At 40.2% G+C, this 72,089-nt stretch overlaps 1 protein-coding gene and 1 non-coding gene across 2 annotated transcripts; both read right to left on the bottom strand.

The window, feature by feature from the left end:
- Window positions 1-17,117: 17,117 nt before the first annotated feature.
- On the bottom strand, window positions 17,118-19,242 carry LOC127087759 (uncharacterized). Its single transcript, XM_051028694.1, has 3 exons — window positions 17,463-19,242; window positions 17,394-17,423; window positions 17,118-17,298 (listed from the first exon to the last, which is right to left on the bottom strand). Exons 1-3 carry the CDS (start codon window positions 19,240-19,242, stop codon window positions 17,186-17,188), a joined length of 1,923 nt encoding a protein of 640 aa, XP_050884651.1. The 3' UTR covers window positions 17,118-17,185.
- A 35,964-nt stretch (window positions 19,243-55,206) lies between these two features.
- On the bottom strand, window positions 55,207-55,313 carry LOC127088811 (small nucleolar RNA R71). The gene has a single exon (XR_007790627.1). It is a non-coding gene; the product is annotated as a small nucleolar RNA R71 (small nucleolar RNA).
- Between the last annotated feature and the right edge of the window lie 16,776 nt (window positions 55,314-72,089).

Genomic DNA, 72,089 nt, shown 5'->3' with positions numbered 1-72,089 from the left:
TTGTGTATCAATACCGTTTTATGTCTTCATTCCATAAGTTCTAAATGCATAACACCTCATGATATATTGAATTTTTGGATATGGGATCATACTTTGCATGCAAACTCAAATGTGTCTGAACATCATGAATATTGGACCATGTCATTTCTGTAATTGAATGTGATAAGATATGTAACATGCTGGAGTCATACTGTTCTGAAATTCCAAACCCGTGGTCGCTCGCTAGCTCATCGCTAGGCGAGCCTGCAGCGAACCTTCGCTGAGCCTTCGCTAGGCGAGGCAGAGGCGAACGGGACAGGGGCTGCTTTGTCCCTTTGCTGTTCCATTTTATGTGTATTCCATTATTGTTGCATCATTTGGCCTGAACTCTAACTGTTATGTGCATTTTATGGTATTAATCAAATCATATTTTATCCTTATGCTCTAACCCGTGCGTTGAATGATGTAAAAGCTTCCATATCCCCAATGAAGTGGCCGGCTAGGTATCCTTACGTGCGAAAGACTTTCGTGGAGATGGATTCCAAATTACTTCACTTTAATGTGAAGATTCATATTGATTACCAATTAATTTTAATGTGTCGATTTTTAATGTATTGATTGATCTTAATGTGTTGATTTTGATGTATCGATTTAATGCGGTATCACCATAATTACCTAATGAACTTAAAACATGGACTTTAAATAAATGATATCGGACCTCTCTTTATTACCCCACGATTACAATATTACGGTCATGTCCCGCGAATATGGAGATATCCTTAGCAAAGACCCTTCGGTAAAACCATCATAGTCCCTCGGATGTTGCCTTCGGAAATACCATTTTGTCCCTCGATGACCCTTCGGTGTAGCCTACGGTTAAATGATGGTAGTCCCTTCGAATGCTAAGGTATCCTCACAACTGTTGCCTTCAATGACCTATCGATGACCCTACGATGACCCTTACACATCCCAAGGATAAACTACTTGCTTCTCAATAGTAAGGACAGTTTTACCCTCATAAGGATGGGAAATGCCCAGAAAGACCTCGGACAGGTATAACCTTAATTGCTCATTCATAACAAAAAATGCTTTTCACACCCCACACCTTTCAAACGTCTTCTTTTGGAAAATCACCACTTAGCATACATCCGTACTAGGATCATTGCCAAGTTATATTTTTCTAAACTACTTTCAAAAAATTAAATGAGATAACCACTTTGTATACATTCATGCAAGAATCATTACAAAGTTAAATTCTCCCTTTCAAAACATTTTTCATACATTTCTCAACCACCTTTTCCAAACAAAGAAAACATAAATGATTGAGCAATTAAGAGCCCATGGATAACCATGGATACAAAGGGTGCTAATACCTTCCCTTTGTATAAAGTACCTCCCGAACCTAAGAATTTAAAATTAAGGTCTTTCCTGTTCTTTTCCACCTTTCCTTAAGGGATAAAAGAAAAGTCGGTGGCGACTCTTGCCAACCGCGACATTGCGATTACAAATCCAATAAGGTCCAGTTCACCGTATGACAGAACTGGCGACTCTGCTGGGGACGTATTAAAGAGAGGTCCACCTTAAAAATCATTTATGTTTGAATTTGTTCTTCCGTTTTAAGGGATTGTCTGAGTGAAAGATCCTACACCCGGATCTAGTGTACCTTAGGTAAGTAGCAACAGATCATCGCGACTATCCGGCGTCTACTGGAATGGTTAAAATGATAGCTACGGTTAATGTGACACTTGGGTTGTCCTGATGTTCCTCATGTTATTTGAGAAAAAATTTGGCTTCCGCGTGGTGTCATCAAAGCATTAACCTGACCTTTAGAACCCTAATTGACTCGTCCTAGCCATTAGAAAGTAGTGAGATAACTGACTTCGGTTCCGACTGAGGTTGGTTGATACTCGATGCTACACTCTTTGAGATTGGACTTTAGGAAAGCTTCGGTCAACCACTTGGTGTTGCACTGAAGTGGACCTAAAGAAAGGTCGATGATCTGAGATCCTTCTAGAACCCGGTTACTATTCTAGGACAGGTTGAACCAACCAAACTTCAGTGGGGAGGGTACTTACCTATGGAACTCATGCAAGCCCTAAAACCTAGGAATAATTGTTGTGTGACATGTTTGTGCTTGCATAACATCATAACATCATAACATCATAGCATCATCATACTAACCATTTCAAGGACTTAGGAACTTAGCTTTGCTCTTTGAACAGGTTATGGCTTCCAGGAAGACTATCCGGATCAATCTTGTAGCAATCTCTCCTCAACTCAAGGATTTGGTGTCAGAACTCCCAGATCATGCTCAGTTCAACAAGAAACATGGTCATCTCCTCAATCTGGTTACCACTGGTTTCAAAGAAGATATGATGAGAGTCCTATTCCAGTTCTTCGATCCTAAGCATCATTGCTTCACTTTCCCAGATTATCAGTTGGTACCCACATTAGAAGAATTCTCCCAGCTACTTGGGATACCTATCCTGGATCAAATACCCTTCAGCGGTTTAGAAAAGATGCCAAAGTCTGAAGAAGTTGCCGCAGCTTTACACATGACGAAATCTGACATTGAGACCAATTGGGTAACAAGAAGTGGAATTAAAGGTTTACTTGCCAAATTTCTGATAAGTAAGGCCCGAGAATTCCTAAAAGTTATGAATGTCCATGCTTTTGAAGATGTTCTAGTATTGCTAATCTATGGTTTGGTGTTATTCCCTAATCCCGACCAATTCATAGACATGAATGCTATTAAGATATTCCTCACTCATAACCCTGTGCCTACCTTGCTTGGAGATGTCTTGCATTCCCTTCACACTCGTACTATGAAGAAGCAAGGGACTCTCATGTGCTGCGTACCGTTGTTGTCTAGGTGGTTTATTTCGCACCTCCCCCAATCAGTCTTGAAGAATGATCAAAATCTGAAATGGTCTCAAAGGATAATGACACTCTCCCATTCAGACATCCGGTGGTGTTCTAACCTCAGAGAAAATGTTATCATCATCGACCGTTGTGGAGAATTCCCTAATGTACCCCTCATGGGGATAAGAGGAGGTATTACTTATAATCCTGCCTTAGCCCTACGTCAGTTTGGGTATGCCCGAAGAGATGGTCCACATGAAATGATTATTCAAGGTACAGTGTTCGACTATGACAATGACCCTCAAAATCTCCGTCAAAAGTTTGCACGAGCTTGGGGCATGGTGAAAAGAAGCAATTTAGGCAAGAAAAATTCTATTCCTATGGAGCCTTATCTCAGATGGGTACGCGCCAGAGCTCGCGAACTTGTCATGCCATATCTTGCAGTCGGACCATTGATTGTTGAACCAGAGGTCGAAGGAGGTGCTTCCCAGATCATTTCTTACCCAGATATGCCTACTGATGCTGAGGAATTGAAAAGATCCTGGACCCAGTTGAGAGAGGAGAGAGATACTTTCGAAGCCCAGTTCAAGGCAGAAAGGAAGAAAGTATTAGAGCTCACCAGTCAGCTTAATGAGGAACGAAGACTCAATGCATATCTTCGCCCAAAAAGAAGTCGCCCCTGGGAGACTTGAGATTTCATTGTATTTTACTATTATTCCTTTTGTAATGAACAGTGATTAAAAAAGTAGCAATAAACATTTCTCTTTTGTTGGCGATTTATGCAAAGTTAAATTCCAAAAGTCCTTGAAAACATTTCATGCATTGCATCACATAACATAACATTGCATAACAGGTATTCCAAAGGACCATATTCTCACGGTCTGCCTCTTAAACAGAAAAATGGATCTCGAACAGACTGTCAAAGATCTCCAGACTCAGAATGCTCAATTCAGGGAGATGATGCTAAGCTTGTCCAAGGGGCAGGAGGAGCTGAAGGCTCTTTTGGCTGAAAAGAAGAAGGACAAGAAAGCTGTGAGCTTCATTAACCCAGGCAGAAGGCGTAAAGGACAGGCCACGGGAATCAAATTTGGAATCCCGAATGGCCCAGAAGAGGGGGCGGAAATTGATTCAGAGGAGGAGGATCCTGATTTCTCTAACCCTGAGGATGAAGATGAAGAGTATGAAAATGAACAGTACTCTCCAAGAGATGATAAGTATAAATTGCTGGAGGAACGCATGCTAGCCATGGAGGGTCAGAAGACACCTGGTCTGGATTTCGAAAGTCTGGGTCTGGTCTCCGATGTGACCATTCCCCGCAAATTCAAAATCCCCACTTTCACTAAGTACGATGGTGCGTCTTGTCCTCAGATGCATCTAAGGGCTTATGTGAGAAAGATTCAGCCGCATACCACTGATAGGAAGCTGTGGATTCATTTCTTCCAAGAAAGTCTGTCTGGCACCCAGTTGGAATGGTATTATCAGCTCGAGAGCTCTGACATCCGCACCTGGACTGATTTAGCAACAGCTTTCTATAAGCAGTACCAGTACAATTTTGAATTAGCGCCTACTCGGCTACAGTTGCAGAATATGGCTATGGGATCTAAAGAAAGCTTCAAAGAGTATGCTCAGAAATGGAGAGATTTGGCTGGCAGAGTCAAACCCCCTATGACTGACCGAGAATTAGTAGACCTGTTCATGGGTACCCTGACTGGCCCATTCTACAGCCATCTACTGGGGAGTTCTTCATCAGGTTTCACTGAACTTATACTGACAGGTGAACGGGTGGAGAGCGGCATTCGAAGTGGAAAGTTACAGGCAGCTACTTCTACAAGCAGTAAGAAATCCTATCATGGGAAGAATGAATCGAATGCTGTGTATGGTCAGAAGAATCATAACAAGAAAAATGGTGACCATGCCGTTGGAGCAGTGACAATTGCCGCCCCGCCAGCTCAAAACTTCCAGCAAAGACAAGACAGACCAAGAAGGCAGTTTACCAAGCTCAATATGACTTTAGCACAAGCACTGCAAAGCATGCTGAAGGTAAATTTAATCACTCTCAGAGGTCCTCCTGCAAATGTCAACACTGCTTCGCCTCGTTATAATCCCAATGCCAGGTGTGCATATCACTCCGATAGCCCCGGGCACGATACAAACGATTGTTGGCTGTTAAAGAACAAAATTCAGGACATGATCGACGCTGGGGAAATTGAGTTCGAGCCTCCGGAGACTCCTAATGTCATCACCGCTCCTATGCCTAATCATGACAAGGCTGTTAATGCTCTCGATAACAATCCTCTCATCACTACTGTAGCGGACTTAACATCTCCTCTCCCGATCATAAAGGGGAATTTATTGCGAGCTGGTTTATTTCCAGGTTGTACGGAAGATTGCAATCTCTGCATACTCCGGCCCGAGGACTGTTTGAAATTGAAGAATGGTATTCAACAGCTGATAGACGATCGTACAATTCTCTTTGAAAGGGTTTCTAAGACGGAAAACCCTGTTGAAGAAGTATCTGTGATTGCAAGGTCCAAGGTTCCAGTGAAGATTACTGCTCCCAGGATACCTGTAAAGATTATTGCTGAGCCCAGAGTAGCTCCCCTGATCATTACTGCACCTGGCCCGATCCCGTATTCCTCAAGCAAAGCTATTCCGTGGAATTATGGAGGTGATGTTTACATCCATGGTATAAAGCGAGTTGGCAATTCTGCTAATCCTAATGACATTATTGGGACTAGTAAAGTTACTCGAAGCGGAAGGATCTTCTCTCCAGAGATCTCACTTCCAGTTCCCGAAAACCGAGGAAAGGAACCAGTCAACCCTTCTCAGTCAGAGACACCGATCGAAGCTACTACTGAAGACGTTGCCAAACGAGAAATGGAAGAAGTGCTGAAAATCATCCGCAAGAGTGATTTTGATGTGGTAGAACAGTTGGGGCATACCCCGTCTAAGATCTCGATGTTGTCCTTGTTGTTATCTTCTGAATCTCATGCCAATGCCTTGATAAAATTCTTGAAGACTGCTCATGTACCTCAAGAGACCTCCGTCGATCAGTTCGAAAACTATGTTGCTAACCTGACTGTTGACGATGGCCTAGGTTTTTCCAATGCTGACCTGACACCAGCAGGGAAGAATCACAATAAAGCCCTGCATATTTCTATTGAGTGTAAAGGGATCACCTTGTCTCATGTGTTGATCGATAATGGCTCTTCCTTGAATGTGCTACCGAAAGCCGTGCTCGATAAACTTGACTGCAAGAGCGTTGAACTGAAGCCTAGTGACATTGTGGTGCGGGCTTACGATGGTGCAAAGAGTGTTGTCCATGGCGAAGTTGTTCTCCCTATCAAGATAGGACCTCAAGTCTTCAACACTACCTTTTATGTAATGAACATTCGTCCTGCCTACTCCTGCTTACTGGGACGCCCTTGGATTCATGGGGCAGGTGCTGTAGCTTCGTCTCTCCATCAAAAGCTGAGATATCCAATAGAGGGAAAGATCGTCACTGTGTGTGGGGAAGAAGAGTACATTGTCAGTAGTGTGCATACCTTCAGATATGTCGAGATGGATGGTGAATTCTTCGAGACTCCAACTCAGTCATTTGAAGTGGTTTCTCCGCCCGATCCTGTCCTTAAGCCAACTCCCTGTGTGCCCAAGGTTACTCGTGCTCCTCCTGCTATGATTTCTCTGAAAGATGCTCAAGCTGTGGTCGAAGATGGTGGCTGTGCTGGCTGGGGTCAACTGATCAGTATACCCTACAAGTCTGATAAATCTGGTCTGGGATTTAGCTCTGAAAAGATGGTCAAAGATCAAATCAATGTTGTAGAAGATGCTGACGATGATTGCGACCTGGATAGCTGGATCTACCCAACAATTGGCGACGGACTCAATAATTGGAAGGCTGAAGACACTATCCCGATCTCCTTTAGTCAGGAGTAATTGTTATTGTCCATTTAGTTTTGCAAATCTTAATTTTTCAATTGAACTTCTTAAAGCATTGTGTCTACGCCCGGGGCACAATAGCTAATTTGTTAAGGGTTTTGTCATTTCATAAGCATATTCATATTCAATAAATCAATGGACTTTTTCGCATTCAAATATTGCGCTCTTTATTTTTCCTGTCGTCTTGCAAACAAGCTATGCATTCTTACACACACTCACGTAACAAATTGCAGATCCGTATCCACTCTGGATCCTATTGATAATAATTCCGCTACTGTTCATTATGACTTCGAAAATCCGATCTACCAAGCCGAAGATGGAAGTGAGGAAGATTGTGAAGTCCCTGGAGAGCTTGCCAGACTGTTACTGCAAGAGGAAAGGACTATACAGCCGCATGAAGAGTCACTCGAAGTCGTAAATCTAGGTACTGAAGTGGAAAGAAAAGAAGTCAGAATAGGAGCAGGATTGGAAAACAGTGTCAAAGAAAGATTGATTCGGATGTTACATAACTATGTAGAGGTTTTCGCTTGGTCTTATGAAGACATGCCCGGGTTGGATACTGATATAGTGGTGCATCGACTGCCAACGAGGGAAGAATGTCGTCCTGTTAAGCAAAAGGTTCGTCGCATGCGTCCTGAAATGTCCGAGAAAATCAAAGCCGAGGTTATGAAACAGTTCAATGCCGGTTTCTTAGCCGTTACTTCTTACCCTCAATGGGTTGCTAATGTGGTACCAGTACCGAAGAAAGATGGTAAGGTGCGAATGTGCGTAGATTACCGAGACCTGAATAAAGCAAGTCCCAAAGATGACTTTCCACTCCCGCACATTGATGTTCTGGTAGATAACACCGCTCAACACAAAGTATTCTCATTCATGGATGGATTCTCGGGTTATAATCAGATTAAGATGGCACCTGAGGACATGGAGAAAACTACGTTTGTGACGCAATGGGGCACTTTCTGTTACAAAGTAATGCCATTCGGTCTAAAGAACGCCGGGGCAACGTACCAGCGGGCTATGGTGGTTTTGTTCCATGACATGATTCATCATGAGATAGAAGTATATGTGGATGACATGATAGCCAGATCTCATACTGAAGAGGAACATCTCGATCATTTATACAAACTGTTCGAGAGGTTGAAGAAGTACAAGTTGAGATTGAATCCGAACAAATGCACCTTTGGGGTAAGATCCGGTAAACTCTTGGGCTTTATTGTCAGTGGTAAAGGAATTGAGGTTGACCCAGCTAAAGTAAGAGCTATTCAAGAAATGCCAGTTCCCCGTACGGAGAAGGAGGTCAGAGGTTTCTTGGGACGCTTGAACTACATTGCCCGATTTATCTCCCACTTGACCGCCACTTGCAAACCCATCTTCAAATTACTGAGGAAGAATCAAGAGATGATATGGAATGACGAATGCCAAGAAGCCTTTGACCAAATCAAGAAATATCTCCAGGAACCTCCAATTCTGATACCACCAGTCGAAGGAAGACCTCTAATCATGTATTTGACCGTGTTAGAAAATTCAATGGGGTGCGTATTGGGGCAACATGACGAGTCTGGTCGAAAAGAGCATGCCATATACTACCTGAGCAAAAAGTTTACCGACTGTGAAACAAGATACTCACTGCTCGAGAGAACTTGCTGTGCTTTGGCCTGGGCTGCTCGCCGACTAAGACAGTATATGTTGAATCATACCACTTTGTTGATTTCTAGGATGGATCCCATCAAATACATGTTCGAGAAGCCTGCCCTCTCCGGAAGAATAGCGAGATGGCAGATGATCTTAACAGAATATGATATCCAATATACTACCCAAAGGAAGCGTGCTGGCTGATCATTTGGCTCATCAAGCGGTGGATGATTACCAGTCTATGAATTTTGAGTTCCCAGATGAGGATGTCATGTTTGTTACTGATAATGAAAAACCTAAACCAGATGAAGGACCCGGATGGGGATCCCGATGGACTATGGTCTTTGATGGATCTTCTAATGCATTGGGCCATGGCGTTGGGGTTGTACTCATTTCTCCCGAGGGTTACCATACGCCTTTCACGGCTAGACTATGTTTCCATTGTACCAATAATATGGCTGAGTATGAAGCATGTATTTTTGGACTCAAAGCTGCTATAGATTGGCGAATCAAGTTTTTGAGTGTGTACGGAGATTCGGCCTTGGTAATCAGTCAGATCAACGGGGAATGGGATACTAAACATCCAAATCTCATCCCTTATCGAGAGCAGGTGATGACACTAATCCCATACTTTGAAGAGGTAACATTTGAACATATTCCACGAGAGGAGAACCAGTTGGCAGACGCATTAGCTACCATGTCATCTATGTTCAGAGTCAGATGGGGCAGCGAAGCTCCCCGGATTACCATCGGACGGTTAGATGAACCAGCTTACTGTTATGGACTTAACACTGAGAAGGTACAGGAGAAACCTTGGTTCCACGACGTAAGAAGATATTTAGAAGCTCAGGAATACCCTGAAGGGGCATCCATCAAGGACAGAAAATTCCTGAGGAAGTTCTCCGCTAAATTCTTTCTGAGTAACGGAGTGTTATACAAACGTAATCATGATTCGACTCTGCTTCGCTGTGTGGATAAAAAGGAAGCAGAAAGGATTATGGAAGACATGCATGACGGTATTTTTGGGACTCATTCTAATGGACATACGATGGCCAAGAAGATTCTGAGATCAGGGTATTATTGGTCTACCATGGAAGCGGATTGCCACCATCACTCCAGAACCTGTCACAAGTGTCAGGTCTATGCGGACAAAGTACATGTGCCTCCTGCTCCATTGAACGTGTTGACAGCTCCTTGGCCCTTTGCAATGTGGGGCATCGATATGATCGGAGAGATTAAACCTACGGCTTCTAATGGACATCGCTTCATCCTCGTCGCTATTGATTACTTCACAAAGTGGGTAGAGGCAGTCTCATTCGCTTCTGTCACCAAGAATGTGGTGGCACGGTTCATCAAGAATAGTCTTATTTGTCGATATGGCATCCCGGAAAGGATTATCACTGATAATGGTACTAATTTGAACAACAAGATGATTACTGAACTCTGCACGCAGTTCAAAATTAAGCATCACAACTCTTCTCCGTACCGACCAAAGATGAACGGCGCCGTAGAGGCTGCTAATAAGAACATCAAGAAGATCATACAAAGGATGACGGTAACGTACAAAGACTGGCATGAGATGTTACCGTTTGCCCTTCACGGTTATCGCACTTCAGTACGCACTTCAACAGGGGCAACTCCTTTCTCTTTAGTCTATGGAACGGAAGCTGTTTTACCAGTGGAAGTCCAGATTCCCTCTCTAAGAATCATGAAAGAGGCGGGCTTAGATGAAGATGAATGGATTCAGACACGACTCGATCAGATAAATTTGATTGATGAAAAGAGACTTGCGGCTGTTTGTCATGGGCAGATATATCAGAAGCGCATGACCCAGGCATTTAACAAAAGAGTCAAGAGACAGGTATATCAAATTGGTGACTTGGTGATCAAGCGTATCATTCTACCACAAGGTGATCCCAGAGGCAAATGGACTCCCACATACGAAGGGCCATTTGTGGTTAAGAAGGTATTCTCTGGTGGAGCCATGATACTCGCTACTATGGATGGTGAAGACTTCCCGCATCCCGTGAACGCGGACATAGTTAAAAAATACTACGCATAAAAGAGGCCCGCTAGGTCGACGTACCTAGGCAAAAGTAAGGGCATCCCGGCGAACCAAAAGGGTTCGGGCAAAAATTAGGGATATATAAAAAAAAAAAATGTACACCCGGCAAGTCGAAAACCTGAAAAGGCGGCTTGGGCAAAAAAGGGTATCCTGGTGGACTGAAAACCTGAAAAGGCGGTCCAGGCAAAAATTAGGGATTAAAGCGTATGACTATGTCCCGTTCTCAGTCAACTTTCATCCAAGTTCGAGGGACTGACCAAGCCAATCACTTCTATCCGACAGCAAGGGATGAGATGCTCGAAGACATAATGACAGTAGTAGGCTTAAAATCAATAGGACTTTTTCCACATAGCTTTCTCTTTGTTTTCGACAATTTCCTCTTACTAGGATTTCTGTCTCCTTGTACACAAATTGCCTGTTTATAGGCCTCCTTTCAAAATCAATACAACCCTCTTTCAAAAAAAAAGATGCTTTTGTTTTTACTTTTCTGTTTTGGTTGCGTAAATGTCCATTGATTTAATTTGAATTAATATGTGCATTTGAATATGACTGATGTTTACCAAAAATACATGCATAGAATAGCAATAGCAATTACTACAAGACTTCAGGATCGAGGATAAGGTCTAACCATGCTTCCAATGAATCCGCTACCAATTCTCTTCCCCAGCAAGCCTGTTTTTCCCAGAAGAAATTGGCAGTATTCCCCGATACAGCCAGCTATTCCCCAACAGAGGTCGGCCTCATCAGGCAGATTGATCATCTCACCCATCCCTAGCCAGGCTCTGTTGAATATCTCTACCATCAGACAGAAATCAGAACCACCAGCCGAGAGAGGGTCCTCAACACGAATATCTCCAATCAGTAGATGGGGATTTATTTTCCCCAGTAGAGTCCCCAAGCAGAACTTCTCATACGCATAACTCATTCATTACATCGTTTCACAACATACGCATGCATACAACATTCGCATTTATTTTCGAAAGCATAAAACATCTCATGCATCATGACATGGCATAAAGCTAACCTTTCTTTGCAGGTTAATTATCCTCCTGATATAGTCAAAGTAAAAGGCTCATTTAGGTAGACGCCTTTATCAATCACAGACAAGATTCAGATACACATTCCAGATGCAATTCATGGGAACATTCATTCTGACAACACTTCGATATCCTCCTAGCGATGGCATCTTTAAGCCCATCCCAAACATTTATTGCAAATACAGTCTAATGTACGACCAAGTTAGACCAGATGCTGCTCAAATACGGTTTAATGTACGACCAAGTTAAACCTTCATCTTTCTCAGGTGCTACCTTCGGACAGGTACATTCCTGAATGGTAGTCTAGTATATGACTACTCCCTTTCTCAGGTGCTACCTTCGGACAGGTACATTCCTGAATGGTAGTCTAGTATACGGCTACTCCCTTTCTCAGGTGCTACCTTCGGACAGGTACATTCCTGAATGGTAGTCTAGTATATGACTACTCCCTTTCTCAGGTGCTACCTTCGGACAGGTACATTCCTGAATGGTAGTCTAGTATACGGCTACTCCCTTTCTCAGGTGCTACCTTCGGACAGGTACATTCCTGAATGGTAGTCTAGTATACGGCTACTCCTTTTCTCAGGTGCTACCTTCGGACAGGTACATTCCTGAATGGTAGTCTAGTATATGACTACTCCCTTTCTCAGATGCTACCTTCGGACAGGTACATTCCTGAGTGGTAGTCTAGTATACGACTACTCCCTTTTCAGCAGCTTCAGCCTAACGTACGGCTCATTCTGCAACTCAGATACGATCTAGCGTACGATCCATTCTGATCTTTCATCCCCCAGCAAAGTCATCTGCCTAATGAACAGCTTACTCTGGTATTCAGACACGGTCTAACGTATGATCCATTCTGATCCCTCATCCCCAGCAGTATAGCATACTCTGACTCCCCAACGAAGTCAACAGCCTAATGGATGGTGCACTATACGGTCTGATGTATGACCTGGTGTGACACCCATGTCTCTAGGTATCGTCTAACGTACGACACAATCTGGAAATCTCCTCAGCAAGTTTCTTGGATGGCATCTTTAAGCCCATCTCCGTCAAGACAAATGAACAAGTGCAAATTTTTGGGGCATTCTAAGTGTTCAATAATCTTTCACCTCCAGACCACGAACGGCACCTACCATTCTACTCTCTCGGTTCGAGAATATTGAACAGGGGCAGCTGTCATACCCCAAAATTTGCCCGTTGGCATTACAAAGCATTTTCCAAGACCCTCTGACTTGTTCTGCAAGGCACTGATATCAAGTGAACAAAAGCCCAGCTCACAACAGGCCCAATCCAAAAGGGGCCCAAAATAGCTTGCTCGCTAGGCGAGCAATCCCTTCGCCTAGCGAATGCTTCGTCATGACACTCGCCCAGCGAAGCATCAGATCCAGAAAAAAAAGCCCAGAATGGCTTGCTCGCTAGGCGAGCAATTCCCTCGCCTAGCGAAGCTGGCAGAAATCTGAAATTTTGGACCTCGTTTTAAGCCCATTAGGTCACCACCACTACTACTATAAGTACCAGCTCTTCAGTAACGAAAAGGAGACGAAAACGGAGAAACAACACGGAAAAGTAGAGGAAGACGGACGGAAACCCTAGCACGGGAACCTTGACGGCCACGTATCCGCACCGGAGTTACCGCTGCCCAACTCAACCCGACACCAACAAGGATCTGTCAATTCAGCATCATTACTAGATTTGCCAACAGGTTTGTGTATCAATACCGTTTTATGTCTTCATTCCATAAGTTCTAAATGCATAACACCTCATGATATATTGAATTTTTGGATATGGGATCATACTTTGCATGCAAACTCAAATGTGTCTGAACATCATGAATATTGGACCATGTCATTTCTGTAATTGAATGTGATAAGATATGTAACATGCTGGAGTCATACTGTTCTGAAATTCCAAACCCGTGGTCGCTCGCTAGCTCATCGCTAGGCGAGCCTGCAGCGAACCTTCGCTGAGCCTTCGCTAGGCGAGGCAGAGGCGAACAGGACAGGGGCTGCTTTGTCCCTTTGCTGTTCCATTTTATGTGTATTCCATTATTGTTGCATCATTTGGCCTGAACTCTAACTGTTATGTGCATTTTATGGTATTAATCAAATCATATTTTATCCTTATGCTCTAACCCGTGCGTTGAATGATGTAAAAGCTTCCATATCCCCAATGAAGTGGCCGGCTAGGTATCCTTACGTGCGAAAGACTTTCGTGGAGATGGATTCCAAATTACTTCACTTTAATGTGAAGATTCATATTGATTACCAATTAATTTTAATGTGTCGATTTTTAATGTATTGATTGATCTTAATGTGTTGATTTTGATGTATCGATTTAATGCGGTATCACCATAATTACCTAATGAACTTAAAACATGGACTTTAAATAAATGATATCGGACCTCTCTTTATTACCCCACGATTACAATATTACGGTCATGTCCCGCGAATATGGAGATATCCTTAGCAAAGACCCTTCGGTAAAACCATCATAGTCCCTCGGATGTTGCCTTCGGAAATACCATTTTGTCCCTCGATGACCCTTCGGTGTAGCCTACGGTTAAATGATGGTAGTCCCTTCGAATGCTAAGGTATCCTCACAACTGTTGCCTTCAATGACCTATCGATGACCCTACGATGACCCTTACACATCCCAAGGATAAACTACTTGCTTCTCAATAGTAAGGACAGTTTTACCCTCATAAGGATGGGAAATGCCCAGAAAGACCTCGGACAGGTATAACCTTAATTGCTCATTCATAACAAAAAATGCTTTTCACACCCCACACCTTTCAAACGTCTTCTTTTGGAAAATCACCACTTAGCATACATCCGTACTAGGATCATTGCCAAGTTATATTTTTCTAAACTACTTTCAAAAAATTAAATGAGATAACCACTTTGTATACATTCATGCAAGAATCATTACAAAGTTAAATTCTCCCTTTCAAAACATTTTTCATACATTTCTCAACCACCTTTTCCAAACAAAGAAAACATAAATGATTGAGCAATTAAGAGCCCATGGATAACCATGGATACAAAGGGTGCTAATACCTTCCCTTTGTATAAAGTACCTCCCGAACCTAAGAATTTAAAATTAAGGTCTTTCCTGTTCTTTTCCACCTTTCCTTAAGGGATAAAAGAAAAGTCGGTGGCGACTCTTGCTAACCGCGACATTGCGATTACAAATCCAATAAGGTCCAGTTCACCGTATGACAGTATCCTTTGATTTCTTTGTTGGATAACAGACTCAACTTTTGGAAGCATAAATATGTGAGTCTGAGGGATATAGTGGTTCTCTTTAATTCAGTGTTTAATGTTAATCTTATATTCTTCCTGTCCTTTCTAAAAATTCCTATTATGGTTTGGAAGAAGATTGTGGTTCACAAAGAATATTTCTTGGGGGTAAAGAATGTATCCAAGATTCCCTATGTGAATTAGGATGATGTTTGTAAGCCTAAAAATATGGGGTTATGAGTGAGGGATCTTTAGGTGGTTAATTTTGCTCTTCTGGTGAAATGGAGTTGGAGTTTGCTTATAGGGGATTCAAGGCTTTAGAGGGATAATCTGATATATAAATATGGTGATATCTCTATCTCCTCTTATAGTAGAGGTAGGTCTAGGGGCTTTCGTTATTCTTCGTTTTAGTAGAAAGACATACATCTCATTTGGACTAAAGAAGATTGTAGCTCAGACTGATTTTCTGATGGTATCGCTAAGAAAGTAGGGATAACTCTTCAAATTTCCTTTTAGAAGGATCCTTGGTTAGGCAAGACCCCCTTAAAGTCTAAGTATCCTGGTTTGTTCTCCAATTCTCTCCAATAAGTAGGGTTGGTAGGTGAAATAGGAAAGGTTACCAATGGAGTCCTGACATGTGACTTTAGATGGAGGATATATTTCATACATAGAGAGTTTCCCGTTCTTGAGGAGTTTTATGTTTTTCTTATAGATTTTATTCTTACTCGGGATAGGGATAAGTGGATATGAAATCACTATAATATCGGTACTTTTTATGTGGCTTCTAGTAATCTCGGACAGAGGGATACTTTGACTTCTTATATGGAACCTCTTTCATTTCAGAATCATATTCATCCCCTATTGGAGGAGTTGAGCTCTACCGAATAACTTGGTTTTTTCCTGGAAGTTATTGCAGGACCGATTCCCTTCTAGAGTAAACTTGTTTAGAATATGGGTGTTATCGATTCCTAGTAGGATTTCTTGTCCTTTTTGTGGGTTTTTGGCTGAGACTGCTTCTCACCTTTTTATTACTTATGAGATAGCCTTGTCAGTATGGTATAGAGTTTTTAAATGGTTAGGGTGGCAAGTAGTTATTCATCATGATCTTAGGCTGTTATTTGAGTATTTTCTTTTTTTAGGAAGTAAGGTTACATATATAGGTGATTACCTTATGTTTTGGCATGCTGGAATCTGGTCTATTGGTAAAGTCCAAAATGATGTTATATTTAATAGAATCACAAAAACAACAAAAGAAGTAAAGGGGAAAAATATATTTTTGGCTTGGAATTAGTTTTTAGGTAGGTCGGAGGATAACAATTGTACATTCACGAATTGACTTCAGAATCCTATCCGCTGCCTACACCCATAATGGATCAAGTGTTTGCCCTAATTCAGAGTGTGGTGGTGGATTGTCTTTTCCTCTTTTGGTGAGATCTTATCTGTTGATGGTGGATCCGGTTGGTTTTGAGATCTAGCCTGAGAGAAGCGGCGTGATTCTAGAGCAATTGTAGTTTTGATCTACTAATAACATCAAGATTATAGAGAATCTTTGCATCAATTCATAGTGAAAGTTAAATGACACGACATTATACAAAAAAAAAATAGTTTAGGCATGATGACACATCCATCTAATGGTGAAGGATGACAAAATCTTAGTTGTTTTTTATATGCCTCATTCCGGGACCGTCGAGTTCAAGAGCTGAAATTGATGTATATTTACAACTTTTGGTTGATGATCCAAAAAGGTTATGGATTGGAGAATGAACATATAATATATCTCATAAACAAACTTTCTATGAGAGATACTTCGATGTAGAAAATTAACGACTTTCCTGCATATGGTATTAGTCTGATTCGAGTACGCATGACAAAATAGGATATTCGCATTGTATGAGACACTGAAAAGCTTTTACTTTGAAACATGATGGATAAAGCTCATGGTTTAAATGTCACCATAGGTTCTTACCCATAAACCACTTGTTTAGAAGAAATAAGAATGCTTTCAAAAAAAGGTGGCATAGAGTTTGTGACCTACCAAAATCTATTAAGTATGAAAAAACTTGCACAATTCCAAGATACGAAGACAAAGATGGATTGAGATGGTTAGTCTCATTTTCACAAAAAAAATTGAAACGGTTAATCTTCAAGCTTTAAACTAAGATTTTATCACGAGCTGATCTTGAACTTTGAAATTTTTTAACATTAAGTTATGTTCGTGAACCGAAACTTGACTTTATATCGGACTAAAAAAACAAAGAATGCTTTCAATCAAATCAATATGAAAATAAATAGCCAATTTGTTTGATTTGAACCTACTACCACTAAATTAGTTACAAATACAAAATATATGTTTAGCTAGTGTCCAAATTTGTGGTGTTGGGCACACAAGATTCCCTTCCTCAACAAACAAGTAGCCAATTTAATTTGACTTACGTTAATCGAGCTACAACAACACTTTTCTTTAATCTCCTTCTTGCTCTTTCCATCTTTCTCCTTCTACCTTCTTTCCCATCAAAATGTTCTTCCATTATGGTACACAAACCTGAAAATTATCACACCAAAATTGTACGTGATTTAACCTTGCATGAACTTCAAAAAGTATTCATATTTCAAAAAAAGCTAGCCACACTACACTACCTGCCATGAAATTCTTCTTATCATCATAGGCTTGGTCTCCATAGTTGCTCTCATTATCACTCTCATAACCACCTTCCATTTCACAATAGTTTTCCACCATTGAAACATCAATCTTCTCTATTACCTTTGACTTTATCTTTGAACGAGCATTCCTAAAGAGCCACGTGTCATCCATTTGTTTACAAAACATCCTAGCAACATGATAAGGAACCTTAACACTTTTGTATTCATTTGACTTAACAAAAGCATTCATAAACATTATACAATCCATAACACTCTCTTTTGCCATTCCTTTCATATCATAAGCTTGTGATCTTCTCCAAAGACTTTTCCCATGTGTATTTGCTGGATTACATAAACAAAGAGCACGTGTTGAATCACTTATAGCAGAATCTGGATCTTTAAGAAACAAATAACACTGAGCTTTGTTACTATAAATCACCATTCTTTCATTTCTATACCTCAATGGACAAACTTCAAGTGCTTCACAATATTTCAATAAAGCTTCTTCAACCTTTCCCAAACTAAACATTTTATTCCCTTCTTTCTTTATCAACTTCGCCCTAACCATTTTTTCTTTCAATTCTAACTCTGACATTATTCTCTCCTTATTCTTCCTTTCAATCATCGAATCCAAAGAGATAAGATTCGTAGCAAATTTATTATGTTCAAAAAGTTGCACTAGCACCTTGGTGATGGTCTCACCAACGTTTGATTTATCACCAAGTCTTCTAAGTTCAACCAAATCAACAAGACATGAAACAACATCAACACTATCAACATCAATAACTTTGTACCTAGTATTTTGGTCCTTGAGAAGCAATAAAAGACAATCTATACCTAGGTACTGCCAATCATCACAAGATCTTGAGAGATTACATAAACTTTTCAAAACTTTTGGTGACTCAGCAATTTTTGTTCTTCCTAACTTATTATAACAAAGGATTCTAATGAGTCCAAACCCACCCGGTGAGGTGTTATTTACCAATCCACCCCACATATCACACAGATCATTCAAGAAATCCTTTTTGCATATTAAATCCAAAGACTTAGAATCTTTGGAAGCAAAGCAATTCAGAAGATGAATACACCAACATTGAAGTTGACTAGCCCATTCTTCAGCTTTTCGATTCTCCATTTCCAAATCACCTAAACCTCTTGTAAGCAAGTTTCTATGATACTCAACTCTTGTCTTCACAGATACAAATTCAACATAGATTTTTTCTAAGCAAGATGAAGCCAAATTCATTGTCGATTTCACCAACTCGGATTCATACTCAGAGACTAATTCAAAAGTGCTTTTGTAACTAGCTAAATGACCAAATGCTCTAACAGCAACTCTTTGTTCGACCCAACTTATTTTACCTTTCAGAAGCTCTAACAATGGTGGTATAACACCAGATTGAATAGCTATCTGCGCAAAATCTTCTCTGTGCATGGTGTAAGAACCGATAATATGAGCAGCATAATAAGGTATATAAATGTTTTGATTTTGAAGAAGCCAGTTTTTGTTTTTGGTACCTTTGAGGATGAGTTTCGCCATGCAGTTGAATAGGCCTAGAGAAGGAAACTCTGGATCGTTGGGTTGTTTCATGGCTATGTTCCATAGTCCACTGAGGACTAAGACATGTTCTTGATTGTCTCTTTGAGGCATTTCTTTGAAGCATGTTGATATTTTTGATTTTCGGAGAGATGGATTTTGTTCTTTCATTATGCAGAAAAAACAACATGGGTTGTTACAAAGTTGAATATGCGGAGAATGTTCGGTTGAAGCATCATTACTGGTGTTGTTAGGAGTTTTCGGAATGTTTTTGTCGGATGATGATTTTTTCTTCCTTTGTGAAAACATGCTTGTGTGAATATGGTTGCAGATTTCTTAAACCACTAAACTGAGGGATTTATAGTTGAACTTTTAAATAGATTAATTTTCTTTCACTAAAACTTTTTTATATATGCATTTAATTAAATTGTAAGAAAAATATATTTGTAAAGTAATCTAATTTATTTACAAATTTACTCATGTGCTCTGATAAATACTATCCATAAGTTTTTTGATAATAAATGTTAAGAAAACTTATTTATTGAAATAATTAATGAACTAACTTAAAAAGTAATATAATAATCTGATTTAATTAAATGATGCGCAAAAAAAAAATATTAATATCACATTCTGATTTAATTAAATGTATGTGAAAAGAAAAGTTATAATAATATTAACATATATAACTGATATTCAAAAAACATAAAATAGGATATGATTACTTACACTTTTTTAATATTATTTTTATTAATATTTTATTATAGAGTATTTCATATAAACCCATAAAAGCAGCTCTTTCTTCTAGTAGAATAATAAAATAAAATAAAATAGTGAACATACTTCTATTTAAAGAAGATTTGTCAATTGATATAATTTTTTACTATTTTTATATTTTTTAATAAAAGTAAATTATTGAATAGAAAAGAAAGAAAAATAAGGGAAATAGAAACTAACATGTCAAACATTAGCAAAAAAAATTATAATTGGACATGTTTATCATATTCCTAAAAAAAACGAATTCAAAAATACAAATACAAATTAAATATCATAAAATATTATAATAAAAAAAATTGCACAAATTAATCTATCTACAAATGCATTTTTTCTCTAAAAATATGAGATATTTTGAGTTTAAATAAATAATAGCATGTAAAGTATTCTTTCACTTAATTAAAAGATGGAAATGGAGAATATTCAAATTAGAAAATGCAAAAATGGTTATCATTAAGTCAATTTAAAGCCAAAATTTTCTCCAATTCCTATTATTAGTGTGAGATATTCGATTGAACTCTAGTATGGTTGAACAGTAGTTTCTTGATTCGAAAATCCGACAGGATCATTAGCATGTCGTCAAAGTCTGTTCACATGCGATAATCGAAGTATGTTAGGATTGTTAGCATGTTGAATTTGACATGTTTGTTATGCCCAATTATTTAAGTTAGATTGTTCCCTAAGTTAACTTGTGTAATGGGTCTGTGTCTAAAAACTCATTAGTTTAGTGTGTTAGTTTTCTTATAAATAGCATACTAGTCTCTCATCATTGCATAACACAAATCCTAATTAGGGTGAAAGAGGTTATTTGCTACTCTGTAACACTTGTAATCTTGTTCTCAAGAGAAAGTAAAGAATAATAGTTTATAACCAATTTCATTGTGTTCTTCTTGCTTCCCAATATTTTGGGGCAATCACGTCGAGATCAAATCTTTCCATGACCAATTAGTTAGGGGCATTTCCTCAAAGGTTAGCCAGTCAGAGGAAAAGTTACTTCAAGGCTCGTACTGGGGCAGACTATCCCAAGAGCACAAGAAGTCAATAACTCCAAGAGATGCTTAATCAGAGGTATACAATTCCAAGATACTGGGACATGTCAGATTGAGATTGTTTACAATCAAATTTTCTGTGTAACTTGTGATTGAGGCAATCCATGCTGGTACCCAACAGACCGGGACAAGACTGTCCATGGAGGGGAAGTTCCTCTCCATATTTTAAGAGTTGCTTAAAGCAGAATCCATCGTGTCCAAGAAACTTCTAAATTTAAGATGAATGTCGGAAATTCATGATGATCACATCCCATAACCTTTCATTGGAAGCCTTATAACCAAGTAGAATATCTCCCAGTGTCCACCACACCAAGACCTAAACTTGGGACATCTATTGACCTTCAAAACCATTGCATAAGTCATGAAAAAAATTTAAATAAAACATAAAATGGTTTTTTTTTTAAATTTGAGTGAGTATGTTTTTATAACTCATTTGCAATCTTTTTGTAAGAATAAAGAAGAATAGGATATTTTCTTGAGTATTTTCTTGCTTCAATAAAATCTGCTTAAATACTTTCATTAAAGATGCCATAATGATCTAAGGCTTCTTAGCAAGTGTTTCCCACATCAAAAGCGAGCACAAGAGTTAGTTTACGATGTACAACACTTATGAAAACCTTCTTTACCTTTTAAATTTTTAATCCAACTTTTCTCACTACATCCTTTCTCATAGAGGAATATTTTGTCTTTACGTGACAAAGTGGATCACGTAGACTCATGTCGCAACAAAAACTACTAATTATATACAAATTTGTCATCAAGCCTCTAGTAAGTTAAGTTCCTTTGTCAACAACCCTAATGCTCTAGCCAATATGTGTATAAACTATAAAGCCATTCTTTAAGCAAAAAAGCATATCATGGAATTTCACCTACCTTTAGCCCACACTTCTCTCAGATTTCTCCAGTTCAATATTTTAAACAGCTTAATCAAGTTGTACTATATATGGAAATAAAAGACCAAGTAATTTTTTTACTTAGAAAAGACAAGGACCACAACATGAAATGAGAAAACAATCTCCTAATATTAGAATATGGTCCCTTTCATCAACATAGTCCTTAGAAAGAAGAGTTAAATATATTAAAAACAGAAGTAAGTACAAATAGTGGTGGTCTCAAGAATACGCGGCTGCTGTTGGTGGAAAGTATCAAAAGGATGTTTGTTAGATTTTATCTTTTACTTAACAACATTATTATTATTTCAGACATGCTTCAAAGATGATTGGAGATGGAGTTTTATTAATAGTTTGTTGGTACCATTGGCATGGAAAAGTTAATAGTAAGAGCTTCCATATATGGTTATGATGGCAAAGACTAGATGTCTCGATACATCAAACTATGCAGGAATTTAGCATGAATTACTGTTCCAAAGTTGTTCAAAATCTAAATCCACTTGGTCACTTGCCATCCAATGAATGTTTCGTTTGCTAGGTTATCATGTTTATAATATATATTTTGTTATACTTTAAACTAGATGAGTCCAAGTGAATGATTGGATTGGAGGTGCTTCGTTTTTTTTACGGGGGAATCAAGGTTAGTATAAAAAGTAAGTGTTACAAGATGGAATCTATTAGTACCTATTTTGGTCAAATAATGTATTTTTTGGATTAATGGTAAGAGTTTTTTTTTAAGGCAAACGAAATATATATATATATATATATATATATATATATATATATATATATATATATATAAGAGAAGAAAAGGAAGACACTACCGTCAAAGTTACAAAAGAAGCTTTCGGGAAAAGGTATAAAGAGTATCAAATCCGAGATCAAAACCACCAAAATCGAAGAAAAACAACTAACTGAAAAACTCCAACCACAAAAAAGGGATCTAAAACAAAACAACAAAAATATCAACGTACAGAAAAATCAGTATCAGTCGAAGCTAGAGTTCTTCAATCCAATGAAACCAGAAATAACACCAAAAGCACAAAAGACGCAATAATAACACATTCAATGGAGGTTGTCCCTATTGATTTAGAAACATGATATGATTCTCAAGGCAAACTAATAAGATACAAAAGTTATATAACTTCTAATTTCAATAAAATTAAATTGTAATTCAAAAAAATTATTTTGGATAAAAAATATGCTCTCTTTATCCTTGAGGTGAAAATTTAACCTGTGTTCTAGGAAAAACATTGTAGTTTTAAAGGTGTTTATCGTTAATTTAATAACGTCAAAGCTTATGCATACTCTGAGTATACAAGAGAAGTATGTTGATTTTGGAAGGTTTTTTAATCATTTTTTATTTAAGACATTTTTCATATTTTTTAGAATTATGAATATTACATGAGATCAATCAGGATTTAATTAGTCTATTCACAGTACTAATACCAACATGTGCTAATCTAGAATGCTATAAAGAAATAGATTCAAACATATAAGTAGAATTAGAAATTTCATTAATAATATTGTCGGTAGTACAAAGTTTGATCATTCCCTCAGCGGAATATCTTTTTCCTACAAATACATTGTTACGGGTCAATATTATTTTCTCTGATTCATATACAACTTAATGCCCAGTTTTCCCAATAAGTCCCCACTAACAAGATTCATATTCATGTCGGGGACATGAAGTACATTGACGATAGTGACTTTCTTTCTTGAAGTGAAATTGAGTTCAACATATCATATTCCAACGAATCTAGACCTTCCTTCATTTCCCATATGTACTTCTTGTCCATCATTAATTTCGGAATAGGTTTTAAATGTTGCTTTGTCATAAGAGAAATGTATGGTAGCACACGTATCATACCATCATCCCCGCACTTTGCCTTTAATTTCCATAATTTTGCTCACCGTAGCGACTAAGTCGTCATCGACATGAACAACATTAACTTCACTTTTGGACTTGTTGTGCCTGCAATCTCGAGCATAATGACATGGTTTGTCGCACAAATAGCATTTACCTTTGTGTCCTTTGATCCGCTAGAACTTTTGAACTTGTTATGTTTCTTCTTAGGTCCAAGATGGTTCTTCATGCCATCATGTTTCCTCTTTCCTTTTACAGCCACATCATTGGCTTTATAGAATCCAGTGTACTCAAATTTTTCTCTATCCTTCTACTCCTCCTCGATTCGAAGGTGTTTCTGAATTTTCTCTACCGAGAAATCCTCAGAACTATACAATAATTTATTGTATCCTTTCCATGAAGGTGACAATTTTGCCATAATTGTACTGGTTTGAAAAGCTTCTGGAAAGTCTATTTTTACGACTTTTATTTTATTCACGAGAACTAGTAACTCGTGTACTTGTGCAAGAGTCGGCTTGGAATCCAACCTTTTAAAATCAAAATATTTAGATATTAAAAAAAATAATACTTTCCCATCACCCCTGAATTTGAATTTGAGTTCTTTCCAAATCTTTGTTATAGATAGAGTATCATCGTATAAATCATAGAGACAAATGTATAATGTGTTCAGAATATGTCCATGACATAGCAATTCATCTTCCTTTTGTTTCATACTTTCCTTCTTGACTTCATTAGTGTCATCTTCTATTGGTTCTGGAATTGACGTCAAATCAAGATCTAAGACATAGTGAATCTCCAGGGAAGTCAGAAGAAATATCATCTCGTTTTGCCAACGGGTGAAACTTCTTCCATCGAAATGATCCAACTTGACAAGGTACTGGTTCATCACTTTGATGCTTGAAATTGAAGCCTTGGTAACCTTGATTTGAGATACTATAAAACTGTTAGATAAAGATTTTACGTTGAATGGATCCATGATGGTGTTACCACGAAATATTTCTAAGGCATGATGAAAGCATAATTAATGAAAGAGTCATGTGAATGTGGGGGTCATACCCTACCAAAAGATAAAGAGATGTTGGAAGCAAACAAGAAAGAAAAAAACAACAAACCAAAGGACGAAGCCGACGGGGAAAGTTGGCCCCGTCGACAGGCCATTCTGTCGACCGACGCAAGGTTTGAGACTTAAAGAATTATAGTCAAATGCGCAGAAGACAACTTCGCCCTAACGTCTGGGCGGGAGAAATTTGAAATTCAAAATAAATAGTAGTTCCAAAAGGAATAAAAACGCCATAATATGGAGCAGTTAGCAAGACATGGGTGCGGCGGTTGTGCAGATCGTGTGACATAACATCTGCTAGTTTCTAGGAGTTTAGCTTATGAGTAGTTTCCTCTAGTTTAGTATAAATAGGAGTATCCCACAAGGGGCTCAAGGTGTTCACTTTGTACTACGAAATCACTTGTAAGAAAACTTCCCATTCCCAGCGCGAGGAAGCAAGAGTTTTTCTGAGAGTGTTATGTACGTGAATCACCACATTTATTTCAATGCAACTTCCCTATTTTTCAATTGTTCCCGTTGAACATTTTATCTTAATTTCTTTTACTTTTGAGTTATCATTTTACGTTGTCGTTTACGCTGTCGACACTGATTCTATTACGATAATAGAGTTCACCAAAAGCGTGCTCGTCGTATACCTCTTTTGAATGTTATAGCGTTGTCGGTCACGAGTCACCTATAGGCGATAACATTGTCTAAAACCGTTCGTGTGGGAAAACCCTACGCTTGTTCGACACTTTGTTAGGAGCCGTTCCTCACAAAGTCATTTCGTCGAAGTTTGGACAAGCCTCACTTGCACTAGCACATGTCCTAGGATCAACTGGTCGATCCTGCAAGTAACCCTTCATTTTAAAGCCTAGGGAGGACCAGCGGTTATTTACCAAGTTCCACAGTAAACAAAACGGCGTGCCCAGTGGGATGGTGCTAGAGCAGTTGTGAAATTGCATGAAACTTAGAAGTGGCAAGCTATATAGTAAGCCACGAGGTAGTATGAAAATGTCATAAACTAACACTGATGAAGTTCCACGAGGAACTTTATCCAATACGGAAACAGTGGTCTCACAGGTTGCCACTTTGCCACCGATGACAAGTGCAGCCCTAACCATGTCGACTACGGGTGCGGTTGGAACATCAATTCCTCAGCCTCCACCGGGGGATTCAGGATCAACGATAACGACGTTCAGACCTTATGTGCCTCGCTTTGGCACCACAGATCCGCTTTATGGAATGCCGTATTACTTAATGTCAGGATATCAGTCGACATCCAGTGCAACACTGTTTTCAGATACAAATCCTCCCTTGCAAGGATCAGCACAAAGGGGCAACATAAGAAACACTACTCAGAACAGAACCATGCCTCTGTCGAACACTTCAGTAGCGGTGTTGAGACAGCAAATGAACGATAGTAACCATGAATTGGTTAACATGTTGACCAACCAGATGGGCACAATCTTCAATCCACTAATACAAGAATCTGCTGAAACAAACAGGCAGGTGGCGAACCAATTGACACGCTTGTGCAATTTTATGGGGGCACCGGCCCGACAGATGACGCCAATGATTAGACCGATTGTTCTTGTGCAGATAGAGATAGGGGAAGCGGAGGAGGAGACAGTCCATGAAGGATAAATCATTAGACCCCTTCAACATCAAGGCGTAGAATCAAGAGTCGCGGGACGTAACCAGATGGTAATGGTTAACCGACACCAGGATGCTGATCAAATTGTCGACCAACATCGACAAGAAGACCTGGAAGTGGAAAATAATTTGACAACTATTGTCGAAAGGATTATGGCTAGAAATGGCATGGGTGCTACATTACAAAGGCCATTATACGCTTCCCCGTTAGCTGAATTTATTCTCCAAGCTGAGACGCCTAGGGGGATGAAAGTGCCTAAGTACACTAAATTTGGGGGAGAGTCTGGTGAATCGACAATAGAGCACGTCGCCAGATACTTAACAGAGTCAGGGGATATAGCTCATAATGAATGTTTAAGAGTAAAAAACTTCCCCTCCTCTCTGACCAAGGCTACCTTCACATGGTTTACTTCGTTGGCCCCAGGTTCAATCGACTCATGGGCCAAATTAGAAAAGAAGTTCCATGAACAGTTTTACGAAGGACACTCCAAAATTAGTTTGGCAGAATTGTCTAGTATTAAGAGAAGGTTTGCTGAAAGTATAGATGATTATCTGAATCGTTTTAGGTCCTTAAAAGCTAGGTGCTTTACGCTAGTGCCAGAACATGAACTAGTTCAAATGGCCGCAAGAGGTTTAGATTATTCCATTAGGAAGAAGATAGATCCAACTTTTGTGAAAAGTATGTCACAACTGGCTGACAGAGTCCGACATCTAGAACGACTAAGGCTAGAAAAAGTTAGGCACAATAAGTCTAAGAAAGAAAAGGTAGCATTTGTCGAATACGACGCGACAGACCCAATACGTGAGGCCGACTATGCTTCATCGACCGAATTAGAAATCGACGTGGCTGAACTAAAGCCAGGGTCCGCCTATGAGTGTCGATCATTGCTGCATGTGCAAGGAAAGAATCCTGTCGAAAATAACCCAAAATTCCCTTCGAAAACTTATACTTTCGACGTGTCGAAATGTAAGGAAATTTTTGACTTATTGGTCAAAGATGGGCAGATGGTGGTACCTCCTGGTACTAAAATACCACCGTTGGAACAAAGACAGAAAAGAGGGTTTTATAAATATCATAACTATCTTGGTCATAACACCTCTAATTGTTACCTTTTCAGGGATTTGGTTCAGAAAGCGATTTAGGAAGGCAAGCTGAAATTTGCTAACCGCAGAATGAAGATCGACGCTGATCCTCTTCACCTGGAGGAAGCCCTGTTCGTGGAGCCAGTCGAGATCAACATGGCCGAGATCAGCGAATATGATGAGGCCAACATGGTGGAGCAAACTGGGGAAAGCCTAGATGTCGATATAACTGAAGTTTACCCAAGGGCTGATGAATACTTGGTGGATTTTCTGTATCGCTGCAAGAACAAGGGTTCACAGGTGTGCCTGTGCCCAAGGTGTGGTGCTGTCACCGACAAAATAGCAACAGAGAATTTCCAGAAGCTGCAACTGGGTAAAAGCAAAAGGAATGTGCCAACCAGGGGTTACCAGAATGAAAGAGGCTCAAAAAGGGCTGTGGGAAATAACCCAATAAGGCCTAAAAGCTTCGTGCCGTCGGCAAGTGCTCCTAGAGGTACTTGGATCAAGCCTCAGGAAAGACAAGACACCCCACAAGGGGTTGCTGCTGACCCTAGAGGAGGTCTAACAGTTAACTACAGGCGTGAATTTAAGTCTGAAAAGAGGACTCATATCTCTGAAAACTATTTGGGAAAGAACCCCATGTCGAGGACTCAATGGAGACGTTTTCAGAGGCGTAAGCAGGCCGAAAGAGACGCTGCAAGAGGCATGACCAGCGAGGCGAATACTGGGAAGAAAATTATGGTGAAAGTCGACACAACGGCGAAGGAACGGATAAGAGAGTACGTCCGTCGACCAGCTAAAAAATGTTCTGATGAAGTGACTAATGACTTCAATTCAGAATCTGAAGGAGCCTCGACATCCTGGTTAACGTGGTGTCAATCCGACCATTAGAATACAAGTGTGTGACTGAAGTCGAAGGGTCGGTGGACAATGCCGACGCTGAAGAAATGGCTTTGCACCAACCAAGATGCTATTTTATGCTGAACTATGGTTCTACTGAAAGCCAAGAGGCAGTGTTCGAAAGACCAATGATGAACATGAAAAACCATTTGAAACCACTGCTGATCAGGGCAAAAGTGGAAGGCGTAACTGTCAATAAAATTTTGGTCGATTGTGGTGCCACGGTCAACATCATGCCACACCATATTCTGAGGAAGATTGACAAATATGATACCGACATCAGGTCTAATAACGTGGTCTTGTCGGACTATGGAGGAAAGACGAAAAGCACCATGGGAGTGATTATGGTGAATATCACAGTGGGTTCAGTGACCAGACCGACACTATTCATGGTGATAGACGCTAAGCCAAGTTACAACTTGCTACTTGGCAGAGAGTGGCTACATGGTGTCGGAGCTGTACCATCTTCAGCACACCAAAGGCTGGTGGTTTGGAGAGAGGATGGGGTGGCCGAAAATATTGAGGCCGACCAAGGATATTTTATGGCCGATGTGAATAATGTCGGTAAGAAGGAGTTTGAAAGAAAGCTGACCAACATCTCTCCTTGCTTCCCAGCTGAGGATGTATATGCTAATCTAAGTGAAGCTTTCGTCTCTCTAACTCTACATGAGACTCACGGCTTCATTTGGGATATGGAACGCCTAGATGATCCACCATACACAGGTATCCGGCCGACAGGATGGAGGGACGTCAATGATGATGTCTGAGTTAGAAGCTCTAAGAAAGATTTCGGCATACGTTGCTGAGAACAAAATAAAGTCGGCTTTAGAGGCTGAAGAAAACATGGCTGCTGAAGCCTGTGTGTTGAATAAAGGGGGGCATATGGCTATTGGGCCAAAACCCCTAGACAAACCAACTTTGTCCAAAAGGAACGTCGACATGCAGCGTCTGGACTGCATTTACGACAGTGAACCTTTAGGGTTCGAGAAAGACCCAAAGGCACCAGAGAAAATCCAACCAAAAGACCCCTTGGAAGAAGTCGACCTTGGCGAGAATGGCGAGAAAAGGCCAACATATATAAGCGCCAACATCGACAACGAACTAAAGTCTGAGGTAATATCCATACTTAAAGAATTTAGAGATTGTTTTGCTTGGGATTATAATGAAGTGCCTGGTTTAAGTAGAGATTTGGTCGAGTTAAAGCTGCCCATAAAAGCTGGAAGAAAGCCAATGAAGCAGACGCCCAGGCATTTCGCCCCAGAGATCATGGCAAAGATAAAAACAGAAGTAGAAAGACTCCTGAAAAGCAAGTTTATTCAAACTGCAAGGTATGTCGAATGGTTGGCCAATATTGTGCCAGTCATAAAGAAAAATGGGTCTTTAAGAGTATGCATTGATTTTAGGGATCTAAATGCTGCCACCCCAAAAGATGAATATGCCATGCTCGTGGCTGAGATGCTGGTCGATTCGGCCGCTGGTTTTGAATATTTAAGCATGTTAGATGGTTATGCTGGATATAACCAAATTTTTATTGTAGAAGAAGACGTTCCAAAGACGGCGTTTTGATGTCCAGGAGCCTTAGGGACATATGAGTGGGTTGTCATGCCATTCGGTCTGAAAAATGCCGGAGCAACATACCAGAGGGTAATGAACTCAATGTTCCATGATTTCATTGAAGATTTCATGCAAGTCTACATTGATGACATTGTGATAAAGTCCAATGGTCAACATACTCACGCCGAACGTCTTCGAAAAGCCTTTCTGAGGATGAGGAAATATGGATTAAAAATGAATCCATTAAAATGCGCTTTTTGTGTGCAGGAAGGCGACTTCCTTGGTTTTGTGGTGCATAAAAAGGGTATTGAAGTAAACCAAAGCAAAACAAAAGCCATTATGGACGTCAAGCCTCCGTCGACCAAAAAGAAGCTGCAATCTTTTTTGGGAAAAATAAATTTTCTTAGAAGATTCATATCAAATCTAAGTGGCAAAACAAAAGCGTTCTCCCCACTACTTTGACTGAAGAACGAAAATTTCAAATGCCAGGATGCACACCAAGAGGCTTTCGACAAAATCAAAGAGTATTTGACTAGGCCTCCAGTATTGGCCCCTCATGTTAGGCATAGGCCAATGAGACTGTATATTGCAGCCTCAGAATTGACTATAGGAAGTATGTTAGTCCAAGAGGATGAAAAATGCGTCGAAAGACCTGTGTATTACCTTAGTCGAGTGCTTAACGATCCTGAAACTAGGTATAGTGATATAGAAAAATATGTTTATGCCTGTATTCTCTTGTACGAAATTAAAGCAATATATCAAGCCTGTTGATGTGTACATATCTTCCCACTTTGATATTATTAAACACATGTTATCTAAACCAATTTTGCATAGTCGAATTGGAAAATGGGCTTTAGCATTAACAGAATACTCCCTGACATACGTACCCTTGAAAGCGATGAAAGGGAAGGTAGTAGCATACTTTCTTGTCGACCATTCAATGGTCGAAATGGCGCAGAATTACGTAGATTTAGCACCATGGAGGATATACTTCGATGGGTCAAGACATAAGCATGGATATGGGATAGGAGGAGTCATAATTTCTCCAGATGGAATTCCAGCAGAGTTCAAATACAAAATCGAAGGGATATGCACCAATAATGAAGCAGAGTATGAGTCACTGATCACCGGACTTGAACTACTGCTAGAATTGGGGGCAAGGAATGTCGAAATTATGGGAGATTCGGAGTTAGTGCTTAAACAAGCATCGAAAGAGTATAGGTGTGTTAAAGAAAATCTGATCATGTACTTCGTGGTCACCATCAGACTACTCAAGAGGTTTGAGCAAGTCAATCTCCAACACATACCACAGCTAGAAAACCAAAGAGAAAATGATTTGGCGCAGGAGGCTTCAGGGTACAAAACGTCGAAAGACCAGGACGAAGAGATCCAAGTACGAGCGACAATGTTGTCACCGTCAGATTTGGCGATCGTGAAGTTGGGGGCAGTAGATAAAAATCATTTTGAAATTCTGGCTGTCGACGACGAGAGAGGGAGTGATTGGCATAAACCGCTAGTTGATTACTTACGTAATCCCATGGGGTCGACAGACCGAAAGATAAAGTATAGGGCCCTTAGCTACGTCTTGATAAATGATGAATTATTCAAAAAGACAGTCGAAGGAGTGTTATTAAAATACCTGGGGGGAAGTGAGGCATACGTGGCTGTGTCGAGCATAGATAGCGGGGCGTGTGGGGCACATCAAGCAGGTTTGAAGATGAAGTGGTTCTTGATGTGTTCAGGAGTTTATTGGCCTTCAATGCTGAAAGATTGCATTGAATTTGCTAAAGGCTGTCAAGAATGCCAAGTGCATGGGGGCATACAGCATGTGCCTGCAAGCGAGCTATACACAATTGTTAAACCCTAGCCATTTCGAGGATGGGCTTTCGACGTTATAGGAGAAATAAAGCCAACCTCGTCGAAACAACAAAGGTATGTGTTAGTCGGTATCGACTATTTCACAAAATGGGTTAAGGTCGTAGCATTAATAAATGTGGACCAAGAAGCTGTGATAGACTTTGTCCAGAGTTACATCATTTGCAGATTTGGCATCCCAAAAACTATCACAACCGACCAGGGGTCAGTTTTCACTGGTCGAAAAGTGCAAGAATTTGCAAAAGAAATGGGAATCAAGTTACTGACATCTACCCCCTATTACGCACAGGCGAATGACCAAGTCGAAGCTGCTAATAAGGTGATCATCAGCCTAATAAAGAAACACATAGGAAAGAAGCCAAGAAATTGGCATAAGACGTTAGACCAAGCCTTGTGGGCATGTCGAACGTCACCAAAAGAAGCAACTGGAACAACCCAATTTCGACTGGCTTATGGGCATGACGCAGTATTGCCAGTAGAAATTCAGGTCCAGGCGGTCAGGACCCAAAGGCAGTATGAAATACCTTCAGAAGATTACTGGAGTATGATAACAGACGAATTAGTCGACGTAGACGAAGAAAGAATGTTAGCATTAGACTCTCTATAAAGACAGAAAGAGAAAGTCGCCCAAGCCTACAAAAAAAGGGTGAAAGGGAAAGTGTTTGCTGTCGACGACCTGGTTTGGAGGGTGATCCTGCCTATGGACAGAAATGATAGAGTTTTGGGTAAGTGGTCCCCAAATTGGGAAGGATCGTTTAAGGTTCTGCAGGCCTTTTCTAACAACGCCTACGAGGTCGAAGAGTTGGCACCAGACAGGCGAATTTTAAGGGTGAACGGTAAGTACTTGAAAAAATATAGGCCTCTCCTTCAAGAGGTCAAAATTATGGCAGACTAAATATTGGTCGAAAGAATAAGGTTGGAGATAATTATGTTAGAAACCAGCTGCAAAGGCACAGAAAATAAATATACAGTGTTAAAGATAAGAAAGATAACATTAATGTGGCAAGAAGCCATTGTTTAAATATTACAAAAAACTCGTACAATCAATAAAAACGGTCAAAGCTGGCCGAATTTGGATTGGAAAGATTTAAGTTCAAAATTATAGTGCAAAGACACAGGCTCCAAGGTGTCGGCATGGGCTTTGAGCTCTTCAAGCTTCCCTTCGACGGCCATAAGCTCTTCAGCAACCGCTAAAGCATCACTGGTGGTTTGCTCCACGGTGTCCTGGGCAGGTTTTAACACTTCGTCGACAAAACGTAACTCCTCATGGGTAATCGACTCCAATTCACCATCCAAAGGGGCAATTTGACGCCGAAGGGCATCAATTTATTGACGTATCTCAGTGGCCCGTGTTTGTTTGGAGGTCAATTCTGTCTTTCGCTCCTCCATAGCCCTTAACATACTGGTGACTTCCGCGTCGGCGTGCGTCACCAACTTCCATTTCTCTTTCACAGAGGCCTCAGTAGCAGCAATTTGGTGCTCAGTGTCCCGGACGCTGTCGATGTGGCGCAGCATGGGAACCAAGATTTGTTCCAGAGCCGCCATTGCACGTTTGGCATAATCAGAGAGTTGAAGATCCTTTAGTTGAGCAAGCACGCTCAAGATCTCTGGACCGACAGCAGGTTCATGCATGAGCACGAAAGGAAGGTCAGAATTCAAGAGGTGCATGCGGATTTTTTCCATGAGAGCCTTAGTCTTCGTCGCCTCAGGGCCCATTTTGCCAGAATGGAATTGCTTAGAGTCTGAAGAAACATCACGCGATTTCACCAGATTGCGGAGTCTGGCAATTGCCTCTAAAGCAGAAGGCTTGATTGCCAGCCCCGGGAAGGTCGAAGGAGAAGCTGCTGGCGGAGAAGTAATTTGAGGGGGAGAAGTAGTCGACAACGGAGTAGCCTGGGAGGACTATTATTTGTTGGTGTCGACACCGACTGGCTCCCGTGGATCCTACAAGGAAGCTGAAGAGAGACTCGAGTCAGAATTAGTCGAACTGGAGTCCAGATGCGTCGCAGGACTAGTGACCGAGTCAGATTCACTGTCACTAATCTGGAGAGGAAATTCAATGGACTCACCAGCGGTGTCGACAGATTGAAAGGGGTGAGCTGGAGAAGAAACCGGCGACGCGGGAGTATAGTCAGTGACAGGTTTAGTCGGCTCAGTAGAGGCATCAGTCTGCAAAAAGAAAAATGTGTAAGAGAAGCACAACAAAAATCCAAAGAAATAAATAGGGAAATGGGTAAATACATGTGGCGATGCAGGGGACACTGCATCCTGATCTGTGTGCCCCAAGGCAGTAGCGGGGGATAGACCAGTCAACGGTGAAGGGACCATACTAAGGATGGAAGTGTCGACCACAAGGGTGTCGGCATCTTCAAGAAGAACCTCTGAAGGAGGCATTGTATGGTGCCTCTTCTTTTTGTCGCCACTCTTGGAAGGAGAGTCATGTTTCTTCCTCTTGTGGCCATGGTGGCTTTTGGATTTATGCTGGGAGGTGTGCTGAAGACACGAAGAGAGGTTATAAGCAGATAGTCTAGCCAGAAGAGCAGACAAGCCGACAAGAAATACCTCAGAGCCTGTGGGAGCAGAGCATTTGTGTTTCTTGGATTTTTTGGAGTGAAAGGAGACAGTAGGTTCTGTTGAACGTGGTTGACCCTGCACATAAGTGAGACATTAGCGACCATGTAATATTTCCCTTAAGAAGGCATAAGAGCGAATAGAAATGCTTCAGAGAGGGGCATACAGAAGAACTGGGTTTCCTCAAGACTTGAGCAATAAGGCGCCCATCACCGTCAGAAGATTGCTCAGGAACAACTTGCAAGAAGGGAAAAGATGGCTAAGAATAAAAGTAAGGGTCAAAGGAAATAGTAATTCAGCCAGAGTCGAAGGAGTAGGTTGGTCAGCAGATGCAGAACCTGCAGGATTTAGAGGGAGCGCTGCAAATAAATAAAAGAAACGCAAGTGAGCGACGAAGTCCAATTAGAAGGGAGTGTTAAAATTTCCAGAAAAGCGTTACCAAGTTGCGTGGTTTCAAACACGCTAGCATATTGAGGATCAATATGAAGCGGCCCTGAGTATTCAGGCAGATAATACTTCGTTGGGACCACTCTGTCGGATTTTCTCTTTTTAGAGGCGTTCTGTATGTACGAAATGGGACAATAGAACCACACTGGAACCAAATGACCAAAGGCCAAAGCCAATGGACTAGATGGCAGAGGAGGGAATTTGAGTTTTCCGAAGTGAAGGGCGTAAAGATATTTGTCTTTCACGTAACCAGGGATTTTGAGTTTTGAAAGTTGGTCGGTTACTTTCACTTTTAGTTCAACCGCAGCCTCCCAGATGGTCCCACGAAGATTATCTGGTCGATACACAACTTGGAAATAATTCTGGAAAGCACAAATTTGTTTGACATGGATGAAATTCTGGTGTAGTCAGAATTCAGATGTTCTACTCCAAGTCATGACATCTGATCTAACATTGTAATTAATACAGCAAGATAGTTATTAACCACTGTACTAATATGCACACGTTCACAGATGTCACGACATCTCATTCTATGTCACCCTAGAATGGATGAACACCTGGATCTGTGCATCAGGAAGAAAGACTCAACAGAGATCAATCCTAGGACTCACTTCTGTGGTTTTCTTGCACAGTTATCAGCATGATGTCTTACTGTTGATCTTGGACATCATTTGTTACATTGTTCCAGTGTGTTTGTCTTTTACTTGTATTTCCTGAATTAAAGGTTGAACACGTTAATCTAATTTCCACTTATTAGATTGCTAACAACTAGGCTATTTGTTAGGTTCATTGATTGTAGGTTAGTAGTTGGTTTCCTGGATTTTAGCTCAGCCGTTGAATCCCTGAAGAATAGCCTGAGAAAAATACTGAACCAGAAAAACCAATCATCCTGCACTTTAGCACCTGCTGTTGGGAATGAATGTCACAACATTCAGTTCGACATCCAGAACATATGCTGATTCTGTTATGTTCCTGGAAACGTACTGTGCTAAGTTTGCAGTACTGTAAAAGACCAACTAGTCTCTACTTCAGTATCAACCTTTAGTATCAACTGTCAAAACATCCAGTTTGACAGTTTCACAATGATCCTTCAGCCAGGTCTGTTATCCTTGAACAGAACAGACTTAACACAAATACTGAACTGAAATTAACTTGCCTATTATTCAGTATACGCTGTCACTGATGAATGTTACAACATTCTGATTGACATTCAAACAGAAGGCTATATACCAGGTCTGTTATCATCTTGATAAGCTGACTGGAATACCTGCTGAGTTATGACAGCAATAAAAACACATGCAGAAGGAAAACAAACACAGGAAATTGTTAACCCAGTTCAGTCCAACATGACCTACATCTGGGGGCTACCAAGCCAGGAAGAAGATCCACTATTAGCAGTATTAATTCAGAGTTAAACTCCCCCGTTTACAACTCTTCACTTAATCCCTACCCAATGCAATCTATACCTAGGAACTCCTAGATAGAAACCTCCAGTTTCCATTCCTATCACTACAAATATAATGTAATGTTAACACACCTTGAACTTGCTTCACAGCTTCATTCAAGAACAAAATCACTCTTGCCTACAGGCTTTGAGTTACAAATACTCTCAGCTTTGACCACTGAGAAACACATGGTAACCTTCCCACAGATTGGGAGGTTTACCTCACACACACCCCTAAAAATTCATTCTAGGAGGCTTACAAAAACTAGGTTACAATTAGCTATTTATAACCTAATCACCCAACTGGATTTGGGCCTTCAGAAATCGCAGCAGACTTGTTCTTTGCTGTTACAACTTCAGCAGAAAAATTCTGCTACAAACAAGGTCTTCAATCCTAAAATCTCTCCATATATATCTCCTTACTTTGAGCCTATATATCTTCTGATTGAGTCTTCAAGACCTCCACATGGGAGTTAGGATATTCACCAGATATCCTTGCTAATCCCAGAATATATACTGAATTAATTAATTCAGTTTTCTACACATGTACGATGTCACAGGCCTGATGTCATGACATCGTACATGACATGTTGGTCCAGATGTTGAACTTCTTCAACCCAACATATTAAAACAACAGAGATGATTACATTGTTTGTTTTACAAAATTAATGCCAATCCTAAGGATTTAACAATGGAGAGCCTTACATTTGGTCGACTTCGCCTGCAAACAAACAAAAGCCTCAGTTAATTCAGCAAGTTTGGCATCAGGATCACCAACATAAAGGGTAAAATAGGTCTGCCACCAATCATGGAATTCTTTGGTACAGTAGTAGGTTGGTCGAAAAGGAAGAGAAGGAAGACGTGGTCGGTTTTTCCAAATGTTTTCAAGTTCCTCTTCAACCTCGCTCCAAGGTTGGCCGCAGAGGATATTGGCAAGTAACCCTTGAGAGGAAAACAGAGATTTGGGGATGAATTGGCACAGGCCAAATTGTCTGGCCACAAGGTTAGGCTGATAAGCCACTAGGCCAGGATTGTTGCTGGCAGTCTCCGCCGACAAGAAGCGAGGAACCAAAAAACGCCTCCAAATGAGGAAGGATTCATTCATATGTTCCCCACCAGCCGGAGGGAAAGGTCTGGTGAGCCACTCAGGACCCTCAGTTCGACGGCTAAAAGGGGCCATAGAGGGTAGGAAATCGACACGAGTCAACATGATGTTGAAGATGAGTCGAAACACTTGAAGGTCTGGGAAATTCTTGTCGATGGGTGTCAAGGGGATCAACCGTTTCCAGATAAGATGTCGTTCCTCTGGGGACACGTAACCCTCCTCATTCCATAGGGGGCTACGTCTTTGGAGAAAGTGGCATTGAGCCACAATTGTAGAAACCAGAAAGGGCCATGGACCAATACGTTCTTCTTTCTGGAGTTCTCAGGGTCGAAGAGTCTAATCTGGCAGACAACCTCAGATAGAGACTCGTAGAGAGAGGCTAATATCAGTTGGCCCAAGGCAACGTCACGCTCTTGGTGCAATTGGGTCGCCAGGAGAGCAAAATGCTTAGCTACCTGCATAGACCTTGAGTAGAAAACAAAGCGGGACAGCCAAAGGGTCAAGAAAGCCACATGTTCCTCGTCGGTCACAGGGCCTGCAGAAGTGGCGTGATGATCAATAAAGTTATTGTATGTTGGTTTGCGAAAGTCACCAACGTCGAACCTCAAGGAAACTGGCGCTACAGCTTCGCAGTCGAAGACTTCTCCAGTCGGTCTCAAGCCAGTGATGACAGCAATGTCTAGAAGTGTTGGCGTGATCATGCCACACTTAGTATGGAAGGAGTTGGTCGAACTCTCCCAGAATTGAAGGGCGGCTAATAACATGCCAAAAGACTAGGGAGGCCCACAGCGGGCAATCTGTAAAAGGGTATAGATGTATGTCCTTTTCTAATGGTCGATTTTCTCCGTTTCCAACCGGTCCATCCAAGCACAAAACTTCAGACAATTCCTGGGAGGAGCGGTCCTGAGGTTCCTATCGACATATCGAAGGGAGAAGGGTTGTTGAGCAGAAATCACAGGTTCAGAAATATGACTGGCGGGAAAAAGGGAAGAGTCGTTTTTGGTAACCTCTGGGTGTCGGTTTTCTGGGAGAGGACCTACGAACGCTAAGGGTTCATTAGCCAGAGAGAGAGGAATCAATACCTGAGAACGCCAGATCTTTTTCTTTTCTTCTACCAATGGAGGCTCAGGAACATACTCCCTGCCATCAATATTTATGGGGCGCGTGAATTTAGCAGCAGAAGGTTTGTTAGAGCTTGCCATTGAAAGAACAGAGGGTTTCTTCGTTGTGGAGTAGAAAAGTTTTCACAAAAAAGGCAGAAGACAAGTGAATGCTGAATCAAGAGAGAAAAAAAGAGAAGAAGAAGAAAGAATGAGGGTTTTATAGCCCTTAAACCCTGAGCAAAGAAGAGGGAGCGGTTGAACTTCCATGGTCGACACGTATACCCATGTTCCCACGCCTACAGACACATGGAGGGGAGAAGGCAAGCGAAAAGGCAAACACGTTCAGTCATGAAGACGTGAAATGACGTAGACTTTATTTTGTGCGGCTCGAGGAGAAAAAGAAACGTTCGTCATGATTGTATGACGTCACCCACGTGGGGTAAACAGAGGTCCCACTAAGTAGAAGCGGAAACAGTAAGGGGTAAATCGACAGTTTGAGAGATGCCATCATCTCATCAACGTCGACAATCAAAAGTGGCATCTCTGGGAGGCATTTTGTTACCATGAAATATTTCTAAGGCATGCTGAAAGCATAATTAATGAAAGAGTCCTGTGAATGTGGGGGTCATACCCTACCAAAAGATAAAGAGATGTTGGAAGCAAGCAAGAAAGAAAAAAACAACAAACCAAAGGACGAAGCCGACGGGGAAAGTTGGCCCCGTCGACAGGCCATTCTGTCGACCGACGCAAGGTTTGAGACTTAAAGAATTATAGTCAAATGTGCAGAAGACAGCTTCGCCCTAACGTCTGGGCGGGAGAAATTTGAAATTCAAAATAAATAGCAGTTCCAAAAGGAATAAGAGCGCCATAATGTGGAGCAGTTAGCAAGATATGGGTGCGGCGGTTGTGCAGATCGTGTGACATAACATCTGCTAGTTTCTAGGAGTTTAGCTTATGAGTAGTTTCCTCTAGTTTAGTATAAATAGGAGTATCCCACAAGGGGCTCAAGGTGTTCACTTTGTACTAAGAAATCACTTGTAAGAAAACTTCCCATTCCTAGGGCGAGGAAGCAAGAGTTTTTCTGAGAGTGTTATGTACGTGAATCACCACATTTATTTCAATGCAACTTCCCTATTTTTCAATTGTTCCCATTGAACATTTTATCTTAATTTCTTTTACTTTTGAGTTATCATTTTACGTTGTCGTTTATGCTGTCGACACTGATTCTATTACGATAATAGAGTTCACCAAAAGCGTGCTCGTCGTATACCTCTTTTGAATGTTATAGCATTGTCGGTCACGAGTCACCTATAGGCGATAACATTGTCTAAAACCGTTCGTGTGGAAAAACCCTACGCTTGTTCGACACTTTGTTAGGAGCCGTTCCTCACAAAGTCATTCCGTCGAAGTTTGGACAAGCCTCACTTGCACTAGCACATGTCCTAGGATCAACTGGTCGATCCTACAAGTAACCCTACGTTTTAAAGCCTAGGGAGGACCAGCTGTTGTTTACCAAGTTCCACAGTAAACAGATGGAATCGAGAATGAATCACTTTCCTTATATTATTTCAAGCAGTATCAAATGTCTTAGAGTTTCTATGGAAGAATACCCATGATATTTTAGCTTATACTCGAGTTTGCACAAGACAAATAAAAAGAAGAATGTAGGGAAGAGAATTTGGAATATTATTCAAGATGATATATGTTTTTGTGTTGTGATTTTTGAATATATAATGATCTATTTATATGTTATGTTAGTGTTGTTTCACAAGGTTGCGACCTTTGTCGAAACAACACTCTTTCAGCAGCACTTTTACTAAAAGTTATATTGTTTTGCTTACATCGACACTTTTCAAGTGTTGCCTATTTTCATTATGCAACACTTTATGAAGTGTTGCCTATTTCGAAGTTCAAAATTCAAACATAAGCAACGACCAAAAAACAAGAGCAACGATCATTTTCAATATCTGGCGATTTGCCGCCATATGCTAGTTGTCGGAGCGCCAATGACAAAGCACTTCATGAAGTGCTCAAGTGCCCACTCAAGCTGCCACTAGCACCTCTACACCCACTATAGCGGTAAATTCATGATCATCAAGTTATGGATAAGCTAGATGTCAATAAAACAAGAGTCGCCACCGTGTTTTTATTATTTCCAAGGGAAAAGGGAAAAGTACGAACAAAACCCAAAAGATAAGAAGTTTTCAAATTAAAACTAATAAAATGCCAGAGATTACAGGTAAGGGGGTTGGTTACACAGAGGGAAGGTGTTAGCACCCAAAGTCTCCTAGGTACTCCTAGGGAGCCCTTTTTTGTGTGCATATGTGTTTTTGTACAAAATGATGTCTGCAATAAATAGAATGGGGGGATGAGAAAAGAATTTATTAATTATATTTTTTGTGTTTGACAAGACCTTCGACTTGTTCCTACGTACCAACATAAAAATGAGGGATCAAAACCTCGTAGTTCGTAGTAACAATTTCAAAGTGGATGCATTGCTTTTAACAAAATTTAAGTTTGAAAGGCACAAGGGCCTAGAAATGGTTTGACTGAGTGTTAGTTCTTTTTGGCTTTTGAAATTTTAAGTCAAGTATGGTTAAGTTCATTTACAAAGTTTGATTAAGAAAAATGAGTTAAGAAAAATGCAATGACATAAGGCCAAAGTTTCTAGTTCGCAAAATGCTCAAAGTTTAGAAAAAAACAAGCACAAGCAAAGAATATTTTAAAAGGAGGGAGAGATTTTGAAATTAAAGAAATGGGGAGGAGATGAAGAGACTAATCCTAAGCACAAATTTAAAAGTTGAGAATTGAAAAGATCTGACCAATGGGCTGCAATCCAATAGACAAGAATGTCATATAGAAACCCAAATTTCCCTTGGACTTTTAGAATCATACAACAATCAATACACAAACAGCAAGTTGAAGAGTAAGGCATCAAATAAAAATAGCCACATCCAAGCTTAACAACTCCATGATCTTCTTTAAGTTTTGCCCATGTAACAGATGACTTCAAAGGATGGCATAAGTCACATGTTCAAAATAACAGCTTCACAATGATCATGTTACAGATGAACTTAAATGGATCTTCAATGATGTATCAGATGAAGTTTCAATTCACAAACACTTGGTCTCATGAAATTTGGCATTGGCCAAGTCCTTTGCAAATGGAGTGTTTCCTAAATTCTAAGTCCAATTGTCTCAAATCAAACCAACAGTCCACACAAGATAGTTTTTAGGGTTCTTGTTCTTATTATGTATATTAAGGTCAAAAGAACACACAAACAATCACAATATACACAATCACAACATATCACAAAATATGGTCCAAGTGGACAAAGTGAAAATGACATTAACATAAAACAATTTGAATGGTATGAATAATGGCAAATGAATAGGGCTTAAAAATTAAAGTGCATTGAAATTAAATGACTTGTAATTAAATGTTAGTTGTTAGTGAGTTAGAAGTTAGTATTGCTTTTGCTTTTGTTTTGTTTAAGTCATTCTTTGGAGAACACTCAACCCACTTATCACAAGCATGGATCCTTGAACCAAGACATCTTCCAAAGGAAGGAAAAAAGGCCAAGTTTCCACACAATACCATGAAAGAGGGGAGACTTACAATCTCAATAACTAGAATGATATGCCTTTTGTTAGACGGTGTGGCTAGTGATCAAGAGGGGGGGGGGGTGAATAGATCACCTCTTTAAAATTAACGGATTTAACGTTTTATCAGAGTTTTCAAAAATGGCGGAAAAATCAGTCCCGAATCGACTTCCGTCTATTCTGAACCGCTACTAGAAAGCCGGACACACAAGTGTAATTGCTGGATTTTAATGAGAATGACAGAAACAATTCACACCAGAATTTTAACTAATTGAATGCACTTATCCTTAAAGTCTATTTCCAATGAATAAAATCTAGCTAACCGTTTTATCAAACAGTTGGTGTGTGTGTGATCGTTAATGAACAGCAATGGAGTTTGATTAAAGTTTTCTTTCCACTGCTGTCTTGAAAAAGAAGCAATCACCACACACTAACTGATATTGCGAAAACAGTTTGAAAAACGTAAAGAGGAGTAAGGTAAGAATACGATACGCAGAGATTTGGTAAGGAAGTTCCCCACGTCGTCCTCGCGTGTGGGTACGTCTCCCTCTCAATTTCAAATGAAATTGAGAACTTTGATTATCAATTATTGCCGAATCCGTTGATACAAGGTTTTGATACAAAGACAGAATTCTAAACTCTAAGAACCTCTTCTTGTATAAACCTTCACTTGATCTGAGCACGATCAAGATTTTCCTACACAAAGTTGCAAACAATTCACCGGTTCCACGACCTGCTTGCGAAATCCCCCGATCTCCAAACGCAACGCTGCGGCTGAATGTGTTCTGCAAATGTGACTCCCAAACCCTCAAGAACACTCTAGTTCTTGAAGGACAAACCAGTAGGTTTTTCCTAGAAACCCCCTTCAATCTTCGACTCAGCTAGATCCTCGATCGTTCCACTGCAAACCACAGCTAGATCCCTGATCGTACCACTGAACGTTATCTCGATGCTTCTTTAATCCAAAGAACAAGAATTGTTATGTGTAAATGTTCTTGAAGAAAAGTGATTGAGAAGATGAAGAAGATGAAGTCTCTTTCAGGTTTCTATGTGCTCTCAAACAATTGCTCCAACACTGCTTTTGATCTGTGTTCAATTGTTTTCCCTCAATGAATTCGTCATTTTGCACTGCTGTTGGAACCTGTCTTTTATATTCTGCAAAAACAGTTGCTGTTATACCACAAAACAGCTTTATGTATTGATACATGATAGTGTGCATTGATGCATACTGTAAGTAATGTAAATTTTGGTGAAATTTATTATTCATGTATCGATGCAAAAGTCGTGTGTATCGATGCAAGTGCTTATTACACTAGTATGTATCGATGCCTGGTGCGTATGTATTGATACACAGGCTGTTTCAATTTGTCATGTATCGATGCAGGGATCGTGTGTATCGATGCATAGAGTATTTTGTCTTCCATGTATTGATGCATGGCTCGTATGCATCGATGCATACTGAACAGAAAGGTTTTGTGATTTATTTCATGCTGTATGTATCGATGCAGAGGCTTTATGTATCGATGCTTACTGACATAAAATGCATTTTAATTGATATTTAAAGGGAAATATCAATGTAGGTTTATATGTACAGTTATGCAACAATATAGTGGGATGAAAAACATAATAAACACACATGTATCATGTAATGCAATGCACAACCAACATTTGGATGATGATCACACAATTTGCTATCATTAAAAATTAATTCAAGGTAAAGAATTCTCTCACAAACTCCCCCTTTTTGATGATGGCAAATTCTTGGCAAGATGTGTGATACTCCCCCTGAGTTTGTGCATATCTGCATTTTCTCCCCCTTTGTCAACATCAAAAAGAGGAAGAGACAAATTTATCAAGGTAGCATAGTGAAGCAAGACATGGCAAAAATGGATAACCGGCTATCAATCACAAAGAATGAAGCGTCAAGGTAAAGAATCATTCACAAAGAATGACGAATAAAGGCAATAACAAAAGAGATAAACAGAAATTGAAAAGCATTTTAATGGTACGGACGAGTTTAAGAGTTACATAAGCTAAACCATATATTGTGCAACAAAATGAAACTTGAGCAATATGAAATGAAATGCAGTGAGATGCAAGGATGGTGGGTTAATTTGGATTGTTGCCACCACAGGACTCTTCATCATGTCTGTCAGGATCTCGGTAGCTTGGCGGAGGCGGAGGAGGAGGCATTGTGTCTGGATTTTGGCCCATGAAGGAGTATTGCCGAAATCGGTTCTGAACTTCAATGCTTCTAAAGCTGTCCATAATCCCAGGATTTTCACGGCAGTCATCCATAAAGCCGGACATTTCGTTATAGAAAACCTGATGCCATTTAACCAAGTCTTGGTGCCAAGCGTGTTGATTGTGATACATCCGTGTATGCTCATCATGCCAGTCCCGATGCTCGTTGTGCCATTCAGATTGTTGAACATGCCAGTACCGTGCTTCTTCATGGCGTTCTTTATTGACAATTTCCATCTGTTGAAGCATACGAGTGATGTCCGCATTCGGTGTTGAGGCTGAAGTACCACCGGAGAATGGAGGGGCTGTAGGTTCAGGTACGTAGTTTGTGGGAGACCACCTTCGTGGCACCCACTCACCCCAACCAGTATTGGCCTCAGCTTGAGGCACATCTGTTTCAGGCGCATCCTGCATTTCTTCATCAGGCTGTTCTTCAGCAACATGGATGCGTTCCGAAGGCACGTCAAAGTTGTAAATTCTGGTTTTGGATTTTCTTTCGAAGAAATAGAAGCATTTGCGGTCTTTGTCCCACCTATATCCCATATGCGATAGAGTGGCAGAGTCAAACTCTTGAGCTGCCGATGGAGATAGGAGAGGAACAATAGGTATTGCAACTTTCCAATACTTAAGAATTTTCATTATTTGAGATGCATAACCTAGAGCCACATTCTTGGAGCTGTCTCGCACAAAAAATAGACGTTTAACAAAGTAGTTCGCCCAATTTAGGAGAACCTTGTTTTGCAGAATGTAGAGAAGATGTATGCTGGGCCTGTCCAACCGAGAGTGTCCACTGTTTGTTGGACGCAGAATGTGTGTGATAATCCAGTGAAGAATACGCGGAGTTTGCTTGATCATACCTGACGTGACGTGTTCGTCTTCACTCAACGGTCTATCAATCTTTAGAATAGAAGTTGTAAAGTCCTTCAGGTCAAATTCAGGATCAAAATGCAGGTCATGCCAACACTTGAAAACCATTGACGGAGGCGGCATTTGAAATACCGTTTCCCAATCAGAGGCTTCAAAGGTGTATGTTCTGACTCCGATAGAACACCGGAACATATAGCCTCTACCAGTTTGTAAACCAGCATAAAAGGCCCGGATGAAATCCTCATGATAGTCATCTTTTGTAGATAGAAAGGACCCAAGTCTTTGTGCATGTAAGAGTTCAACTACTTCATTTAAGTGCAGATGAACAGCATCTGTTTTATCAAAGATATGAGGTTTCATTACCAACCTGGCCTTGAAGGATTCCTCGAATTCAGTAACAACGGCAGGATGAAGAATGTCTAAGGCATTTGAAGGAACATCTGGTGGTTGCTGAGAAGTACCGGCTGCTTCCTTTCCCTTTCCTTTTCCTTTGGCTCTGGCTAGAATAGTGCGTGGAGGCATGGTGATTTGAGATTTGGGGTTTTACCACGTTTGTGAGAGAGAGTGAAGATGAGAAGGATTAGGGTTAGCCACTGGTTTTGGGGTTTTTGAGGGCAGATGAGATGAAGTAATGAGATAGGAAGTGATATGATTGGCTGATGTGTCGATGCATGAGAGAGAAAGAAATGCATTTAATGCAGATAGCATCAGTATGTATCGATGCAGATAGTCATGCGTCGATGCCTAGTATTCAAAATTGTCATGTGTATCGATACATGCGATGGGTGCGTCGATGCCAAGTGTTTACAATTGCCCTGTGTATCGATACATGCGATGGATGCATCGATACATCCTGAAGCAGTTTTTGAAAAAATTGAATTTTTGAATATATGGATCGACGCAGGCTTCGTTTGTGTCGATGCATACTGATGCTGAACCAGTTTTTAATGAATTTTAATGCAGTATGAATATGCATTATGCACTGTCATGATGATTATGCTCAACAGAGATTCAGAAGTTAAATTGTTAGTGTGCACACAATATGGACAGGAGTATATGCAGTCACATTTTGGATCAACTAGAGTAAGAACATTTGATGTAACATACACAATCACTTAGCAATAAGAAAATTGTAGAAAGGATTGATATTACCTCTGTTGGAGTACTCGTGTGATGGATAATTGACATCTAAAACAACTCTTATTAACCATGGTGAGTCATAATATAATTAAGAGATAACATGCTTATGACATCAATTGAGAAAGATCTAAGATTCCCAATTCGCGACGAATGTTGAAGAAAGGTTCCGTTGCCAATGGTTTAGTGAAAATATCAGTGAGCTGATTTTTGGAATCAACGTGCTCAAAGACAACGTCTTCTTTTTCAACATGGTCACGAAGGAAATGATGTCTAATCTCTATGTGTTTAGTGCGTGAGTGTAAAACAGGGTTTTTAGTAAGGTTTATTGCACTAGTGTTGTCACATTTTATAGGAATACGTTTGAGTTGAATGTTGAAGTCTTGTAGTTGCTGCTTCAGCCATAAAATCTGAGCGCAACAACTACCGGCTGCAACGTATTCTGCCTCTGCAGTTGACAAAGCCACAGAAACTTGCTTTTTGCTATGCCAACTAACCAAGGAGTTTGAAAACAGGTGACATGTACCACTTGTGCTCTTCCTATCTGATTTGCAGCCAGCAAAATCAGAATCGGAGTACCCTACTAAGCTACAATCACTTCCTTTGGAATACCAAAGCCCATATTTAGGTGTTCCGTGAAGGTATCTAAATATGCGCTTTACCGTTTTAAGGTGCGATTCCTTAGGATTTGATTGATAGCGTGCACACATACAAACACTAAACATTATGTCAGGTCTAGAAGCAGAAAGATACAAGAGAGATCCAATCATGCCTCTGAACCTTTTGACATCTACACACTTACCATGCTCATCCTTGTCCAGATTTCCGTTGGTAGGCATTGGGGTGTCAATCGATTTTGAGTCATTCATTCCAAAGCGCTTGAGTAATTCTCTGCAGTATTTTGTTTGACATACTGCTGTACCCTCATCAAGTTGCTTTATTTGCAGTCCTAGGAAGTAGTTCAGCTCCCCCATTAGACTCATCTCAAATTCACCCTGCATAACCTTAGAAAATTCTTCGACCAAGTGTATGTTAGTTGAACCAAATATGATATCGTCGACATAAACTTGAACTAAAAGAATGTGCTTCCCTTTGTGTTTAATAAAGAGTGTATTGTCCACTTTACCTCTTGAATATCCATGATCAATTAGGAATTTGCTAAGCCTTTCATACCAAACCCGAGGGGCTTGTTTAAGACCATACAAAGCTCGTTTTAATTTGTAAACATGATCTGGATTTTCAGCATTTTCAAACCCGGGAGGTTGTGAAACATATACTTCTTCATTTATGACACCATTAAGAAAGGCACTCTTTACGTCCATTTGGTAAAGCTTAAAATCCTTAGAACACGCATAGGCAAGCAAAAGACGTATAGCTTCGAGGCGAGCAACTGGAGCATAAGTTTCCTCATAGTCTATGCCCTCTTCTTGGTTATATCCTTGTGCTACTAAACGTGCCTTGTTCCTAGTAATCACTCCGTTTTCATCAAGCTTGTTTCTAAAAACCCACTTAGTGCCTATGATATGATGATCTCGCGGACGAGGGACAAGTTCCCAAACGTCATTTCTTTTAAATTGATTAAGCTCTTCTTGCATGGCCATTAGCCAAAATTCATCAATCAAGGCCTCTTTGGCATTTTTAGGCTCTACTTGTGAAACAAACGCGAAGTGAGAACAAAAGTTACTTATCTTAGACCGGGTCATTACTCCTTTTGAAATGTCTCCCAAAATGTTGTCAATGGGATGGTCTTTTGAGGATTTCCAAGCTGTTGGAAGATCATTCACTTCAGCTGTCTTTTCTTCCTCAATTTCTTCATGACTTGTATGTTCCTCCTTCTCATGGGCAGCTGTTTTGGACTGATCAGTTTCCTTAACAGCTTCCTTGAGTATGTCTTCTGTAGATACACCTGCGTCATCAAAAGAAATACCTTTTCCGACATTTTTCGGATAAGACTCATCAAAGGAAACATGAACCGATTCTTCAACAGTAAGTAAACGCTTATTATACACTCTATATGCTTTACTTGACATTGAGTAACCAAGAAAAATACCTTCATCCGCTTTTGCATCAAACTTCCCAATGTTTTCCTTACCGTTATTCAAAACAAAACATTTACAACCGAATACGTGAAGATGTGACAAGTTTGGTTTTCTTCCTTTCAAAAGTTCATAAGGAGTTTTGTTTAAAATAGGGCGAATTGAGATTCTGTTTAGAACATAACAGGCTGTGCTAACAGCATCGGCCCAAAAGTATTTTGGTAATCCACCCTCATTAAGCATTGTTCTTGCCAACTCCTCTAAAACACGATTTTTACGCTCCACAACGCCATTTTGTTGTGGAGTGCGAGGAGCTGAAAAGTTATGCTCAATGCCATACTTGTCACAAAACTTCTCAAAGTGGTAATTTTGAAACTCACCACCATGATCACTACGAATTGTAACTATTTTGGAATTCATTTTGTTTTGGGACAGATTTGCAAAATTTTTAAAAGCAGAAAAAGTTTCGTCTTTGCTATGAAGGAATATAGTCCAAGTGAATCTAGAGTAGTCATCAACTATTACAAAGCCATAGTAATTTCCACCTAGGCTCTTTGTCCTAGAAGGTCCAAAGAGGTCCATATGGAGAAGCTCAAGGGGTCGTGAAGTTGAAATTACATTTTTAGATTTAAAGGACACCCTTGTTTGCTTTCCCATTTGGCACGCATCACATAGGTGGTCTTTTGAAAATCTTATTTTTGGTAGACCGACTACTAGATCCTTAGACACAACCTTATTGAGCAAATCGAAATTAACATGCGCTAAACGTCTATGCCAAAGCCAAGAATCATCATTCAAGGTGACTAGACATTTAGTACTTGTTAAAGGTACATCAAACAAGTCAAGCATATAGATGTTGTTTACTCTTACACCCTTAAACACAATGTTTTGTTCAACATGTTCAATTATGCAGCAAGTTTTTGTAAACGACACTTTATAGCCCATGTCGCATAGTTGACTTATGCTTAACAAATTGTGTTTAAGTCCCTCAACTAAATGGACATTTGAAATAGTAGTGGTGGAGGGATTACCTACACTACCTTTGCCGAGTATAGCTCCTTTGTTGTTGTCTCCATAAGTGACATATCCCTTCTTCTTTGCCTTGAAGTCTATAAAGAGCGATATGTCACCGGTCATGTGCCTCGAGCAGCCGCTGTCAAGAAACCACCTTCTATCTGCGGAGGCAAGGCACTCATCCTACAACATCAAAAGAGAGAAGTTGGTACCCAATTTTCATTGGGTCCAAGTGGGTAAGTGCTAACATGGTTGCCTTTTGGCTTCCATTGATAAATGCCTTTAGGGACAAGAAATCTCCTAAATTTGCATTTTTCAATGGTATGGCCAGCATGGTAACAATAATGACATAAACCATGATGATGTGTTTGTTGTTTCTTGTTCATTGAATCCTTTAGAATAAAAGAGTATTTTGCATATGGAGGATTCAATGACTTCTTAAACAACTTGGGGTCAACGGCATAAGTAACTTTAGGTTGTAGCGCTTTCTCTAATTTGACCTTAAGAGTGTTTACCTCTTTTTGCCAAATATAACAAGCGTCACAATACCTAACTCTACTACATCCGTCAATATCAATAGTTTTTGAATTTTCTGCAATACTAGTTTTCAATGCTTCTAAATCAATTTCAGCTTTGTTTACTTTACCTTCCAAAAAAGAGAAAATATGTTTGTCGGAAGATAGTCTTTTAAAAGCATCTACAACTTCGTTATGCAGTTTTTCAAAAGCTATTTTTAGTTCCGAAAAAGACATAGAGGAGAAATTATTGTAGTAGGCTTGTTTTACCTTTTTGTCATTGTTTTTCTTCTTGTGGTAGGACAGATTTTTTGTGTGAGCCATAAGGCACAGATTTGCAGCTTCATCATCATCACTTGAGCTTTGTGTGCTTGATGAATCACTATCACTTTCCCATGCAATATACGCTCTTCTTTGTTTGCTGTACCCTTTTGGCGAATCTTTTCTTTGATCCTTATACTTCATAGGGCAGTCCGTTTTATAGTGTCCGGATTTACCACAATTAAAACAGGATCCTCTTCCTCTACTCTTCTTGTTCTCTTCTTGTTTCGAATTTGTAGATTATTTTCGAAACTTCATGAGATTTTTGTCGGAATGCTTGACTCCATTCTTTCGAATGAACCTATTGTATCTCCTTACAAACAGTCCCATTTCTTCATCATCCGAGTCTTTGTCACTACTTGAATCATTGTCGCTTTGCTCTTTTCGTGAGGACTTAGAGCTAGAGGCCACAAGAGCTATTGGCTTCTTCTCTCCCTCTTTGTCTCTTTTCTTCTCCTTTTCCTTTTTACTTTTATTCTCATATTTTTCAAGACTTTCCAAAGCTTGTTGATGTTCTTCCAGCTTTCCAAATAGAGTTGTAATCGTAAGTCTTGTAAGATCGTTGGCTTCCTTGATTGCTATAACTTTAGGTTGCCACTCCCTGCTAAGACACCTGAGAATTTTATTAGTAGCAATTTCATTGGAAATAGGTTTTCCAAGAGCATTCAATCGGTTAGTTAGATGAGTGAATCTCTTTTGCATGTCGGAGATGGATTCTCCTTGTTTCATGCGAAAGAGCTCAAATTCTTGATTGAGTGTGTTAATGCGGGACTGTTTTACTTCAGTAGTACCCTCATGGGCAACTTCTAAAGCGTCCCACATTTCTTTAGCTGTCGTGCAATGGGATACTCGATAATACTCATCAACACCAAGTGCTGAAATTAACATGTTTCGAGCTCTCCAATCACACGACCACTTTTTCTCATCTTTCTCATTCCAATCATCTTCTGGTTTAGGTACTATGGCGCCAGCCGCATTTGTCATAGTGATTTGAAACGGACCGTTTTCAATGGCAGCCCATACTAACCTATCCACAGAATTTATATGAACTCGCATGCAGTCTTTCCAGTAGCCATAGTTTTCACCATTGAAAATAGGCGCTCTATTATACGCCCCCTTTGGTTCAGAATCCATACTGTTACAGGCAGCCACAGAGCACCAGCGAACCGGCGCTCTGATACCACTTGTTAGACGGTGTGGCTAGTGATCGAGAGGGGGGGGGGGGGGGGTGAATAGATCACCTCTTTAAAATTAACGGATTTAACGTTTTATCAGAGTTTTCAAAAATGGCGGAAAAATCAGTCCCGAATCGACTTCCGTCTATTCTGAACCGCTACTAGAAAGCCGGACACACAAGTGTAATTGTTGGATTTTAATGAGAATGACAGAAACAATTCACACCAGAATTTTAACTAATTGAATGCACTTATCCTTAAAGTCTATTTCCAATGAATAAAATCTAGCTAACCGTTTTATCAAACAGTTGGTGTGTGTGTGATCGTTAATGAACAGCAATGGAGTTTGATTAAAGTTTTCTTGCCACTGCTGTCTTGAAAAAGAAGCAATCACCACACACTAACTGATATTGCGAAAACAGTTTGAAAAACGTAAAGAGGAGTAAGGTAAGAATACGATACGCAGAGATTTGGTAAGGAAGTTCCCCACGTCGTCCTCGCGTGTGGGTACGTCTCCCTCTCAATTTCAAATGAAATTGAGAACTTTGATTATCAATTATTGCCGAATCCGTTGATACAAGGTTTTGATACAAAGACAGAATTCTAAACTCTAAGAACCTCTTCTTGTATAAACCTTCACTTGATCTGAGCACGATCAAGATTTTCCTGCACAAAGTTGCAAACAATTCACCGGTTCCACGACCTGCTTGCGAAATCCCCCGATCTCCAAACGCAACGCTGCGGCTGAATGTGTTCTGCAAATGTGACTCCCAAACCCTCAAGAACACTCCAGTTCTTGAAGGACAAACCAGTAGGTTTTTCCTAGAAACCCCCTTCAATCTTCGACTCAGTTAGATCCTCGATCGTTCCACTACAAACCACAGCTAGATCCTTGATCGTACCACTGAACGTTATCTCGATGCTTCTTTAATCCAAAGAACAAGAATTGTTATGTGTAAATGTTCTTGAAGAAAAGTGATTGAGAAGATGAAGAAGATGAAGTCTCTTTCAGGTTTCTATGTGCTCTCAAACAATTGCTCCAACACTGCTTTTGATCTGTGTTCAATTGTTTTCCCTCAATGAATTCGTCATTTTGCACTGCTGTTGGAACCTGTCTTTTATATTCTGCAAAAACAGTTGCTGTTATACCACAAAACAGCTTTATGTATTGATACATGATAGTGTGCATCGATGCATACTGTAAGTAATGTAAATTTTGGTGAAATTTATTATTCATGTATCGATGCAAAAGTCGTGTGTATCGATGCAAGTGCTTATTACACTAGTATGTATCGATGCCTGGTGCGTATGTATTGATACACAGGCTGTTTCAATTTGTCATGTATCGATGCAGGGATCGTGTGTATCGATGCATAGAGTATTTTGTCTTCCATGTATTGATGCATGGCTCGTATGCATCGATGCATACTGAACAGAAAGGTTTTGTGATTTATTTCATGCTGTATGTATCGATGCAGAGGCTTTATGTATCGATGCTTACTGACATAAAATGCATTTTAATTGATATTTAAAGGGAAATATCAATGTAGGTTTATATGTACAGTTATGCAACAATATAGTGGGATGAAAAACATAATAAACACACATGTATCATGTAATGCAATGCACAACCAACATTTGGATGATGATCACACAATTTGCTATCATTAAAAATTAATTCAAGGTAAAGAATTCTCTCACACCTTTTTGTGTCAAAATTTAGCGATATGTTAAGCAATCGTAATTGGACTTATGTAGAAGTGATAACACTGAAATTTACCGTATTTTCGACTCAGATTTCACATGCATTCTAGTTGTTTTATTATCATTTTGTTGTGTTATTGCTATGTTTTCCTTTGTTTTCAGGTTTTTACTTTAATCGGAGCCCTGATCGAGAAAAGGAGTGAAAAAGAGCCAAAAACCCTAAAATTCAACATTTTGCACTTGTGGCCTACCCCATGGCTGGCGCCATAGACCTTGCCATGACGTGTCCAAGCTCAACTTCCCTCAACTCCCACGTTCCCCACTACCTCCACTAAGGCGCCTCAGATTGGCCTTGTGGCGGGCGCCATGGCCTTGTGGCGGGCGCCACAAGAGGAATGTTTTTCCCTCCCATTTTTAAGTTGAAGCGCATCCTTGTCATTTCCATCTTTTTACTTGCTTATAAATAGAAACTCGAAATCACTTTTACAATCATCCAAACTTAGAGCAGAGGCAAACTCAGAGCAACTTTGTTTCACTTAGGCATATATTCAGTATTTTAAAATGGTAATCGCTTCGCATTGGAGTGTTACCACAATTGTGTAATCGAGTATGTGATAGAGTCTATAATCGAGTTTGGAGCACTTTGGAAGGAAGTTAATCCTGCCGCCCCTTTCATTTCCGCTTTGCAATTTATTCAACCCTCCGATTGGAGCAGGTTTTTATTACTTGTCTTTATCTTATTTATTTTCTCGCACTCGCTTTAAATTATTTATTTTCTCGCACTCGCTTTACTTTATTTATTTCTCGCACTCGCTTTAAATTATTTATTTCCTCGCACTCGCTTTACTTTAATTTATTTCTCGCACTCGCTTTAAATTATTTATTTCTCGCACTCGCTTTAATTTATTTATTTTCCGCACTCGCACTACTTTTATTTACTTTCCGCACTCGCACTACTTTTATTTATTTTAATGCACTTTTACTTTACCATGTCTCACTAAATTTATAAGGTTAGAATGTAAGGATCATAATTGAACCGATAATCCATACAATTGTTCGTAGAAACACTTAAGGGCTATTTTAACTTTCAACTTGAGTTTTCCCGCACTTCAATTCCGTTGGGTAAGATCGAAAGCCGTCAAACGTCTTTTTAAACTTAATTGTTTTTAACTATTTCAAAAACAGCGAAAGCGCTTTGTTTAGTTCATTAAGAGATTCTAACATTAAGAAGAAAAGAGATTTTAAAACTATTTTTGGACGCGTTTATAAGTTTAGAGTCTGGTTCGTGAGAACCTCTTTTGGTTAAGAAATCCAGGTTATAATACTTTTCAACTTAGTTAAGATACTATATTTCTTAAAAATAGGTTTACTACTCTAATGCAATGCACGCCTTTTTATAAGTGACAATAAGAGGGTTTGATTATGAAGTACAACTCGGTTCTGAATACGCGAAAGCGACAGTTCCTGTTAAATTAGTTCTTTTCAAAGTAGGAATCATTGCCCATAAGTAGTTCTATTAGCAAGTACTTGGATTATTAATTGATTATGTGAATTACATTCGACCCTGTCTTTATTAATTAAATCTATTTCAACACTTTACTTTTTTATTGCACACTCCAAAAATACCTATTTTGATTGCCTTTGATAAACACCATAACAATAGATAACGATAGATTGACACTTGGTCTCTGTGGATTCGACAATCTTTTATATTACTCTGACGCGTTCGTATACTTGCGAAACACCGCATCAAGTTTTTGGTGCCGTTGCCGGGGACCAATTTCGTCAAATTTCATTTTCCTGTTGTTATATCGTTTAGACTTAGGCTATTTCCCGCCGGTCAATGCGAAGAACTCGCAGCACCGGAAGTTTAAGCTTAGTATACCCTCTGGCGAAACCTGAACGTTACGCTCGCGCACGTTTATTATTTCATAGAATTAAGAGAGCTATGGCCGAAGATCAAAACCAAAGACCTCTTAAAGATTTCGCTCAACCATCTAATGAAGAACCTAGTTCTAGTATAGTAAACCCAACCATCCCTGTTGCAACTAGTGCAACAGAGACAATTCGCAGGTCGCGCTACTGAGAACCCAAACCAACATTTAAAAATATTTCTTCAATTAACAGACACTTTTAAAACCAATGGAGCTTCTCCTGAGGCAATACGTTTAAGACTATTTGATTTTTCCCTTAGAGATAAAGCCCTATCATGGTTAGATTCCCTTCCACCCAATTCCATTACGACTTGGGATAACCTTAGAAGAGTATTCCTTGCTAGATATTTTCCCCCGAGTAAGACCGCCATTCTTCGAAACCATATAACTAGATTTACCCAAAACCAAGGAGAATCATTGTTCGAAGCTTGGGAGAGATATAAAGAGTTGTTACGAGCATACCCACATCATGGTTTAGAAAATTGGTTAATCATTCAAACCTTCTATAATGGACTTCATTATAACACAAAGATGACCATCGACGCTGCCGCAGGAGGTGCTATGATGAACAAACCTTATCCTGAAGCTAGTGCCCTCATCGAAGATATCGCTCAAAACCATCAATCATGGGGAGTCGAACGAGCGACAGTTGAGAAGAAGGAAGCCCAAGGAGGAGTGCATGAACTAAGCTCTATAGACATGATGCAAGCTAAAATGGACGCATTAGCCCTCAAAGTCGAGCATATGTGCATAAACCCGAATACTGTAGCCGCAGTTTCGTCGGATTGTGAGATATGTGGGACCAAAGGACACCAATCAGCAGAATGCAGTCTATTAAACGAAACCCACTCTGAGCAAGTGAACTACACCCAAGGGAACCCATACTCGAATACCTATAACCCTGGATGGAGGAATCACCCGAACTTCTCCTATAAAAACAATAACCCTATCCAAAATAATGCACCTCCAAGACCTAGTTATCAAGCCCCTAGATCAAATCAACCTATGCAACCTGTACCACCAAAGCCGAGCCTTGAGAAAATTATGAAAATTTTTTATCACCGTTCAAACCCAACAAAACAAGGAGTTCATGAACCAAAACATTCATGTTAACGAATTGATTACTCAGTTAGGAACCAAGGTTGACCAAATAGTTACTCATACCAAGATGCTTGAAACCCAGATCTCTCAGGTAGCTTTAAACCAAGCCCCTCAGACTACACCTGGAGGACAATTCCCTGGACAACCTCAACAAAATCCGAGAGGACAAGCCAATGCCATTACCCTACGAAGTGGGCACGCTTATTATGAGCCACCAAACCCTAGATTGAGTGAACCCGAAACTTCTAAGGAATGTACCAAGCCCCCGGACGAAGTAAAGGAACCAGAGGAATCTGAAAACCAGGAAGGTCGAGAAAAAGGAGAAGAACCTAAAGACAAAACTTACGTACCACCCCCGCCATATAAACCACTTATACCATATCCGCAAAGACTCAAACAAACCCAGATCAATAAACAGTATCAAAAATTTATTAAAGTTGTAGAAAAACTTCATGTAGAAATCCCTTTCACAGAAGCCATCACCCAAATACCTTCTTATGAAAAGTTTCTCAAAGACATCCTTACCAACAAACGTAGACTTGACGATCCGAAGCCTTTGGAATGTAATGCTATTTCCGAGGACAAATTAGCAAAGAAAGATAAAGATCCTGGAAATTTCTCCATTCCTTGCCTTTTGGGTAATCATGTCATCGAAAAAGCTTTTCTAGACTTAGGAGCTAGTGTGAGCCTAATGCCTTTAGCAGTTTGTGAGAGGTTAAACTTAGGAGAATTACAGCCCACTAAGATGTCACTTCAGTTAGCCGATAGATCTGTTAAATATCCGATAGGCATTTTAGAAGATGTTCCTGTTAGGATAGGTCAGTTATTTATCCCTACTAATTTTGTTGTCATGGACATCAAAGAGGACAATGATATATCAATCCTTCTAGGTAGACCATTCTTATCGACTGCAGGAGCCATAATAGATGTCAAGAAAGGAAAGTTGACATTTGAGGTAGGTGACGAGAAAATAGAATTTATACTTTCGAAATTTCTTATGGCACCTGTGATGGGAGACTCGTGTTATGCCTTAGATATCATTGATGAATGTGTTAGAGAATTAGAACAAAAAGAAATTATAAAAACAATTAAGTCACCATCAACTCTCATAAGGGAAGATGATGACTTTAAGAAACCCTACATCGATGATAACCTTTACGAATGTTTATCCCTTACCCCAGATCATATGCCATGCCCTAAGAAACCAACCTTAGAACTTAAGGAACTGCCTAAGAACCTGAGATATGAGTTCCTCGATGAAAAGATGAACCGTCCAGTTATAGTCAGTGCTACCTTGAGCCAAGAGGAAACGAACCAACTTTTAGATGTTTTACGAAGATATCCCTCAGCCTTAGGATATAATATCTCTGACCTAAAAGGTATAAGTCCATCCGTATGCATGCATCGGATTTCACTAGAAGAAGATTCAAAACTCTCTAGGGAACATCAGAGAAGAATAAACCCTATAATGAATGATGTTGTTAAAAAGGAAGTTCTTAAGTTACTTGAGGCAGGTATCATCTACCAGATCTCGGATAGTAAGTGGGTAAGCCCTGTGCATGTAGTACCTAAAAAGGGAGGCATCACGGTCGTGCAAAACGATAAAGGAGAACATGTAGCAAAACGTTTAGAAGGAGGATGTCGGATGTGTATAGATTATAGAAAATTAAATAAAGCAACTAGGAATGACCATTTCCCTTTACCATTTATAGACCAGATGTTGGAGCGTCTAGCCAGACACTCTTACTTCTGCTATCTAGATGGATACTCTGGATTCTTCCAAATACCTATCCACCCCGAAGATCAAGAAAAAACTACCTTTACATGCCCTTATGGAACTTTTGCCTACAGACGAATGTCGTTCGGCCTCTGTAATGCCCCATCTACTTTCCAACGCTGCATGATGTCAATCTTTACAGATTACCTAGATGGTATCATGGAAGTGTTTATGGATGATTTCTCAGTTTGCGGATTTGATTTCCACAATTGTCTTGCTAACCTTGAGAAAATCCTGGAGAGATGCGTGGAGGTGAACCTCGTGCTAAACTGGGAAAAATGCCATTTCATGGTAACCGAAGGAATAGTTTTAGGACATATAGTTTCCGAAAAAGGTATAGAGGTAGATAAAGCTAAAATAGAAGTTATAGAAAACCTAAAACCACCAAAAACCATCAGAGAAGTCCGAAGCTTCCTTGGACACGCTGGATTCTATCGGCGTTTTATTAAGGACTTCTCCAAAATAACTAAACCTTTAACTGGACTTTTAATGAAAGATGCTGAATTCATTTTCGATGAAAAATGTAATGACACATTTAATATTTTAAAGCAAGCATTGATCTCAGCACCCATTATGAAACCACCTGATTGGTCAGAACCTTTTAAGATAATGTGTGATGCTAGTGATTATGCAGTTGGAGCCGTTCTAGGACAAAGGAAAGATAAAAAATTACATGCCATTTATTATGCCAGTAGAACCCTAGATGCTGCCCAACTTAACTACGCAACAACTGAAAAAGAATTACTCGCTGTAGTTTTCGCTATAGACAAATTTAGATCTTATCTAGTAGGAGCAAAAAATATATTTTACACCGATCATGCTGCCATTCGTTACCTATTAAGTAAAAAAGATGCCAAGCCCAGGTTACTCCGATGGATTCTATTACTACAAGAGTTTGATTTAGACATAAGAGATAAAAAAGGCACTGAAAATGTAGTAGCCGATCACCTTTCTAGGCTAGAACATCTAAAACCTGAACTAGTACCCATAAACGATGATTTCGCTTATGATAAACTGATCGCTAGAGTAGAAACCATTGAAGATAATAACCTAGATCCTTATGAGCACCCTCAAAATTCCTTAGCAATAAGTAACATACCCTGGTATGCAGATTTCGTTAATTACCTAGCTGCTGATATAATACCCCCTGATCTTGACTACCACCGCAAAAAGAAATTCTTCCACGATGTGAGAAACTTCTATTGGGACGAACCACTCCTTTTCAAAAGGGGTAAAGATGGAATTTTTCGCCGTTGCATTCCAGAAGAAGAGGTAAATAATATTATCGAGCATTGTCATTCTGCACCCTATGGTGGACATGCGAACACCTCTAAGACATATGCCAAGATTCTTTAAGCTGGCCTATTCTGGCCTACCATGTGGCGCGATGTTTATGCTTGTATTGTCAAATGTAATAGATGCCAACGCATTGGAAACATTTCAAGGCGTGATGAAATGCCGCTAAGAAACATTCAGGAAGTAGAACTCTTTGACGTATGGGGTATAGATTTCATGGGACCTTTTCCACCATCCTTAGGAAACAGGTATATTTTAGTAGCCGTGGACTATGTGTCTAAGTGGATCGAAGCTATAGCTACACCCATGAACGACACTAGGGTAGTAATCAAACTATTTAAAAACTATATATTCCCTAGATTTTGAACACCAAGTTTAGTCATAAGCGATGGAGGATCACACTTTATATCGAGAATATTTGATAAACTTTTAAGAAAATATGGAGTTAGGCATAGAGTAACAATACCATACCACCCACAGACTAGTGGCCAAGAAGAAGTGTCTAATAGGGAGATAAAACAAATCCTAGAGAAAACTGTTTCTATTTCTAGGAGAGACTGGTCTCAGAAGCTTCAAGAAGCATTATAGGCCTATAGAACCGCTTTCAAAACCCCTATAGGAACTACTCCTTATCAACTAGTTTATGGAAAATCATGTCACTTACCTTTCGAATTAGAACATAAGGCCTATTGGGCCATTAAAACTTTGAATTTAGACTACCTAGCCGCTGGAGAAAAGCGTACCCTAGACATTCATAAACTAGAAGAACTTAGGCAATCTGCCTACGAGAATGCAAAAATATATAAAGAGAGGACAAAAGCCTATCACGACAAAAGAATAATAAAGAAAAACTTCAATATAGGCGATCCTGTTCTCCTTTTCAACTCTAGGTTACGACTCTTCCCTGGAAAGCTACGTTCAAGATGGACTGGTCCCTTCGAAGTATCCAAGATTCTGAGATCCGGAGCCGTAGAAATCATGAACGAAACCAGTAGTCCATTCATTGTAAATGGACAAAGACTGAAGCTCTACGAAGGAGGAAACATTCCAGCATACTACTCAAGCCACACTCTGATTGATCCACCAATCCCTACTACTACAGGTGTATAAATTCTAATCGTCAAGCTAATGACGTTAAACAAGCGCTGCGTGGGAGGCAACCCATGGTTTTTCTTTCATTTTACTTTTTCGCATTTATTTAATTTTGTTTTTTTTATTTTTTATCATATTTTGCATTGAGACTAAGATTTGAATGGTTTGCATTTTCAGGATCACTTTCTTAACTTTTACAGGATGGAGGATTTTGATGACATGCACGTGGCCTATAGAGATAATGCTCAGAGGGAGCGCTACATTGCTTTGTATCAGCGTCCTATGGCACCCACACGTTATCCCGATCAGCACTGTATGGAGGCACTGGGTATCGAGCCGAGTATCCGATTCCTTAGCCACCAGCTTCACTGGGACGAGTTTGCAGATGACTTGAGTAACACCTACAGGAACCTGACTTTGGAGTTCCTGAGTTCATTCGACTATGACCCATACTCTGGACCAGATGGGTATGCTGCTTTCAGGCTTTTCGGAGTTGAGTACTCCTTCAGCCAAAAAGAGTTCGGCGACTTATTGGGTTTCCAGACCACTCCTGATGCTATCCCGGAGACACCTATGGGATATTTCCTGGGTAAGGAGGTTGAGAAGTTTTTGAGTGATATATCAGGTGGCGGAAGCCAGGATCCATCTATGCAGTTATCTCATGTCATACATAACCCCGCCTTCAGATACTTTCAGATGATATTAGCACATTCCTTCCTGGGAAGACCGGATGTAGAGACACTACTGAGTGAAGAGGAGATCTTCCTATTATTTTGTGCATCCCAGTCTCGCCCGGTAGCATGTGGGAACTTTTTATTATACAGTCTCGGCGGTATCTCCAGATCTACCGAAGGAGTCATCCATGTGGGTCTGTCTCGCAAGTTGTTACATCTTCGGACCTACTGTGGGTACACTACCATGGACATCGACTTCTGTTTGACCAGAGGATTGATGAGGAGAGCCTCTTTCCACCCATGTCAGTTCCGACTGCTAGTCGACAGCGAGGCTATCCATTATTTCATATTGCCAGATCCTATGATGACCAGTGCGCATGATCCAGCGAATTGGAGTTATGCTCTGGAGGGCCAGGGAGAGACCGTTGAGGAACCAAGATCACCACCCATTGCTGAATACACGCCTACACCACCATCTCCCAGAATCACTGTTTTCTCTAATAATCTTTCATTGTAGACACCCGACATCCGCACTCAGATTGCTGAGTGTCATAGAGAGATCGCAGCGCTTAGACAGGAGGTGGCTGACCTCACTTTACAGATGGGAGTGTCTGATCTCACCCATGCTACTAAAGCCGACTGTCTATATCAGGAGATCGCAGAGCTCAAGCAGGAGGTAGCCATGCTCCGTGGAGCCTCTCAGGAAGATGACATCCCCAATATATAATCTCACCATTTCATCTTATTTTATCTCTTTTTTTTATATTTCTCGTCTTTACATAACTCATCTTATTTTATCGCATTTGGAATATCATATAAACTACAATCTATACATTGATACTTCTACTTTTATCTATATATGTCTTATTTTTCGTTTTATTTGCATTTTTTATTTTTCAGTTATTTATTTATTTATTTATTAGTCTAATATTTAATTTTTGTTTCATTTTTATTTTTGTTTTTACCTTTATAAAATTATGCAAGTCAAAGATACTAGGAAAATCACAAGACAAATGATATCCGGACCCCTCAAAGCCAAAAGACAAGAGAAGCCCAAACCAAAGGACCAAAATCCGGCCCAGCCAGATTTGGCCTTGTGGCGCTCGCCATAGACCCTGTGGCACCCGCCACAGCGTCTGTAAAAGGTCGGGGCAGAACCCCTTTCTTCACCATTTTTGCAACTTACAACCTTCCAAACCCATTTTTTCACCTTGGAAAAACATCCTTGAACCCACAAAAAGCTCATACTTTTCTAACCACCACACCGTACAAATCACTTTTCCGATTTTCATTTTCATTTTCATCCGTTGGATTTCATAAAAATCCAACCTTTTCACAAACCACTTCATCTTCTTCACTTCTCAAGCGCTTTCAAATGGAGTTTAACAGATTCATTCTTCAAGGAGGGAAACCGGGGGATAGACAAAGAAAAATTATTGAACGGTTGCAAAATCGGGAAATCCTCCCGACAAGGTATGTTGACGAAAATTGTCTCTACACTTTAGGTATCTATCATAGCATATTTCATTTATTAGATAATTTAGGTTTGCATAATTTCTTTTCCAACAAATAACCTACCTATGAGCGGTTGACAATTGAATTTTTGAGTTCCTTAATTTATATTGTCAACCCTAACACTGCTAGCACAGTTGGTACTGTCAAATTTAGAATATTTGTTGTTGAATACGAATTCAGTACCGACGAACTAGCCAGCTTGTTAGGAATCACTCATGGGGACGGTGCTATTTGTGAGGCCCCTTTGGATTCCGAATGGTCTGTTGAGGTATTTTCCTTCTGGGAGCGTTTATCAAACACTTCCATAAACTCTTTTGAAGGAGTTCTTGCCTCAACTATCCATAACCCGGCCATCAGAGTTTTTAGATATCTGTTGACATGCACTATTTTTGGCCGGGAGAATCCAAATAAGGTTAATGCTAGAGAGCTTCTATTTTTACAAGGAAGCCTCACAAATAGATGAATTAATTCGGACCCGTTCATGCTTGCTCATATGACTTTTGACTTTGAATAAGGCGGGACCGATTTCTTTTGGTGGATTGATTACATCTATTGCTCGGGCACTTAACCTGAACAATGAGATGGCTACCCTAGACTCCTTACCTCCTCGCACAATTAACCTAATATTTCTAAGAGACATGAAATTGTGCCGTTCGAGGAGAGAAGGAGGCTATATGCTTATGGTTCATGGTGTAGCCATCCCATCTGTTGTTTTACCGTGCTCTAGACGTACAGATGTACGAGATGAAAGGAATTGGACCTACGCTTTAGATGCTCCACTTGTTTTGGGTCCTCTTCCTCCTAACATGCCTGATGAGGCGGGACATGACACTGATGATGAATATGATCGGAGAGAGAGATCTCCCGTACCCCATGTGTCCCCCCATCATCCTTCACCACCACACACCGCACCATCTTCTTCTTCTGCAGGTACCACTCCTGGCTTCTATATTACAGAGGAGATGTGGCATGACCACATGGCTAGAGAGCAGAGGCGTGACGACCTACTCTCTACCATCCAACAACAGCTGGCGAATAATATGAGCTTCATGCAAGAGTCCCAGCGGAGGACAGACAGGTCCTACGACACTGTTCTACAGTCCCTGTAAACGATCACAGATACACAAGCCCGTCAGCAACCCCACCATCGTCAGCATATTGCTCTCATAGAAAACACTCAGGGTACCATTTTAGGTAACCTTCGAGAGATGAGGACCGCTCAGGATGCCCTGCAGGCGAGGATGAATCAGAGAGACCGTCGTTGTACCCAATCCCGTCGTCCACCTCAGGATGGCGAGGGCACTAGTGGTCAACAATAGGTTGTCAGGTAACTCTTCCCTTATCTTATTTCGAAATATTGGGGATAATGTTCGATTTAAGTGTGGGAGGAGACTCTATCGTCTTTTCTTTATTGCTTTTCAAGTTTTTCCTTTATCATTTTTCTTTGTTGTTTTTAGATAGTTTATTTATTGTTATTTCCTTTTAGTTGTTTATTTTTTAGTATAATGCATGAGTCTGACGAGTCACCAAATATAGTATATCTTTAGTACAATCCTACCTCCCAATACCTTTAGCCCCACCAAATTTTTTTTGCAAAAGAAAATAGTGTTATTCCGAAAGTTTTCAGGTTTTAATGATATGCTTTGAGTAAGGATGCGGTGACTTGGGAGAACTTTGCGAAACATTAGTATTATTTTAGCACCATAGACTTCGTAAATATGGGAACCACTCCCGAAACCCCATATACCATGGCCTTAATCATCATTTCCGTATAAGTCCTCGGTAGTTTATCTCAGCAGTCAGCTCCGGCCTACGCATCCTCTACGTAGGGGACCGATGCAAATAAGTGAATGATCCAGAAAAACAAAAATAAAATAAAAGAAAGCAAAAAGGCAACTCCGGTGTAGGTGACCCTCACAAAGTCATTTAAACCAAAGAATTGTAAAAAAGTTGCTACAAAAAGAAAAAGAAAAAGAAAAGCTTACCCACTGTTAGTTGGTTTAGAGGTATCTGGCACTGAACTCGGTAGGGCGGATTACGATCCGATCCCCCACAACTACAGTTGGGTCCAATAAAAGGGTTTACACATATTTATGTGCCAGAAACCCCATGCTCAGATCATAATCACTAACAGGCCACTCTACTATGAAGCATGTACGGATAACGGGCTTAATGTGATTGCGCCTGAATGAAAAGGACACAAAAAGAGATGAAGAGGCAGGCCTAGGTATTGTGGGATAATATGGGTTGGTTAATATAGGAATGAAGTCTATGTCCGTATTTGCGGATTAGTGTCATCATGATACCCTTAGTTCACTCAGTTAGTACCTATCACTGTGTAACACCTCAAAATTTGCCCCCCTCTTCTTGGGACTAGTTTAGCATATTGCATTTCATTTTTAGGGCATTAGGCATTGCATTTTTGCATTTCATGGAAATAAGAGATCATCCTCCAAAGTCTTTTCAGAAGATGTAGAAGGTACATGATTTGAGCCTGAGGGTCTTATTGGATTGAGGATCAACCATCTGAGGGTTTGTACTTCAATTAGGGTTTCCTAATCCTTCAAAGGTCTTGAGTATTATATTGCTCGCAAGGATATGTTACCATCATCATGGTTATGTCATCCTCAAGGGTTTCATTGTGTATGCTCAGGTTCCTCTGGATTAGGGTTTTGACTTCTGGTCAACCCTAATCAGTGATATTCTTCCAGCCAGTGTTTTTCAAGGAGAAGAGGCATTCTATTGAGATGAGAATCACATGACATTATTGAAGAGCTTATTGGAGCTAGGGGGTTCATTTCTGAGCAAATTCCTCAAGTGGTGGAGGTTCAAGCTGATCAGAGCATGTTAAGGTCATCTGAGGACCTATACAGTCAGCTGAAAAGTCAACTGAGGGCTAGGAGGTGGGGAAATGAGTTTCAACATCTCATTCATGTTCAAAATAGGTTCATTTGTCATTTCAAACATCTACCTTAAAGATTTTGAAGTCAGATCAAAAGTTTCCAAAAATGGAAAGTGACCTGTAATTGAAGGTTTCCAAAAATGGCAAGTTTTTGGACCACATTCAACTTGACTTTCCAACATCAAAGAAGCTTCAAATGAATTTTGGTCAACATGAAATTTGAAGATCTTTCTCTCCCATTTTCAAAAAGTCCAAGATCATGAGCATCTGATGAATGGTTGGGAAGTTATGGCCAGATGATTGCACAATATGCATGGAACTTCAAAGTGCCATAACTTTTGATTCAAAACTCCAATTTGAGCCACTCTTTTCGCAAAATGCTTCTTGTGACCAAGAATTTCCAAATCCATCATGGCATTGCATGAAAATAGTTCACATGATCATATGTGCATTCAAGTGCATTTTGGAGGGAAAATGCCTAATTCAAATTTGGTGCATCATGCATGCCAAATTCCAATCCAATCTTGCTCATAAGCTGATTTTAAGTGGATTTGAGTCCTCATATGGCACTGTTCACGTGTAAAATTCTCCATGCACCACACATTTGCATTTTTGGTCATACACCTCATATTTCATTAATTTTTCATTAGCCATGCTTAAACTTAATTACAACATGATTAAGGAGGAGTATATAAGGCTAATCATAACAGAATTGGATCATTTTTTCACATTCTAGATCTAGAATCTCATTTCCCACCAAATTTTCTCTCAATTGAAATTTGAAAATTCTTCACATAACACCTCAATTTTCTTGCATACTCGTGTTCATTGATCATCACTTAGTAGGGATCAAGCTTTGGATTGAAGAAATTGGACAAGAATCATGCACACATCAAGCTTGAAGATGAACATGGAACTTGAAGTTTAAGCTGTATTCAAGTGGATTTAAGCATCAATTTGTGCATAGAGCTTCACCACAAGGTTGATAGAGAAGATCTGGACATTGCTGAAGCTCGAATCAACTGTTTCAACTCACTGCTCTCCAAGAAGGTTGGATTTCGAATCTCACTATTTACTGTTTTATTGCCATGATCTTATAGATCTTTCATCACTGAGAATTCTGATATAAATTTTATTGAAAATGGATTAGTATTGAAGAAGATATAGTGATTTAAAGTTTGAGTGTTGAAACTTCTTTTGTTCGATCCGGAAAATATGTGAGGAATTAGGTTTAGGTTTTATGAGATTCGAGATCTACTCGTTGAGATCTTTCCAATGATATAAATATCATAAAATTCTGGAAAATTTTCTTTGAGCGCCGCCGTGGCTCCACCGGAGAAGATGGTGGAAACCACCGCGCTCCGCCTCTGGTTCATAATGCTTAGGGCTGGCTATGAATGTCCAGGTCGCGGGATCGATTCCTGCTGAGCGTGCTTGTGAATTATTTTTGTGTTGAGCGCTTATGACATGCAGTGCCTCAGTTCGATTCTGCCTGGCGTAATTCGTTTTGTTTTATTTTTCAAGCGCATTTCCAACCTCATGAACCTGAGTTCGATCCTCACCTGGCATTATTTTGTGAAATTCATTTTCCACGCGTTTCTTTGACTGCCATTACCTGGGTTCAACTCCCAGCTTTTGCATATTCATTTCATTACTTTCACATGTTATTTCCATGGATTGCCACATTAATTCATTTTATCTTCATCAAATTGAAAAAATCATAACAAATTGAAAACTACTCCAAATTAACTCAAATTTTTTGCCACATGTTAATTTGAATGTCTATTATTTTGTGGTTCTGATATCCTGATTTTTACATTTCTGGATTTTTGAATGTGAACTGATTGTTTGAACATGATACAAATGTAACATGTTGTGCTATTTGTTTTGTGGAATGCTCCTTGATTATCCAATTGTTTTGAAATTTGATATACTGAATCCTAACATGTTGCCTGATTTTTGAGAATTAGTTTGGCATTTTTATCATTTTTCATTTCTGTTTTATGCACATGAATGTATGGTGTGACAATTTGTGTCACACATTTTCATTCCTAGGCCATTTAAGCTCTTCTGATTCCAATTTTTTGCATGATGCTTGTATTTAACATGTTGATGTCACATAAATATTTTCAGGATCATTGGATGTTTTTTTTGTTTTAATATGGTTTTTCTCATTTGAATGTCCAATTGTGATCATCTTGTGTGCCTTTGCCTTATCTTGTTCATTTGAAGCCCTTGCTTTATGATGTAGCTTTGATCCTTTTTATGACATGTTCTTATTGGATTAAATGTGCTTCATGTGGAATGTCAACTTCTGTTTTGACTTTTTGCTTTGCCTTTGACCCTAGTCTTTGCACTAGTGGTTTGTACTCACCTTTTGAGCTTTGCATTTCAGGTTCAAGCAATTAGCTCTAATGGTTGTTGTGATCTCATTACTTGAGATGCAAGTTGCTTTGGTTAACTAACTTTGATTGTGTTGTAGGTCCTTTGATGATGAAATCACTTGAGTGATGGCATTTATGACTTGCTTTGTGTACATATTGGAAAGTCCTGTTGTTGTCTATTTGTTTCTCTAAATACAATACTGATTGGTTAGCTTTTGTACAGGTACATTAGCCGCTTCTAGCTTGCTTTGGCTTTGCTTTGGAGTGTGGTTGGTACACCACTGAGGTAGCTTAGCCTTCTAACTCCATGTAGTCTGGAAGCCATGTCGCTTTTTTGGCAGGCATTTGGCTGAAGTCCTCCTTAAGAGGCAATGACTGTGTTTGTTTATATTTGTGCTGAATACCTCCTTTTCGAGGCATGTTACTTGTTAAGTCCTCCTAAGTTAAGAGGCAATTGACAGATAGAATGGACTAGCAGCCAGTCCCCTGTTAGTCGTTGAGTCGTTCATTATGCTCGTACTACATGCTGATGCTCTTGAACCTAACCCAAGATCCTTGTATATAGAGTCAGTCAAGTGGAATAGGGTCCCTCATTCTGGATCCCCACGTTTTCATTGATTCAAGCTCACCCAGGCCCGGGTTAAGAGCTATGAGGTCCAACCCTCATTACCTTTCATCTGCTCACCCTGAAGGTCAATGTCAGTGGTTAAGAGCTTCAGACACCCATATAGTTTTCGCTTGTTTGTCGAGGTTGACATGACCCCTTGACTAAAGCCCAACCAGTTTGTCTGAGCCTCTTGTTTGCATATAGAGTGTGATGATTGCTTTTGATATGTTTATCTACTTTTCACTTCTTATCTCCTGTTCTGTAGGAGTCATATGATCAGCTTTCGAGGAAGTTGAACGTACGTAGAGATAGACTTGAGTTGACTCACTTCCTGTGTGAGTCAAACTCTTGTTAGAGACCTCAACCTAGGGTTATAATTTGCATGACGACTATTAGGCTCGAGTCAGTCTCCCTTTTAGTTCGTTATTCCCTTGGTCTCTGGTTAGGAGAATTTCTCCCCTGTTAAGGGGAACTACGTCGCCCTGATTCTCATACCAGATGAGATACGTAGGCAGGAGATCGTGCGAGATCTCTCCGGGCACTTTTTTTTCTTTTTTTGCGTGTGTTTTGCTTGACAACTATTAGGTCAGAGTTCCCGACTCCCTTTTAGTTTGTGTGTTCAACCTTTTGGTTTCTTTTGACGTCTCAGCGTCTTCTTGGTGTTTGTGTGACAGCTATTAGGCTCGAGTTCCAGACTCCCTTTTAGTTTGTCAGTTGGAGAACCTTTGGTGTTCGCTGGTTAGCGATTGTTTATTTGTTCGGAGTCGGATGTAAGCCCATTGATTGGCATTCTGTTTCCTGTTGTGTGTTTGGAGTCGGATGTAAATCCATTTATTGGCATTCTGTTTCCTGTTTGTTTTGTGGAGTCGGATATAAGCCCAGCCATTGGGACTCCGTTTCCTTGTTGAGTTTCTTTTGACGTCTCAGCGTCTCTGTGTTGTGTTTTGTTTCGGCGTGCGTTAGCCGAACTACGGTAGCTCTGATTCTCATTTCAGATGAGATACGTAGGCATAGGATGCGATATCCTAGCGAGCCCGTTCCCCATTTCCCCGAACTACATCGACTCTGATGTTTGTTTCTGACAAACTACGTAGGCCCAGGATGCGACATCCTGCCGAGTCCGCTTCCTCTGTTTTCTTCCGCCTGTTTATTCCAGTGTGTGTGCATTCTTTGAGCAGTTTATCAGCAAACTTTTCCTATTCTTTTGAGCGTGGATCCCGTCAAGTACGACGGACGTGAGGGGTGCTAATACCTTCCCCTTGCGTAACCGACTCCCGTACCTTGCAATCTCTGGTCGTAAGACCATTCCTTTCCCTTTTCCAGGTTTACTTCGAGCGTTTCCTTTCCCTCCTTTGGGATAAATAACGCACGGTGGCGGCTCTGTGTCTTTTCCCGCCGGTTGTTTTTCGCGTATGCGACAGCTGGCGACTCTGCTGGGGAACATAGAAGTTGACCTCTGGCTGGTCCATCTTCCCTAAGCGAGTCAATCCTATCGCTCTCTAGGATAGTTTTGGTTGCTGTTACTGCTTTATTTATTGCATTTATGATTGTTGTACTGTGATTGTATATATTTGCATATGTGTTTGCATGCATCATATTATCATTGTGCTGGACTCTGTACAGGTTGGTTCCTCTGATTTGGGGTGGGTGTTCTGAGTGGGGCTAAAACCCAGGCCCGAGTATACACCTAGGATTAGCGTGGTCTCATGTTGCCTCTCATGTTAGGTCAACATGTTTTTGGCGACGTGACATACCACAAGCCGGACGAGGTTCTTTTGAGAGAGCTCTTCCTTTGTGGAGTATCCACTTTGGTTGAGTCACCTCATTTGAGCTGTTGACTTCGGTGACCGTTCTTTCCCGGATCTTTGGTTTAGACGATCTTATGAGAGATGCAGCGGAACACCTGAAAGGGCAAACCCGTTGAGTATCTTGTCCGATTGTCGAGACCATTATCCGCCTTAGGATGACCTTGTTAGAATTCACCTGTGAGGGGAGGGTTTGATTCCTACAGATGCATGTTCTGGTGGTGACTTTCTGATGGTGACTATTGGGTCCTATTTATAAGTCGGATTTATGGATTTATTTCTGAGACGCCAGAGTTCTGTCCGTGGTATTTATCAGTGGGGATCCGTTTATTTCAGGATTCCCTGGGTTGGTACAGAGGATCATGTTGCTATCAGATCAGGGGTTCTCCAGTGATGGTGTTGGTATATCCTTCGGTCCCGTTTATTTCAGAACTCTCAAGTTGGATTTATGGTTACTCCGTACCTCATATGGTTGTGATCAGTTTCGAGACTGTAACTCAGTGCAGTGGATGTTCAGATGACTTGGAGGATGGCACAGTGCATTGCATTCATGCATCAGCATCATTCACATTTTGCATTTATCTGCATCTAACACATGTTTATCCATATGCAGGGGACATTCTTGATTGAGATCCTGGTTGAGAGACTTCTTTGTTCCAGATATGAGGACTGGCTTGAAAGATGACGTCGTCTACAATTTCTTTGACCCAGAGATTGGTGTGTTGAGAGATATGATAGCATTGATTACACCCGACCGTGTGGGGATGTTCCGTGAGACTTATGGTGGTATTCTGAAGGTGGTTTTCAGGCTCACAGATGATGATAGGAGTGCCATCCATACCTTTCTCCAGTTTTATGACCCTGGTTTGAGATGTTTCGTCTTCCCGGATTACTTGTTGGGACCTTTGATGGAGGACTATGCCAGTATCCTGGGTATTCAGATTAGAAACCAGATTCCATTCTATGTCACTAAGGGGGAACCTGATGTTGCTGAGATCTCTCGTGCTCTTTATTTGAGCCCAGAAGTGACTAAGGAGGGTTTGAAGGAGAAGGGAAAGTTGCCCGGTTTTCATCTGAGTTTCTTGGAGGCTAAAGCCAAGGAGCATGCTGCTTTGGGTAATTGGAGGGCCGTTTGTGCTTTGCTTGTTGTCAACATTTATGGAATCATCATGTTCCCTAATCAGAAGAACTTTATGGATATTAATGCCATCCGGTTGTTTGCTTAGAGGAATCCTATTCCTACCCTGGTTGGGGATGTTTATTACTCGGTCCATAATCAGAACGAGAAGCGGCGTGGGGGATTGATCAGATGTTGTGCTCAACTGTTGTACAAATGGTTTATGGGATATTTGCCTTCCAGAGGTGCCTTTGTCTTTCTTGATCCTACTGTCAAATGGTCAATCAGGTTGATGGGTTTGCGAGCCAAGGACAAAGCTTGGACTCATAATGGTATGGCTGGACGAGATTTCATTTACAGTTGTGGGAGTCTTCCCAATGTGCCTCTTATAGGAGTTCAGGGTTGCATTAATTACAACCCGGTGCTTCTTAGGAGACAAATGGGATTTGCTGTGGAGGGTCCTCCCCTTGGGCGCGAGATTCAGGAGTCTTTCTACTTCCCAATTGAGGGTAATCAGCCAAAGTTGAGGCAAGTGTCTGATGAGTGGCGCGACATTCAAAGGGAGGGCAAGGTTCCTTTTGGTAAGGTTAATAGCAGGTCTTTTCCTCTGTTTGATGATTGGCTCAGAAAGAGGATTGAGCTCACGCATCTACCATTTCCTGGGGGTGATCCTTGGTATCCATTGATTGAGGGGCCATGTTCTTCTGTCAGCATGGAAGAATTCCTTGAGATGAAGAAGGCTAAGGACCAGCTGCAAGCAGAGAAGATTGAGTTGGAGATAAGTGTTGCTAGGATCCAGATGGCTAATCAGGAAATCAAAGGGAAAATAGAAGACCAGGATAAGAGACATGCCATTGAGGTGAAGCGCTTTGAGATAGACACCGCTTATTACCGCAAGATTAGCCAAGCGTTAGAGTCATCTACGAAGGAGCACGACATCACCAAGGAGAAGTTAGCTAGAGCTTTGAGAGTCATTGAAGAT

The sequence above is a fragment of the Lathyrus oleraceus genome, chromosome 5 (assembly GCF_024323335.1).
Source record: "Lathyrus oleraceus cultivar Zhongwan6 chromosome 5, CAAS_Psat_ZW6_1.0, whole genome shotgun sequence".
Taxonomy (NCBI): Eukaryota; Viridiplantae; Streptophyta; class Magnoliopsida; order Fabales; family Fabaceae; genus Lathyrus; species Lathyrus oleraceus.
The sequence above is the reverse complement of the archived record's forward strand: the minus strand, read 5'-3'. Positions and strand labels throughout refer to the sequence as shown.

What these genes read in the sequence shown, in the direction of transcription:
- LOC127087759 (XM_051028694.1), bottom strand. Translation starts at nt 19,242, where the DNA reads ATGTTTTCACAAAGGAAGAAAAAATCATCATCCGACAAAAACATTCCG. An exon ending in CTATTGTGAAATGGAAGGTG is followed by an intron (nt 17,424 to 17,462) that starts GTTATGAGAGTG and finishes ATGGAGACCAAG; the next exon opens with CCTATGATGATAAGAAGAAT. An exon ending in TAAGAAGAATTTCATGGCAG is followed by an intron (nt 17,299 to 17,393) that starts GTAGTGTAGTGT and finishes GATAATTTTCAG; the next exon opens with GTTTGTGTACCATAATGGAA.